At 39.7% G+C, this 64,273-nt stretch overlaps 1 protein-coding gene across 3 annotated transcripts; it reads left to right on the forward strand.

The window, feature by feature from the left end:
• The first annotated feature begins 10,668 nt into the window (after positions 1-10,668).
• ATP2A2 (ATPase sarcoplasmic/endoplasmic reticulum Ca2+ transporting 2) lies at positions 10,669-58,079 on the forward strand. 3 transcript variants are annotated; one of them, XM_064466183.1, is made up of 21 exons: positions 10,669-10,897; positions 11,989-12,006; positions 12,100-12,182; positions 20,182-20,286; positions 23,260-23,398; positions 34,286-34,366; positions 35,963-36,048; positions 37,019-37,483; positions 40,221-40,309; positions 43,789-43,891; positions 44,408-44,539; positions 44,631-44,753; positions 44,928-45,146; positions 46,503-46,838; positions 47,093-47,313; positions 48,354-48,556; positions 49,862-49,947; positions 50,335-50,468; positions 51,483-51,600; positions 51,718-51,838; positions 57,284-58,079. In XM_064466183.1, exons 1-21 carry the CDS (start codon positions 10,780-10,782, stop codon positions 57,295-57,297), a joined length of 2,994 nt encoding a protein of 997 aa, XP_064322253.1. In that variant the 5' UTR covers positions 10,669-10,779; the 3' UTR covers positions 57,298-58,079. The 3 variants fall into 3 exon arrangements, 2 of the variants coding, with proteins under 2 accessions (XP_064322253.1, XP_064322254.1); XR_010375292.1 differs by having other exon boundaries at positions 10,670-10,897; positions 51,718-53,252; XM_064466184.1 differs by having other exon boundaries at positions 10,674-10,897; positions 51,718-58,079.
• The last annotated feature ends 6,194 nt before the right edge of the window (positions 58,080-64,273 follow it).

A 64,273-nucleotide genomic window follows, 5' to 3' on the forward strand; every position in this document is an offset into this window, starting at 1 on the left:
CACAACATATTCAGCACAAAATGACTATGAAATGCCCAATTTTAATATTTTGAGGCCTTACCAGGTGTCACAATGTAGAACCACCCTAACTTTGTCTCACCATAAAAGGGTATTGAATGTTCCACGTTTTCTTATGGATGATGAGCTTCCACAGGCTTTGACAGAATACCTGCCCAATTACCATGGCTCGCTGAGTGTGGAAAAAAGTGGTACTTGCCTTTAAAGGTCAGTTTAAGCAGTGGAGATCTTCCAGCTTTGCAGAGCAGCATGGAGTTCTGCACAACAAACATTAATTAGCAAATCTGTTTATCCCTTCCTACAGTTGTCATAAACAGGTGCTACATGAATACAGGCCAGAAACAATTCATATCTTTACCATTCTTAATGAGATTTTAATTAGTCTTTTTTTTCTGTGGCATTTGAAATGTGAAAACTCTTGTATGTGCAAAGTAATCAAGTTCACATTTCAGAATAGTACATGAACTCAACATACTGCCCCAAGGCTCAGGCCTGAAGGAATTTCAACTGCACAGAGACGGAACATGCAAAGACAGAAATACGAGGAACATGGTGACATTGCTAACTGTGAAAATACGTGGGAATTATTGGATTGATAAAAATAGCATGGGGAGGTAGAAATGCATGTAAAATGATATGATTTGGAACGACAGAGCCTTGCACTCCTCTTGAACAGGTATAAAGAGCTACACAAGCATTGTTCTAGTTCAGTGCTGCCATAAACTCCCCAGATGAAGGCAGCACCAACCAGTACAGGTGAGCCGACATTGGGTAGCAACAATGCTTGCTGTATTCTTTCAGTGACTGCTGCAAAATTTCTGGCTGCCACACCTAAATTATTCCTGGAGTACCTGGTGCTCCTTCTCTACCTCCTCTATGGCTGATTGAAGCTACAACCTGGCCCTAATTTTGTAGCTAGTCTCAACAAGTACAGGAAACAGTCCAAAGCATTCCTGGCACAGTGGAGCAGACATGAGCAAGAATTGTCTTTTAGCAGTTGCTATCCAAAAGAGACAGAATATATTTATGTTATGAATTCTGGATAAAAGTTATGAACTCCAGATAGACAGTTTGTACTGTACCTTCCATTTCAGCTACAGACATGAAACAGATTCTTGAATTTGCAGTTAGAGCAAGGTAGGACAATGTCCACTAATGCTTTTGCTTTCTGTTTGCAGACACTGGAAAAGAAAATCTGTTTTCTCCACAGTGGAGCCAGTTTAATCCAAGCTTCATCTCACTACTCCATTGAAGGCAACATTACACAAATGTATACAAAAATTAGATTATTTCATTCTTCATTTTATTTAATCATCCTTTCATACCTCCTATTCATCTGTTTGTCTGCATAGCCATATATCATCGTCAAACGTTGTTGCTAAATGCCGTTATTTTTATTGTACAAATAGGGCACAGAGAGACAAAATGCTTATCCACATGGGCCAGTGTTAGAGTTAGAACTGTGGGGATTTTAATTCTAATCCACTCTTCATTAACAGAAAATTCAGAATCTTCATCTACTATGCACTTGGATTTAAAACATTATTTAGCCCAGTTCAAAGATACTGTGTTGTCTCCAGCTGGCTTTTTCTTAGAGCTATACAGCTGTACAAAAGTGTTCTGAAATGTCCCAACTGAATTTCAAATGAATATCAGAAATAGGCAAGGATATACATGATACATGCAGAATATGTATCTAGGGAAATCACAGAAGATCTAGTTTCCACTAGTTGGTTATACATAAATTATTTAGGCAATCTTAGCAAGCCTGTTGATTAGCTGGAGGCAAAGATATCTATTTTAGGTGTACTTACGGTCAGGATTAACTCATGAAACTTGGATGGCGTTGCCCATGAAACAGCTAGAATAATTTCAGCAACCTCATTCAAAAATTAGGTAGTCTCCTTTTTTATCACTTTTTAATTTTTTTTTTTTAGCTTTCCTTAACAAAGAGGACAAGATTTTTGAAAATCATGTGACAAATGTCTTACAAAACTACACTAGAAACTATTTAGGGTGACTAAGAAGAAACAGGACTGGGAGCCAGGAGACTATTTCTATTTCTAGTTCTGCCATAGAAGGTGTGACTATGACTTTGAACCTCAGTTCCCATTTTTGTGAAACAGGGATGATAATACTGTTCTCTCAGGGATATTGTATAACATAATTTTCATTAAGGTTTATGAAATGCTTGAGATCCTTGATTAGAAGAAGTTGCAAGTGCAAATTATTAATCAAGTAGTAGTAATCACAGTATCAGCGTTACTATCAATAATAATAATAATAATGTTTGCTAATTTTATTAATATTAAATTATAAACTCGATAGCATTGTTCTCATAAAGAGCCCAACCTGCACATAACAGGAAGATCATTGTAGTGCACTTCTAGGAACAAGAATGCTGCCGGCATAGTTTCAACATGGGAGTGGAAAAGAATTCTTGAAGTTTCCATATAAGCAATTGTAGGTGGTAAAAATCAGTATCTTTTCAATAATGCTTTGTGACATAGGAGCAGAAGCAGCTTTAAGAGCTTAACAGTGGTTTTAAAATATGACTCAGGAGAGGTTTTCTCTTTCTAACAGAAACGGGGGTGGTGGTGGTGTTGAAATAACACCCAGGAGTCAAAAAATCTTTTCGAAACCCAGAACCTTGAAATAGAACAAGTATTGTAGGTCAGGATGATTTGAGTTCACATGCAACGCCATTGACATATAAGAAATCTATGCATAAACAGCAGAGAAAACCAGATCTCTTATATTTGAAGCCTTGAGGTCTGACAGATTAATAGTAAGAATTTCTGTTCTGTGAGTGACCAAAAACTACCGTGGGAAATTTGAGGGAAATTTGAAAATCTGACATTTTTGTCAAATACCTATATAGATTGTATTATGGTAGAAATGAGGTAAGGAAACAGAAACATGAAAGATCAATATAGCATTTATTCCACTAAAGAAAAATATGTTCAGATTTGGTTAGAGTCACATTAATAGAGAATGAAGGCAGTCTAGCAGTTTCTCTTTTCCTCCTGAACAGCCTGTATTAGGAAGAGGGTATGAAGGTCTTAAGAAAGGTAGGGGAAGGTGACAGACACAGTGTAATTGCATCCATTAATCTTACCACAGAAACGTTGCCTTCTAAAAAACAACTCCATGTGGACTGCGGGTTACACAGATGTCTGATGGTTCAGACTGGAAGAATTCACCTGCAAAGCAAACAGAGCAACAGAGCATTTGGTCTCAATCTTTCATTTTGTCTTATTTCATGAGAAAGAAAAAAATTCAACATAGAAGAATTTTATATTAAATAAAATTTCACATAACCAGTAAAAGAGCTTGTTTGATTATATACAGTAATTTTATCAATGTCTGAAAACTTAAGTGTGTTACTTCACTGTGTTACTAATAACTCCCTATGAGGTTAGAGGAAATCCTCCACAGGAAACCCAGAAAGTAACTTCACCTTGTGTCATATCACAAAATGTCACAAGTTAATAAAAGTGGTAGTCATGTGCCACTAGTCCCAAACAATGGCTGAAAATTAAGTAATCTCCATGACTAAGAAAAGCTTTTCAATCTTACATGATTGCTACTCAGCTACATGGAAGGCTTCAGGATGTCTTCCTGTCAATCTTGAAAAGTCAGAGAGAGTGTGACTTTTCATTGAGTTTTAAATATATGAAACAACAGATACCTGTTGCATGGTGGAACTGTGGATGGTACAGTACTATAACAATGAAAAAAATGAACTATATGTTGTTTATACCCCCTTGATTAGAGCCTCTGATAGGGTCAAGAGATGAAAAGGGAAAAAAAAGTTTAAAACCAAGTAATTCAGATGGTTCACTTTAACCAAAGAGTCTTAATGTACAAAGCCTGAGTAAACAGAAGGTGAAGATAAAAAATTGGCTTCACTGAGCTACATTCTGGTTGCCATTGCTGCTCTCGAATATAAACATCAATATGTACAGGCTAATACAAACATATGAAAAGTGTAGCTTTTTCTGTACTTTTCTTGGACATCCTTTCCTTCATCCATCCTATCATAGACAGGATCGTGCAAAGCACTGTGGATCAGTACTCTCCACTCTGTTTTGCTTTCAGTGTACAAGACTTTGGTTCTGTCCCACAAATATCTAAGAAGCAGGAAAGGAGTTTGAATCTATAGTGCCCGTAGAGATAGATACAATGGTACTATTAATCCACAGTGATTATTGCCCTACCTTGTAGCTGGTAGTTTCTAGGACTTGTCATTAGCCCCCTAAGTACCAGGCTAGCTCACTTGAACATGTCTAATATAGAAGTGTGCACTGAATGGTGAAAAGAGTGCAAGTTAACTCTACATTCCATGCTAGCATTTCTTTTCTTACATACTCAAGAATCACAAAAAGGAACCACCCAGAATAATTAACTGAAGTTTTAACACTGTAAGAAACAAGGCTGTGTTGTGTGTTTATGTGTCCAACTTGGAATTGGTGCTGTCCTCCTGAATGCCAGAGATCATAGACTGATAGTGTCAAAACTGAAGCAAATTCTTTGCTCAGGAAGTGGTGGCCCACGTCCTACAGCAAAGTAATTCAACTTTCATTGCACTAGTAAGTTCTACAAGTACTAGTATGATCACAGGTATGACACCTCTATTAGCCATCAACTTGCTATACAGATATAAATGTGGGGCAATTTTATAACACGTTACAAACAACAAACTGCCATTTTAGAAATATTGTGCCCAGCCACACAGCTGCCCACAAGCTTGGTAGTATCCCTAGCCCATTCTACAGAGAGCAAAATTGAGATCCAGAAGCACACAAGGGATATTTACACAGAAAAAAAATGGCAGCTAGCCATGAAATTAATTAGAATTAGACATTAATTAGATGGAAAATTCAGGTCAGGCTAAGAATTAAAATCTCGTGGGCACCGATCAGTGCTTTATTTCTAGAGTTGTTGTGCATTTTTAAGATAGCAGTCAAGCTGATTTCCCTTTAAGAGAAATGACTTGGCCATCAAAGGAGGATACAATATTTTTTCAGATATGTATGATGGATCTTTGTTCTGATATAGTGTTGGTCTCTCCCATACTTCTAGATCTCTTATTGATGTCAGCATGGTGTAGACAGAAAGATTTTTCCAAACAGGAAAATTGAGATGATTATGGCAAATTCTCTAATGGAGTCTTCGATGACAAACCAGGTGACTATCAGTAAGATGCAGAAATAAAAGAAATCTACTAAGCCAAACTGTGATCTCTTACAGTTACTGTCACTGAGATCAGAATCTGTCTCGCTGTCTCTTTTTCACTACCAAGGCAGCAAGCAGCAGCTTTGTGCAGGAACAGTGATCCAGTTCTAGAAATCTCCCAGCAGCAACACTATCCTTTGTATTCACAGTCTCTCAGTCTCAGTGGAAGTCAAATTCTACCTGCTGCTGATACAGGAACACACATTGCCTAGGAATGAAAATTATTCAGAATAAACTTATTAATAATTACCTTAATTATCAAAATTCAAATTCATATTTCATCACTGATTTTTCTACCGGTGTAACTGTTTCATCTCAGTATTTTTTGCATTTTGCTGTTTAAGCTATAAGCTTCTTAAAGGGGAGAGGGGAAAAAAACCCTTGAGATAATACCACGAAATCAAAGAGCAAACTGACTGGAAAAAACAGTTACTATATTTAAAGTGCATTATCCTATTTCAGAACTGCAGTTTTAAAACCCTTCCACTTTGATACAGCACTTTTGCAGTATTTTAATATGTCTTAGTAGATTTCAAGGGGCTGAAACATTTTAATAACTGTAATCTAAGAGGAATAAAGTAGTACCGTAGGAGGAAGAAACAATGTCCCCATTTGTCACTCATGAAGACTTGTATTTGAAATCAGCTGGGGTAATAAGAGCAATAAGTTTGGTGGTCTCAACCAAACCCCATTAGGCAATTAGCCAGTCTGCAAAAATCATTACATAATTTGGCACAGTTAAGCAGAATAGCATAACTTAGTCTATGCCCACTGAAAGAGATCCAAGCCTGAAATAAGAAGGCTATTGCAGGTCAGCATGCAGGTGTATTGGCTCAACAAACTGTCATTTTGTGTAGTGCCCATCTATCCTGCGTTTAGCTCCAGTTAGAACTATTGATCTTCTTTGAAAATTGAGCTAGAAAACATATGTCTTTGTGTACAACAAGACACAATTCACATTATGACCAGCAACTCTACTGTGAATCTGCTTTGCAGCAATAGGGGTGACTTAATGTTATTGTGATTTGAAGGAAAGCATCCTGCAGTTCTCTCCCAGGCCAAATTCCCATTTACTTCAATTAGTAAGCATTACAGAAACTGTTCTAATGCTGCTGCCTGATGTGTTGGCTGCTTGAATAAAGTGAATAAAGATAGTAGCCCAAATGTATGAACAGTATACTTCCATTATGTGAATGGAATTTCACCAAGGCCAAAGCTGGCCCATTTTGTCATGTTTCTTTCCAAGATACCACTCTAAGGGGTCCCACTCTAAAACCGCATCTTCACCTCAGAGCAGTGAAATAAACTGGTTTCCTCCTTGCTTAAAGATTGAGAATATAAAGCTAACTGTACCTGCTGGAAGTATTAACCTCCTGGAAGCTTTCATGGGATCACATTCCTTAAGGCAGAGTTGAGGTGCCATCATTCTGATTCAGGTCAAGATAACCATTATTTAAGAGACAAGACAAATTTCATAGGAACCTTTATGAATCCTTGCATAGCAATAGGAAATAACACTGATTTCAATTCTAAATTTGTATGATATCAAGTGATTCCAAAATTAGCAGGTACTGCTTCTGCTGCAGTATCTATATGGGTATTTGTAGTTCATTCTGCATTATGCTGTCTAGACCAAGCATTGTATCTGCAAATGTTTTTCAAATATGCAGCTAGCTGTCAGAAGATCTTCAGTTATTTGGGGGGTATCATCTGCAAAGAAACCCTCACTGGTCAGGTAGCACTGGTCTGGCACACCTGTGGAAAGACAGGGAAACAATTATGAAGGAAATGCAGAGTTTATTCTGTTCTGGAAGAGAAAGACCTGTAGAATAGTCATTAATTCAGTCATTCTTCTCTCAAAATTTACTGAGCCATAGTAGAACACAGGACAGAAATAAACACAGGCAGAAAACTATGCTTTCAGGTTCCTTCTAGATTTTATGTAGGGTCTATGTTCAAAAGGTGGAAAAAGGAGAAGAATCAATTTCTCTGTTCTTAATGGATTAGAGAGAAACAATGGCAGTAGAGTTGTCAAGCTGTAGCTGAACTAGTGAATCCCAGAGGGTGACAAGAGTTCCCCAGGATTCACTAGAATGCAAACTCTGTTTGCTTTCCTAGCAGCGTTTCCGCCTGTTAACAAGTTAAGACTGAAAGGACACCCTACCTACTTCATTATACACTCTGCCAAGCTCTAATTGCACATGCCATGGTTCTGGTATGCTTAAAATAATTTTCCATAAGACTTTTTGAAAACAGGCACAAAAAGGTAACCAACAATGACATACAAAGTATATCACAGAGAGAAATAATATGAAATATGACTTCGGTTTCTTTCTAATACCAATTTGTTCTGAAAATTGTTGTTGATGCTTAATTGTATTGCTTTTTTACAACATTTAAAAGTACTACTTGAAAATATTAAGAAAATGAAATGCAGGACTTTCAAGTCCTTTACAGGTGTTCTTCTATGTGAAGGCTAGTAAAATATGCTTGTATGTAAAAACAATGCTGTGGTAAATATATGTTTTCAAAAAGCTTACCTATAATGCAGGCTGTGTTAATGTGGTAAAAGGGAAGAAACTACTCATATAGATGTACTGTGCTGTTAGTCAGTGAAATATATTAATTCAAGTACCTGGCATTATTCTGTATATAATGATTGTGGAAATTATGTTTTTTTTAATGTTGTGCATAATATGGGGACTGACATTGAGTCTATGATGCAGAGGTGTCTGAAGACAGAGGTGCGTATGTATACACTTGTGCCCTAGTGGATACTGACAACTTTGGTGTGGGTTAGGAGGGCCTGTGACAGGGACCAATCAGCAGTTTCATTGGCATTGAGTGCATATTTTTGAAGACATATTGTTTTGTAAGAGTATTAGTTTGAGATGCAGGTGCACCCTGTGACTTCAGTTATGTTTTGGGGATGATTAGGATCATGTGTTCGTACAATATCAATAAGAGTATTAAAACTAGGTAAGAAATGTACAGTAAACTATATAAACTACATAAAACTGTCATGTTGACTTTCTTCTGTAATGGTTGGGTATGTCTATGTACATGCAGTGTGAGATAGTGGTATGAGAGGCAACGTAACTGTATTCAAGCAACATTTGGCCATGCTGATTAATCCTGCTGATAAGCAAGAGAAAAAATAATACAAGCAAGGCATGGAATAGGTAGTTGTCATACCTGAACTAGATCACCAGATCTAACTCATGAATTTTTATTCAGAACTACCCTGTCAAGTGTAGACATGCTGTCAAGTTATCCTTATCTGGACATTGGCTAGTTACAGAGGAATCTCTTTTAGGGCAGTTATACTTTTGCTAGAAAGGATATAGGGCCACACACACCCTAGAACATTGTAATTTTATATTGGCTGTCTCCTCTCCTTACTCCTTTCGGTAATAGAGAGGTAAGACTAAGATATTTTCCTTCCAGATCATACAGTTTCTCATAGCACAGTACTGTGGGTGGTTGTAACAGTGATGGATATGCAGACTGTATGTAGGATATGCATTTATGTAAGCCAGCACACATGTAGAGAACAGCTCTTATGTTTGCACATGCACATACAAGAACATCACTTGGCTCCAAGTGTTTTTAAGGGAAGGTATTTATATTGTATACTGAATTGCTTGCTATGTGTTGTGCATGTATTGCAGGTGCCATTAATGTGGTCTCTGTATTCATTTAAGTTTCTGTGAATTACTGGGTGGGACGGCTGTACCAGTCAGTTTCCTGTGTTCTATATTGGTTTGTGAGTCTGTGTCAGTCATCAAGATACTGTGTTGAGGAAAGCTGGTACCTCACACCACACACGCTGCTGAAATCACACTGTGCAGTTTATACCTCCTTACATTATCTCTGTGCAAGCCAGGGCTGAGTGTGCGTGTCACTGTTATGCTGGCGGGGCAGCGTGTGATAGCTGCAACAGGAATTAGGGAAGTTGTGCAAAAGACATTGCTCAGTGTCAGCGCAGGCCTCCGATCAGGGGCAGGACCTCAGGGGAACGAGCCCCTTCAGTGCAAGCATGTGGGCACACAGCCCTTGCTTCCCTCACCTCCGGTACGCTCGCGGCTGGATGAGGCTCCTGTCACGACAGAGGTGGGGCAGCCCCACAATCACCCTTTGGCTGGATGAGGCTCCTATCACGGCAGAGGTGGGGGCAGCCCCACTCACCCTTTGGCTGGATGAGGCTCTTGTCACAACAGACTTGTGGGCAGCCCCCGCAGGCAGGCTGACATGCCTGTCACGATATGCGCCGGGGCAGCTCCGCGCCAGCCCTCTGCGCTTAGGCGCCTATCGCGACAGCGGGCACTCCGGGCGGCGGGCAGCTCCCGTCAGCCGGCGCGCGCCACCGGCAGGGCAGCCCCGCTCCCCCTCAGCCGCCAGCCGCGGGTTGAGGCCGGGACAGCGGGCGGCCGCGGCGGTTCACGCCGGGGCAGGGGGGCGGGAAAGCTGCCACCCCACCTGCGGGCCTCTCCCCCGGCGGAGCGGAAGCGCTCCCGCCGCCGCATGAGGCCTGCATCACCCGCCTCCTCCTCCTCCTCCTCCTCGGAGCCGAGGGCGGGCGGGCGCCCGCGCTGTGCAGGGCCGCGCCAGGCGCCGCCACCGCCTCAGCACTGCGGGCGGGGCCGCGCCTTCCTCCCGCCCCGCGCCGCGCGCCCCGCCAATGAGCGGCGTCCACATGCCGCGGCGGCGAGAGGGGCCCGGGCGGCCCAGCTCCCATAAGTTACATTAGAGCAGCCGCCGCCGGTGCCCGAGAGGAGCGAGCGGGAGCGGACCGGCGAGGCCGGGCGTGGGGGGCAGCCGAGCGAGCCGAAGCCGTGACGGCGACAGCGGCCTGGGCCGGCGAGGGGAGGATCGCGCTGCTAAAGGGGGGGGGGGGGGCGATTCTGATCCTTTAAGGCGGGCAGCGGGGAAACTGCGCCTTTTTCTTCCCACCCCCCACCCCCCCCCCCGCCACCTCTGGAGGAGAGCGGGGTGAGGCGTGCCGTTATCGCCCTCCGCGGGGGCGGCTCGGAGCCTGGTGAGGCGAACGGAGAGGCCGCTTGGCCACCAGGACGCGGCCCATCCCTGCACAGGCACCCGCCGAGCTCCCCGCTCCCTCTGAGGCGACAGCGGCTCCGGGAGCCCACGCCTCTCTCCTCCTTCTCCTCAGCCGCCTGCCCGGGGCCGGGGGGCACCTGAAGCCCCGCTTATCCCCGCTCGGCTTCCCCAGAGGGCGTGTGGGGTGGGAGGGGGGCGGAGGCTTTTTTTTTTTTTTTGCCGGCGGCTTGCCCTTTTTTTAAAAAAATTTTTTTTTCCCTTTCTCCCTCTTGCCTCCTCCGGGGTGAGGCGCTGAGGTGGGCTCGGGGGCTACTCTCTCTTGCGGGAGGGGGTCTATGGTGATAGCACGGGGGCGGTGGGGGAGAGAGCGAGGGGCTGAGGAGGGGGCTCGCCGCCGCGCCCGCCGCCGCCGCTGAGGAGAAGGAAGAGGAGGCGAGGCACCATTTGCTGCTCCCTGCCCCAGCCATGGAGAACGCGCACACAAAGACTGTAGAGGAAGTTTTGGCATATTTCGGCGTCAACGAAAGCACCGGGCTCAGCCTGGAGCAAGTCAAGAAGCTGAAGGAGAAATGGGGCTCCAACGGTAGGTGAAGCGGCCCCACGCCGCCCGCCTCCCTCCGCCGCGGGGATGCTGTCGTTGGCACTCGTCGTCTTTCCCCCCCTCTGCTCCCTTTTCCACCCCTTTCTCTTTTTCGCTCATCCTTCTCTGGGCCCCGTTTCAAGGCCTATCGTGTGTGTATTTGCAAAGCCGGCATCTCTTACAGGACCCGGAATAGAAGCGAGGGAGAGAAGATGGCTGACTTGAACTCCACCTCGTGGGTTTCTTTCATACCCCAAGCTCACAGGGCTGCTTTGGGAAGGAGGATGTCACCTCCGTTTCCTTTCACCTTAACGGTGGGAAATCTTTTTCCATTCTGAAACGAAGCGCTGTGGGGTTTCTTTTTTGTCCGTCTTGACCTTCATTTTTCCCTGCTTTTGGGTGCCTTTCTGTCCTTATTTTACATTCTTCTCTCGAGTCGGGGCACAGAATTCAGCCGATAAGGTGTTTTTGGTTTTGTTTTTTTAATCCTTATTGCTTGGCCTTCCTAGTCCCTTTTAAAGTCCCATGCCGTTGTGTAAAAATGAAAAGCTATGAGAAAATTATACAGTGGGGCTTTTTTTAGCTTTAACACTGCTTTTGTGCTTCTTGAATTACTAAATCGAGTTGTGGGGAAATAAAAGGGAGAGCAGTGATAAGAAAATATCCTTAAAATGGAGGAAAGAATTCGAAATATTTTGTACCAAGTTTGGTGGTTCGGTTTTTTTAAGCGAACGTGGAGGAAAATATTTGTCGGAAAGCGTTTGAAAAGCATATTGAGCCTTTGACCCTTTGTGTGCAGCAACAGCAGAAGTCCCACAGCTGGCTGGAGTGATGACTTGGCTGAATTATAACACTTAGCACATTCTGGCTAACCTCTTGTGTCTTAAAATTCAAAAACTATCGGGTCTATTCAGATGCTCTAATGAAAAGAGTCTCCTTAATGGGGCTTTCAGTATGTCTGTCAAATCCAACCCAGCTGAGTGTGCAGTTTGAGAACAATATCTGGTGGATGCCTTATAATGCTCTAATGTGTTTCTTCAATGATTTTTTTTTTTTCTTTGACATGCTTCCTGGAAAAAATCTTCCACTGCCAGAGTTACCAGCTGAGGAAGGTAAGCATGTTCATGAAATCTTCTTCTAAATCTTGTTGATTATTAATAATTTTTTAAATGTGCATGACTAAATGGCTCTATTACATATTGCAGGAAAAACCTTACTCGAGCTTGTGATTGAACAATTTGAAGACTTACTAGTTAGAATTTTGTTGCTGGCAGCTTGCATATCTTTTGTAAGTACAAATTTTTTTAATTGCGTAGGCTTCTGTATTGCAGAGTGACAGATGTTCCAATGTACAGGAAATGTATATACTGAAGTTATTCTCTTTCCTAAAAGGCAGAAGTATAGGATGCAAAGTAAAATGCTGTCTCTTAAATTAGTTGCCTTGTGAAGAGGTTTCTGTATGCTAGAAAAATTTCAGGGAATCTTTTACTGCATGAGTCATAAGTATGTAACTACATTAGATGGGTATTTTAAAAAGTGCTTCTCATTCAACCCAGTTTGCTTATTTGAGGTGGGATTTCCCAATGCTTTTGTTGGCTTCGAAGACTAACCTTGAGTAAGTGTTTAACTGGACATTCTTCTTGCCTTCGAGTTAATCGTTATCAAGCTCAATGTATAATCATTGGAAGACATTTTTGGATGCAATGCAGACTGTAAATAGAATTTACATGGCGAATATTCCAGTTGCTTTCCCTTCCTGATAATAGCAAGGTGACAGTTGTTGCTTTTGACAGTGACAAGAATGATGACGGCTGTGATGGCACCATTGTTGACCAAATTTGGTAACTGACCTTCGGATAGTCTAGTCATTAAATGGACATCTTGCTTTGCATATGGGATTAAAAGAACAAGAACATTTTTTTAAAGCATATTTAGGCAATCTTTTTACATAATGTGTGAAGGGTATGAGCTTGCTGAAAAACCAGGAAACTGAGCAAAGGCTAAGTATAGAGGAGGATGAAGGCTGTATATCTTGGGGAGCTGGACAAGAGAAACAAAAGTGTGCAGAATATAAAATTGTTTAGGTAGGACAAAAAGTTTATGGTAGACTTTGCCCTGGAGTTGTCATTAACTCATTTAAAAAAAAATGCTGCAGCTCTTGGGGGGAGTGGAAATTGTGGTGACCCTTTAGCTAAGGGCAAGCTAATTAGGATGGGCAGAGGAGAATGTACTCTGAAGCTGTTCTGTTTGATGGGGGAAGGGTTGCCTGTTGTGGCTGCAGTATATACTGTGCTGCTGATCCTCCACCGAGAGAGACTTCAGCTATCCCCACACTGACAGATTTCAAAGTGCTTTGGGTTTTGGTATGCATATACTGTTACCAGCTAAGCAATGATTGGTGGCATTGGTCTTGACCATGGAGACAAATGTGCGTTACTCGCTCTTCTGTTTCCTGGGGAAGAAGTCAGGGTGGCTATAGAAAACTGAATAAACAGGTCATTCAATAGCTTTTTTCTTCCTCTCTCCCTTTTTTCCTCCCAGAGGGTGAGATGGGGATATACTTTTGTTCCTGAAAAGTCAGGAATGTTTCTCTCATCTCATAAGACAAATGGAAGTTCAGAAGTTTGTTAGCCTTTCATGCCAATGTACACTATTTGTTTTTATTATAACCAAGTAAGTGAAAAATCAAATTCACCAAACTTAAGCCTTCATTGCTGAATCTGAGTAAGTATCATACCAGACTGACAGAGGTCATATAACATACACTGCCAAGCCTTCTCTGAAAACTTGATTAGCATATGGATTCAGTTTCTTTTTTCAGTATGCTTAATTTTCCATTCTAATTAAGAAGTGTAGTCTAATGGAGTGTGGGATAGAGCTGGGTTCTCTGCTTCTGTGCAGCTGGCATGGTATATGACCTTGGACTACTGCTCTGCCTTTTTTGTCTCCTATTTAAGAGTTGTGGATGCCTACTATAAATTTGTTAGTAGTAAAGATTTTAATGGAATGTAAAAAAGAAAACTAGGTACATAATTTTGGTACTTTAAAAGCATGTCCCTGTTGTTTTTGTTTCTGGCTTTCTCCCTGCTCAGTAGGTGATAACCTGTTGTCTGGTTTTTTTCTTAGTTTTTAACGCTTTTTCTTGATGAAAGCATATTAGAGACTTTTGTAGTAGCTGTAAAGAACTCTTTGAGTATGTTGATATAAAGAAGGTATTGCTGCAAAAGTTGTATGTAATTAACATCACCTAAACTCTGGTGATCCTGAAAATGTTTGAATAGAGTACATAGCTGTGTTAGGCTTGTGGACAGTGATTGTTCTGTGAGAACATTGAGAATATTTGAAAACATTACATTCAAGACTGGAATTATACATAGTGCTGAGATTACAAATTATGCTAAGTCATTCTTCTGATGAAAAAACTTAATGCTAGAGCTTAGCTTCAGTGTGTTTGTTATGCTGTCTTCTACAAGACTTAGAAATTCAATTTTTCAATTTGTACTGTTGGAAGGCATGCAAGATCTTGAAATGGATAATTGGACCTAAAATGGAGTCAGTTAAATTTGCATTGGTTTGGATGTTGAGTAATACTGTTGAGAGCCGCTCTTTAATGAGTCAAGACTTCTGGCTTTTGGGGGGGCAGTGTCAGATCCCGCAGAATCATACTGTGGATCTCTGAAGTGCTGGACTGCTTTTTACTATGATTTGTTGTTTGATAGACTGTAAGTGGTAGCACTCAAGTAGAAGGTAGGACACTGTATAGTGTACCAACAGCAGTAAGGTTGGATAGCAGCTCTTGTCTGAAATAACTTTTGACTGAAGACTCCAAGGCCTAGTGTATGTCCCAAAGGGAATTTTCATCTGGATGCTCAGATAAGTAGTTTCCCTTGAATGAAAAGGGATGGGAAAGTGTGGCTTACCAAGGACTCAAGAACAAATGACCCCAAAAGTTCCCAGGTCTTTTGAGTTACTAGTAGGGGGCTGAATGTTGAAATTGGGCGTGAATATATAGCAATGACTTGATTTTTTTTTTTAAGGGTGGGGTTTTTTTAAGCGTGTCGCTGAAAGCTTACTCTAGTTTGAATTTTGTTTTTCTGACAATCAAGTGGAATATGTACTTTACTAGTGGCAGCAGATTTATGTGTGCTTTTAGGAAAGGCCTAGGTGCTGTTAGGGCAGTGAATGTAGTAGTGTTCTTTACTAGCTGTACATCAGCAAGTTAAAAAAAAAAAAACCAAACAACATATTGAAGATTCAGGTATGAGACAGAGGATCTTGAGGTATATAGATTATAATTTTGTGTCATGGAAGATCTTCTGGTAACAGTGTTGTGATCACAAATCATACTGGATTCTTGACAATTATGACTGCACAGAAACACCCATCTTTAACATTGAGATCTGCATTAGATTTTTGTGCAGAAACATCCCCTCTGACAAACTATATAAACTTCTGTGTTCAAAGTGCCTTTTGTGTCCTCTACTCTGACACCCCGTCAGGTATGTGTCAGTAAAATAAATCAGACTAACAGCTGAATCTGTGTCACCCTGGCTGATTGTAGGGGTCATATGCTGCCTGTTTGTTGGCTGTAGATACGATGTCCTACATTCCAAGTCAGAACTGCTGTTACAGATGTGCCTAGTTAGTAATGGCTTAAATTTTTACACTGTTGTTTCTTTGGTATTTCTATTGGCCTTAAGTATCTCTTGAGGAGAAACAGTATAAGTAATTTCTGATAGTGAGTAAATGGATCTATGCATCGGCTTGTGCCTTGTCTTGGTGTTGCGTCAAATCTGTGAAGCCTATGCAGAAATAAAGCTGCAGAGCGCATTTCAGCAGTTCAAGGGCCTTCATAGCCTGACTTTCTAGGTGCAAGTGAGAGGATGTTTAACTTTACACGAACTATGGCTTTTAGTTCTTGCTACTTCTGGAGCATGTACTCGAATCTACAATGTTTACATAAAAGAACAGCTTGCTCTGCTGTGTAAGTGACTCTGACAAGCTGCAATATGTTACCTGTGTATCTGATGTAGAATAATTCTTTGGTAAAGTATATATGCTTTAAACAGTCATGTGTGCTTAAACATGCAGTCTTACCTTTGCATCACACTTATAGTGATTTTTCTTCTATAAGAGGCAGTATAGATTATAAACTCTACCAAAAACTCAAGTATTAAGGTGGTTAAATACAGCATCCTAAGAACATTTATTTATTTATTTATTTTCCCTCCTCCTTCCCCCCCGAGTTGTTTCTTTGATTTCTAAGCTTGGAAGTGAATGTTCTGGGAATGGCTTCTACTAGCGGATATCCATGTTTAGATTAAAACAGTATTACAGCCTGTAAATTAGCATGAGTACAGCTTAATCTGTGTTAAAAGGTGAGCAAAGCTACTCTTGGAGTAAGAAAGATGTGCGAGTGAAAATGTTGCAGGTGTTGCCCTGGAATTCCCCCAAAAGCTACCTGTTAAGGTCAGTAGCAGTGAGTATGTGGCACAAGACAAGGATTGCTGTAGTACATTACACTGGCATGCTTTTAGCTAAACTCAGATTACTCAATAGCACCTGAGATACCAACTGATGGTTAGGGGTGAATAAACTGAGAAGCAACTGTGATTCCATTTTACTTCGTAGAAATTAAACTGTGGGTGCTATGTATTTTAATTTTTTCCCTTACTGCTACATGCTACAGTAATCACAGGAATATGGTGTGGCATGTCTGATGGGTGCTTACAATCTGCTAACCCAGTGAAATTCTTGATTTTGTACTTACATTTGTGGTCAAGATCCTTCCCCCCACCCCACCTTGGGTAGCCAAAAAAAACCCCACTCTACTGAACAATGGAACTAAAATTGGGAGGTTTTTCTTTTGTGTTTCCTAGTGTTCACTGACATGGAACCAGTATCAGGTCTACTAAAACAGTTTGCTTAATTTCAAGCTAATTTCTATTGAAAAGAAAAATCACTAAAAGAGGGTTTCCTGAGTAGTATTTAGTACTCTGTCCAAAATATACTAAACCTTAATTCACAGTATCCTGTGAGAAGAAAGCTCTCTTAAAAGCAGCCCATAGTTTTGCATGACTTGCTTTAATTAGTCCAGGACTACTTTTTGTTACAAGATCTTACTCTCCCAGCTTGCTTCTAAGTTTCCATTATCAAAATGAAAAACAAACACAAAACCTTGCTAGGTTGCTGACAACAAACTGTTTGCTTTTCCTCTGTTAGTGGTAAGCAGGTACAGCCTGCTGGGCAACAGCATTCTCTCTTGAAACATCCATTCTTTACTCTGATTCTGTTTTTGTTGCTTAATGATAAATAGTCAACTGAGACAACTTGCCTCCACAACTTACCTGACAGTGTAGAGATAATTAACTTGTAGAAATGCAAAAAGCTTTAAGGACGCTTCTGTTCTTCTAGCTGTTGTCATCAGTAGTCACTTCATTGCTGGCTGACTTCTGCATTGTACCTCTGCCCCCTCTTTACAAATAACCATGAAAACTAAGTGCTATTTGCCTGTCATAGTGTATTTTTTGGCTTAGTGTCCTGCAGGTCTACCCCATTAGGCTTTGATTAAAATAGGCTTCTGCAAGCCGTAGCTCTAGCAGCCATAAAGCAAATATGCTGAATCAAAGGTGTCCTTTAAGCTGCTTACATCGGCTGTTGATACAGGACTTCTGTCTTGCTGTGAATTTCTGTTATATTTTCAGACTTGGATTTCTCTTGAGCAATTATCTTACTCTTTTTTTTGTCCTACTCTTTTAAGCTTCTTAAATGCATGGTAACTCTACTTATTGACCATACTGCCTGAACAGTACATTGGAGATCAATGACCTGGAAATTAAGCTGTTTTACATGTGAGTCTTAGTGATTAGGGCTGAAATGTGGTGGGGCCCTTCTGAGTAGTAGTAAAATAAAAGATCACTCATTGTAAACCTCTCCAGGGTCTTAAAAGTGGAAACTTTTTGCCAAGGACTCTATGCCTTGGACAAGAATTGTCTAGTTTCTACCAGGCTGCAGCATATGATCTCTGTCGTGACTAAAAACACCTAGGTAAATACTTGTATTTTTTGTTTTACTTTCTCTTTGTTTTTTACTGTGGCTTTGTTTTTACTTCAGAGTACTATCAAATAATAAACCTGATCTGTTATAGCACTATGTATTGTGTATTACAAGTGTCCTAAATGGAGTGTTAATACAGCTGTAGTCTGCTATAATGAAACCAAGAACTTAATATATTCTGTGTTTGTATGTCTATATTTACTAAAATGTTCTAGAACCTCGAGGTTAGATTGTTCTACTATTAGTAATTGTGTGGAAGCTTTTGGTGGGAGAAACATGCATTGCTGGCTTCCAGGATTGACTAGATACTTCATTTTAACCTGGTCACAGATTGATAATTTTGCAAAAAAAAAAAACCCAACAGTGAAGACCTAAAACATGAGGTCTGTACTGTTGGGATCTCTATTCTGAATTAATCTGTTCTTTTTGAAATAACGGCTTATTCAAATAAAAGATCCCTTGAAAACCAAATTTTGGTTGTCCTTGACATACTTGGATCTTGCTGTCCTTATAGCTACTTTCTTCACCTCTTAACATTGCAGGCTTTCTTGATGTTATTTTACAACACATGTGGTCTTCAGTCTGAAAAGATTATGGTTTAGAATTGTGTAAAGCAGATGTTCCATTCTGGTTAACATTGTAGGTGCCTGCTCCGTTCAGAACATCACAAAATGATTGAGTTTACTTGCTTTGTTGGAAGCAAAATGGGCTCTACAGAATTCAAATAAAAAGGAGGGAAGAAATGGATACTAAGCAGCTTTTCTGATGGCAGCATGTGACCTTGTATATGCTAAGGAAACTGGAAATGTACCATTAGCCATTTCTGTAGCTCCACTGGGGGCAGCAGTGCTGGTGCAGAGTAACAGCTGTCCATGATATAAGGGGTAATGCATGGAATGAAGACTACAGTATCAACTGTATGGCTGCTCTAGCAGGTCAAATGGCAGAACTTGTTACTGGGGATTGGAAATTAGTGGTGTGGGAGGAGGGAAGAAATACCAAGATGCAGAGAATGTAAGACACCCTAACTAATCTTCAGAGGGATTACACAGACCCTGAAAATGTTCTGTTGCTGGTTGGAATGTTTTGGTCTTATTAATCATAACCTGGATCTTACAAGTTTATCCTTTTGTAACAAAATTTGTTGTTGCATTGAATTTGCTTGACAGTCTGTTTTCTGCTTGAGACTTTCATGCTGCTGCCTCTTCCTTTTAACATCCTGGAATGTTTCACAATTGAGCAATAGCTCTGAGCAGCATGTTGGTGGAATTACTGTGCTTGCTTTAGTAACGGTTTGCTCGCTGCAGTCTTATAGTGATTCAGAGTGCTGTTGCCTGACTACCAGCCCTAATTATCTCGACACGTTGTTCCTATTTACTGTCACTTTCCAGGCTTCCTGTTGCTCAACATGTTGATGAAAAATCTCTTCCTCTCTGGTCATGTTAGCTTGACTTTTCAGTAACTACAGAACTCTGCTGAGGCCCTGACATACCCATTCAAGTCACATGCATGGCAGAAGTCTGAAACTAGAGTGTAATTCTAAAGCAAATGCATTAAAATAAAATCTTTGGAGCCTTTTAAGCAAGTCCTCAAGTTGCTTCACTTTTTAAAATCCAGTTTTAATTTTAATTTTATCAGCTATTCAGCTCAGAATTCAATTTCAGATGTAACTATCCACTTCACTTAGATGCTTCAATAAGACACTGCTTGAATTTAAATAAGTAGATTCTTATTTTTCATACCTACTTAACAAAAACTTGTGAAGCTGTTTTCATTTGTGTGTTTAAGTTATTGTTAAAGAAAAATTAGCTTGGTTAAAATTCAGATCCTGGCAAAGTTTTACAGTTTAAAATAGTCAAACAAATTGGTCTGCGTCCTGTTTTTAGGCAGTAATGAAAAATTTTTTTTTTACTTTTCACTGCTGTAGCTGTTGTCACATTGGCTTTCGTTTGTGAAACAAAAGTAGAAATATGTTTCCCAAATAAATAGCTTGCTCTTTTAAAAGAGCAGCAGCCTTGGAAATGAACTTTGTACTACTTCAGGAAAGATTCTTTTTCTTCTTTTCCATTGTATGTTGCCAACTCATTCATGTTCTACAAAACTACACCTTGGAAGACAGGGGTTTCAAAAATTGCTCAAGTATAAGCAGCTGAACCTCAAGCTGAAATTTATTGGGTCTTAAGTTTGCAAGGTGTAAATCAGTATTTTAAATCATTGTGTTTCTCTTGCAGGTCCTGGCCTGGTTTGAAGAAGGTGAAGAAACAATCACAGCATTTGTAGAGCCTTTTGTAATATTACTTATATTAGTAGCCAATGCAATTGTGGGAGTGTGGCAGGTATGCAGATACTTTCACAACATCAAATCCCAAATGTTCTGGGTTTTTTTTTTAAGAGGAAAAACTGCAGTGTAGTGTTGGATGCTTCATACAGTGCGAGTAATACATGTTGCTAATTTTAGATTCCTGAGAGTCAACATACCATAAAACTTCTGAACAGAAAGTGATTATTTAAAGGTAAAATGAAAGCTTCAGAAGCATTGCCAAAAAGGCAAAGTGCCCATCAGTGTGTTTGGCCACACGCTTATGAATGCATGAACAAGGTAGTCCAGAACAAAGGCATGAAGTCAGGAAATAAATCAAGTCTTGCAAAGCTAAGAAGCAATCAATTGGATCGGCTTGCAGAAAAGGGGGTTTTGTCCCAACTAGGGAACAAAGGATGGAACACTTGTAATCTAGTTTCTTGTCTGTTTCCTTTTGAGACAAATGTTATATTTTAATACATTTATTAATACATCTAATACTGTATTAATTCTTCCTATTCAGTTACTATAGTACCTATTAAGTGTACATCTGAAGACTGCATGTCTGTCAAAAGGCAGAAGTTTTCTTCTGAAAACAACATCTAAAGACCATGAAATTTTTCCTACATTATCAGCTGTGAGATTAATTAGATGGCTTTTTATAAATTATATCATCAGTAACATACTCTAACACTTCTTGAGATGCCAAAACAAAATTGTTCATATAACTTTAGCTTTTTAATTTGATCACTTCAGATGGAGCATGTCTTGTGTAGGGTTGTTTTTCTGCAGATTCTAGAGGTGTTCTGAAAGTATTCTAGGGTTTTTAGGGTAACTAAAGTTATTTTTAAGGTTATTTTTGGATATATTTTTTTTTAAGGGGGTGATGTTAATGTGACATGTACTTGCTATCAAGTTTCATACTTAAAAAAAAACCAAACACACACCAAAAAACACCCCAAAACACAACAAAAACGCAAACCAAACCTGAGCAAAATAACAACAAAAATTAAGAGGAGGAGCCCTATTAACAGGTTAAAACACGTTAGAAAGGAGCCTACACACTGGAAGCCACCAGAAGTGTCATTGAGTGGCATTGCTGCACACTCCTGTGCTCTGCTTTATGCTAGCAGAGGTAAGCTGGTTGAAGACTAACCCTCAAAAATTCAGTTTTTAGCAGAATCCAGCTTGCTGTGCAACTGCTAGAGCTGGTATGGGGAGAAGAGGTAATGTTGATCAAGGATTGCCCCCTTAAGTGTCATTTTCTGTTTGAATCTTCATAAAGCAATTGTGCAAGAATTAATCTTTAACTTGAAACTTTGAGTTAGAATTCTGCATATAGTAATTCTAAGTATGAAATGTAAAGCTATCTGTATAGTTTGGGGATTTTCTTGTGTAGTTGTATACCCTGTTGTAGGAAGGAACCAATTTTTTTCAGACGTGATAGTGTGCAAAGAATACCTACGTAAGTATATCTATCTCTTTCTATGTGCAGTAAAGTTAATTGTGAAACAGAATTGCTGTACTGATAAATGACTCATTCCTTTGTTTTAATGGGCATGGAAAATAAGTCACAGTACCTAGTCTCCACCCTTAAATATATCTGTTTCTGCAGGTACTAGGTGTGAGCAACTGAGTCATTGTCTTAGCTCTCCCTCTTCAACCTTTCCTCTCACGTGCCCTTTTCCAAAGTGCCATCCACCAGTACTTCAGTGGTTGGCAAGATAGTCTAACTACCATAACTTCAAGCAAACTGGGAACAAAAAGATAGAGCCTGGCACACTGAGCTGGCTGTCCTAGCTGAATCTTGTTTAATTATTTCTTATTTCTCCTTTTTGAAGGAAAAGTTCTGTTTAACTAACCTTCCATTTGTGCAACTTTTTTTTTTCCACCTTTCAGGTGTTGCCTCATGTTAACTCTTAGTTAATCCACAGAAAAGCAATATCAGCGTTCTTGTGCTGAGGAGCAGAATTAATTTACCTGGCAGACTGAGGCTAGTATTAATTACAGCTTTATAGGTCTGAGCTGATATCTCTGCACTGCCTGGCACCAAGCTATGCCATGTAAACATTATTCCTTCAATAATTTTGGTAATACTGTTATTCAGCTCCATTGTGATGTGGAAGGGCCTGATACCTCCAACTTTGAATTTCTGAAGATTAGGTTTCTGCTTTGACACATGCAGGAGAAAGGCTTTTATTACCTTGAAAGGCTGGTATATATTTGGAACTCAGCCATTCTAAAAAACTAGAAGCTCTTCTCAAAGAGGTAGAGAAGGAGTACCGATAAGCTGTTGGTTTCTTCTGTTGTCCTTTATCTAGGTGGCATCATGATGTTGATATCAATCTCTGGTAGAGCTTAGCTGAGAACACTGCACTTGAGCTAGGAAAGCTATAGTGTTAGTGGAAATAAAAAGGTTGTCATGAGTGGGATTCATCTAAGCTTGTAAACTTTCAGGCTCTGGGGAAGCTTCTAGTCTGTATGCTTTGATTTCACTTTAGTGTGACTTGATTTGCTGAAACAAAGGTTGATAATACACTCTTTGAACTTTGTCTTAACTTGACCCTTGATTTCTATCGGTAAGTGAAATTAGTAGTGCTAGTCCAGTCTGAGTTTAAGCTGCTCCAGCCGGTAAGGTACAGCTGAGACAAGACTGCATCCATGAGTCTTAATTCTGCTTAGTCCTTTATGTCAAAAAGCATCCATATGTTACACAGAACTCTTTGTGTGGCCTCCCTGTAACAAGACATAATGGATATTCTTGATGGGAAATGCTGCAGGGTTTGAATGAACAACTTCTAGGTTCTACATACCCACTAATATCTTCATTATGTTGTAATAATTTCCAGTCAGCAACCTCATAAGGGGAGGGGTCACATAATTTTCTGTATTAATAAATGTAGCTGAGCTGAGTCAGTAGTACTGATGTGATGATGCATTTGAAAAACCAGATCTGACACATATTTTTCCTTGAGGGCTTTAAAATTACACAAATTTTGCTGTCTTTTAGGAAAGAAATGCTGAAAATGCTATTGAAGCTCTTAAAGAATATGAACCAGAAATGGGCAAAGTATATCGACAAGACCGAAAAAGTGTACAGAGGATTAAAGCAAGAGACATTGTCCCAGGGGATATTGTAGAAGTGGCAGGTAAGACTCATTTACATAGTACGTATGTGTATTAGCACATTATTATAAAATTGTTGTGGGGGCCTTGTCTTAATTATTTGAGGCCCGGGGGGAGTTTCCAACAATGCTTAAGTATATGCTTCACTTAAAATCAGTCTTGCTTCTGTTCATCAGTAATTACCTTAAATGTGCATTGACATTGAAGGGATTGTTTTTCAAATTGCCTCTTAGTTTAATTGGTAGGTCTAAAAGCAAAGCATCTTAATTGGAGTGCAGGTCTTAACACTTGTTCGGACTCTAAAATTTTATTTTCTAAAGTCTGGTTTCAGAGTATCTTACAACTTGTCTGTTTTCTATCACAAAATACTCTTCCTTGCTTTTAAATGTGTTCAGTTTCCTTAGGTTCTGGAATGCAGAGAGTTTTTTTCAGTCATGCTCTATCCTTTATCTAAGGAAAGATAATTTCATCTGAAGGTTTTTTCCACCTCTTACGCTTGTAGTAGCAGCATCTTTCAATGTCTCTTCACAAATGTCTTCCTCTGTCCTCTTGGCTGGTATGACTAGCATGTGACATCATTGTTTTCTCATTTTCCATAATTCCTTATTGCTTCTTTTGCCTATTGCTGTATAGGAGACCTCAAATAGAGGGAACTCTATGAACTAGAGCTTCCTATTTCTCCAGTATAAGCGTTTGAAGTAACAGTCTTAAAAGACTGGACTCTTGCATCAGGCTTTCTAATAACTTAGATTTGCCCTAAAAAGTGTATCTTTATTTGGAAGGAGTGCAAAAATAAAGTATTGTATACTTATGGCTAAAATACCTTCATTTTGGTGATAATGACATACCAATAACTTGTTCTCTAAACTGGTCTTGTCAGTGGCTTTAATGTTTCCAGTTCCTTCCCAGATAAAACTAGGTGGCTCTTGTTCAGTGTCAGGCGTGATTGAATGCTCATATATTGTAGGTCATTATCAACTGTTAATTGAGTGATTATTCCTCTGGGAACAATTTAGGGTGTACATCAAACTTTTTTTTCCACTAGTGTCACTTTGCTTTTGGAGGAGGTAGCTGTCTCAAGAGGAGATATATACCCTTAAACTTGACTATCCTCCTACTGTAATTAGCGGGCAGAGAGAGTATGCACTCAAAATGAAGTTGGTGTTGGCTGTCTGCCCAGCTTTCATTCCTTGAGAAACTTTAATGTTTGTTGAGCCCTGTCTCGAGCCTCTGTGTGTGCATAGGATGATTCAGCTACAGCATCCCTTGCCAGGGCAATTCAGAGTGTCAATCTCATGAAGGCTGAAGCTAGTGTTCTCTTAGCATCTGTTGGTGAACAAGTGCAAATACAAAGTGCTGATAGCTGAAATAAAGGGTGAATGATGATACCTTGTCACTTAATCTGCTGTTTTGACTCACTGTTACTGCACTGTAAATTAAATCTGTGAGTTCTGCAATGAGAATTTGTTTAAGCAGTTGATGTTTCCTGTGTCCTTTTGAGGGAAACAGACCTGTATAAATTGCAGATTCTGCAGTAGGTGTCTAGTCCAAACCTTTATCCATGTCACCAATGGAATGGTAGTTTTGGAAGCAGTTTATATCGCGGGAATACATTGGGGTTGTGTTTTTTGGTACTTTAAAGCAGTATTGGTAGAATTACAAGTTGACGACTGTGTATTTTGTACTGGTTTGGGGTACCTCGCTAAGGGAAAAAGCTGGATTTTGCTGCTCTGTCAGGTGCTTAGAGCACAGAAAAAATTCTGATTCTTTGCTATTTTGGAAGAGGTAGAGATTGCATTTTCATCTTACAGAAAAAGACAAAGCTAAATTTGTATGTGAAACACCTGGGGATGTGTGGGCTTTTACTTACCTTGCTGTATGTTGTCAGTATCAATAAAACAAATTACTTGTGCTGTCTCTTTAAAAGGCCTATGTCTGAAGGAGAGAAATAAATTGGAAATAAACTGCTGACTAGCATACCTATAACACTAGGTTGTCTTTAACAAATGTCGTATTCTATTTTTTGTAAGGTTACTATGCATTATTTTTAAATCTGCTTGTAGAAGAGTGTCTGGATAGCCCAACATGTGTAGAACTGATTTTTTTTTTTTAAAGGGGACAAACTTAAAAACTGGTATGCTCGTATAGAGAAACAAAAAGAACAGTCATAAAAGTTGGATAATTTAAGATAGATGGTCTAGCTTGCTGACTGTCTGTAGAAGTTCATGCTGGTTAAAATACTCAAACTGGTGGGTCAAACAGTCTGAAGCTAGTCTTAAGGATTCATCATATTTTTCTTATATTGGCAAATCAGTTGCGGCTTCAAGTGAAGGTAACTAAGGGTAAGTTGTGTGGATGTTTAATACAGAAATAAGTGCTTCAGTGTAACACAAACTCTGATACTGAAACAAGGAATTCTAACATGTAGATTGACAACAATGAGATTTTAATTGTAATCAATCTCAGAAAAGCTATCGAGCAAGTAAAGAGGAGCAATACATGATGTACTGGTGTTAGTGTCAAGACCCGGAGGTGAGAGAGACTGTGTGCATGCCTGTGCCTCAAGTATAAGAGTACTGCGATGGCCTTTGACATGGTGTTTGCAAAAAGATGACCATGTAGGGAAGCAACAGAGCGCTTCATACTGGATACATATCTGGGTATGGAATTCTAGGCAAAGTGCCAATGACATTTGTGTGTCCAGGCAAATATCTTCTAACCGAGTGGCATAAATAACCAGGTGATAGGTTTCTCCCCTATGATATAATCCCCTTTTGAACAACTTTCTATGGGTCTTCCATTACAAAACAGTTGTATTTCACGCTATAACAGCTTTGTTAATTTGAAGTAGCTGTATGTGGGTCTGACAGAGAGATAATCCTTTGTTGTAGGAATTGGTAGGTTGGTATTGCATTTCAGGGGAAGTGGGGGAATATATTTACCTCTTTACATTGCAAGAGTTCCCTGAGGAAAAAGTAGCATTGAATCATTTATAAAATCATTTGGTATTTTCAGTAGTTTCAAACCTCTTGAAGACAACCTGGTTGGCTCAGCGTAACCCAATGACAGTGCAATAATGGTTTATATTATTACTTTTTATTCTGGCCCCTTAGGCTATTTGTAGAGCTTGACTGTGTTCATTATATAGACTATTCAGTCTGCCTCGTGGCCTTCTAAAATAAAGCTTCTGGAAAATATTTTCTTTAATTGGTCTGTCAACAGAGCAGATGGATGCTGGTTTATTTGACCTGAAGTAGTAGGTGGAAACAGCAGGTCTGCATGGTCACCTTGCAGTAAATAGGGAGTAACATGAATTAGATTATCCCGCAAGTGGTAGATAACCTAGTGTCTGATGTGCCTCTTGGGGCCCAGCCTGCATACTGATACTGGAGAACTCTTGATGAACAATTACTGGTTCTTACGCCTCGTAGCTAACAAATTCAGCATAAATGCTACACTAAAATTTTGCAGGTGCTCTAGCAGACACTGTAGACCATGTTTGCTCAGAGACTGTGCAGGCAGTGAATTCCTTAGCTATACATGTTAGGAAGACTTTCTTCCATGTCTGCTGAAGCAGAGGTCGTTGAAAAGATACTATACAATTGACAAACTCTTTGGGATGAAGTTGGGGTTACAGGTTTGGGATGTATGCCTTAAATTTACTTGCAGACCTCTGGCAGGTGTAGTTCTCGGAACTGTAGTGTGTAAGGGTTACTATGCTGCACTGTTTGCTTCGTAGAATTGATAAACTGGAAAAATCCAGATACTGGCCTCAAATGGCTTTTCAGTTCACCTGTCTTTTAAAATGTATTATTGGCTGCTATAAAAGCTTAAATTCATTGGAGGATGTACTCTAAACTTGTAACTAATGGCTGTCTTAATAGATTAAAGATGTCCTTTGTTTTAGCTGAGTTTTTGTTTAACTTGGTGCAAGTAGCATTCTAAAGAGAAGCTTAGAATAGCATGGCCTTGGTTCTTTGAAGTTTTGTATGAAGCCCAGTCTAACAAATTGGGATAAACTGGTTGCAAATCATTTACTCTTGAAGAAGCACATTTAGGAATGGAAATGAGCTTTGTTCACTTCTGTTGTATTTTCCTGTCTGAAAAGTTCTAGTTTAGATACAGCATATCTGACTTGCTGAATTTAATAAATGAATGTTCATTTGTTGCAATCTATAAGTGACGAAACTGGAGTCACAACAGTTTCTCTTTTCCCTGAAGTGCTGAATGATGGTTCTTGTCATCCGTTATTATATTTGTAAGTACTGAGCAGCTTAACACAGTTCCCAGAATCTGTTGCTTATTAAATTGGTGTGTTTTCCAGGAGACTTAGTTTTAAGTTTATACCTGGTATAAAGTATGCAAGAACTATTTTCTGAGGCTTTCAATTCTAACTGCAGAGCATGTGAAGACTTCCTAAAGCACAGATGCCTTATAATTAAGGGAAGATAAATTTTGTGGTGAAGAAGTTTGGGAAGGAAGATTTTTGAGGTGAATTACGTCAAACTCCAGTGTGGTTATGAAGACCTGTGGGTTCTCCCTGACAGTATAAGCAACAAACATTGATGTTGCAGATCTTACTCCAAAACATCTGGGTCCTCATGCCTGTGTGGCTTTTCTAATAACTAGAACTGATTTTTCAGACTTGGTGCTAGAGGTGCAGGTTTACTTTTTTGGAAAAGTACTGAGATCAGGCGGGGAAGGATGGAGTGAGACTTAAGTCCAGAATGCTGACCTACTGTCCTAAAAGCATCCTGCTGAAAGCATCTCTTGATATGGAAAGAAGTTGACTACAACTATATTTTTTCTTACCTAGTGCAGGCTGTCAGTTTTGGTTTTTAAAGGTTAAGCACATATTTTGCTTTTTCCATAAAGTGTACTGCTTTTGAACCAGAAAAAATACGTAAGTAAAATCAGTGGTTAATAAATACACATACGAGTAGTGCATAAATCTGTGCGCTTTAGTGAGCATTTTGGCTGTTAAACTCTAACACATCAGAGACAGGCTTGAGATAACCGGACGCAGTCCAAACTCCACTGAAGCCTGGAGTTATACAGGGTTCAGGTCAGGGCATACTTTCAAATGTGTGTCACTTTCAACATACACTTGAAAACTTAGAAACACATCTCCAATTTTTTTCCCAATTCTTGTAGCAGTTTCCTCCAGAGTTGCCAAACAAGTAAAAACAGTTAAACTAATTCTGTTTTAATTGTTTGAATTCAGAATGTATCTGATGTTCTATATCTGATTAGAAACGATACTGCAGTGGGATTTAATTATAAGTATAAATAGTACTGAATAAAATGCTTGAACATCAAGATAATGTTCTGTTAATAACTTATCACCCTGGCAAAGCAAGCATTTTGTAAGGCTAAAGAAAACCTGCACTTGGAGTTATGCTCTACTTCCAGAATTCTTGCTGCTTGTGTTACCCAAATGCAGTCTAACTTGGAAATAGGACTTCAGCTTTGGTGTGAAGGTGTTGATTCTCCACCTGATCTGGCAAAAGTTGAAGCTTAGCTTACCAGTTTTTTCTTTCTGCTATTAGATACTTTTACAGGCTGGTCACAAGAGTTTTCAATCTACAAGACAAATTCAGATTAGACATACTCAGATTAGAAATAAGTGCAGACTTGTAGACAGGGTACCTGCCCATTGGCACATCTAATTTAATGTTCTGGTGCCCTCTTCAGAGAGAATGACATAGAAATATGGTTTTACAGAATGAGAAGAAACGAAGTAGGAATAATTCAGGTCTTACGTACTGTTAATTAAACAGTATATAAATTTTTTTCTTGATACAACCTTTCCTTCCAAACGTAAAATACTTTGCTCCAGAAAGCTAAGCTTTTTCTGTGATTCTGGTTTTCATTGATAAGAATGCAATGTGAGTAAGTGTTTTGTCTGAAACTTGTTTAACTTCTACCTTTAACAGTTCTTAAGTTAGGATAATCACAGTTCTGCATACGCTGCACAGTAAATTCCATGGATCTTTTCTGTCCATCCAGAAGGCAGAATGGCATGTGATAGAGAAGCCTATTTCATTAATGTTGTCTAATCTGCAGTATGCCTGCTAAATGCAAGCAATGAATGTATTCAACTGTATTGTTCTGTCACCTTGGCAGTAAAAGCAAGTGCTGGTGCTATTATAATCTTTGTCTATCTTACTAGTTTGGAGTGGAAACTCAGACTCAAAATATATTTCATAGTCACTCTTCTAATTTTGACAATTTGACACTCTTGGCCTTGTATGAAAGCGTAGATGGACTCAATAATCTTCCTGTTTTGTAGAGCTTCTGATTTCTGGTAGCATTTTATTATACCCTGTACAGGAAGTGTTAAATACTTAAAACCTGTTACTACGGAAGAAAAATTAAGTTTCTTATGGTAAAAGGAAATCAAACACAATAGAAAGACTAGATTGTATGCATGCAAGGGGGAAGAGGAGCTAAGCTGAGCTCATGTTAAGGAAGTTTAATATAAGAAATGATTGTGCAGCAACAGCTATACTTCTAAATAGAAGCTGTCAATTCTGTTCAGGTGTAAGTTTTAACTATTACTATCCCCCAGCAGAAATAATGCTCAGTTCTGGTTGATCCAGGTATGTAGCATCCTCTATGTGCTATTTAAGCCTGCTCATTCAAATTCTTAAACCTTATGGTTGTACCCATACTTCATGTGGATAGTTCAGTTGTCTCAGTTTATTAGTAAATATTCACACAGTGGTGTGTCCTCTAATTTAGAGGATAAGAAACTTACCTTTGGGCAAGAGGGGGGGGACTTTGAAGTAACTGATTCTTTAAGAGGCTAAAGATCTCACTAGGAAAAGTGGTTTAAATAACTGTACACATATTATGTGATGTTGAAACAGTTAAAGAAAGTAGTTGCTAACACAATGTTTTTTGGCAAAAGAATTAATACTTTTTCCTGGTGATGGTAAAAAAGCATGCATGGTATATTTTGAATCAGGTGTTTTAATAGTGGTGTGGTAAGTTACAGTTGTTGAATTTGACAGTATTTCTACTCCAGCCTGATGAAATCAGAGCATCCTAATAAAGCAGGAGAAAGACCATAGTGCCTTAAAAATCAAAATACATGGCATGTTTCAACAATGAACATTAATCTATTAAGATACGTAAAAGGGTGGAAAATGATGCTTGCTTTTTTTTTTTTCTCTTCTTCCTCTCCATTTGGTGTTTTATGGAAGTTGTTCTGGGGATGTTTTCACTCACTTTCAGGAATCATTGTTTGTGTTCCCGAATTGTTCAACAATATATTGAAAGGGTATCCCAGTTCTTCAGAACGCACCTAAAAAACAAAACCTGCAAAATTGGACAACAGTAGTGGAATAGTTTAGAGCTGTACAGATAATCTTCATTGCAAAAGTCCAGTTCCAGCCCCAACCAGCTGATAGCGGATATAGGTCAACACTGGCTTTGGTTAATGATAAACATAAATAAGAAAGTTTTAGGTTAATGTTGTATATGAAGAACCATTCTGACTTCTATAGGGAAAAATTAATATACTGTGATCACTTGGGCTTTTTGCAAACAGATCACTTTCTTTGCTAAGAAGATGAATTGTTCTTGTAATACTTGTATTAACATAAAAAGGAAGCAAAACTTTTCACTTTTTATAATGTGCCTGTCTGTAAACCTCCTCTTAGGAAGTCTTCAGTTGTAGGAGGGGTCAGAGGCAGTTAACAGAGCTGATAATGGTGTTCAAAGTACACATTTAAAGTAGTAGCTTTGTGTTGAGGACTCTTGTACATCATAGTGGCTTTTTCAGCATAAAGTTAATATTGCTTCCTGAGCCTGCCATTACCAACAGTTTTGACTAGAAAATCTAGAATATCGTTCAAGACTTGAAGTCTTACAGTCAGAAGGGCTGTTTTAATCAGTAGTTAAGTGTTTATCTAAACTATGCTTTAAGAACACTTATCTAGGCAGTTTTGAAAGCAGGCTATTTGATTTCTTCAGAGCTGTTGTAGAAATCAAATAACTATTTAGGATTAAAACTTAGTTAAAATAATGGATGAAATGCCTTCGCAACTGACTTGTTATTTTAGACTTAGAACTATGGTATTATATCTGTTTGGACTGTAGCAGCTCTGTACTGAGCAACACAAATACATATTCACTTTCTAATTTCTTGTAGTTCAAGCCTTGAGTAATACTTTTACTGGTTTTGTGGACTGAACTGTGATTGAATTTAAAAAGCCCCCAAGAAAGCAACAAAAAAGCCTGATTTCTTTCCTTTCTTAAAGGATATGGGGGGAAAAAAAAAGCCTTCTTGTAGATGAGATCGGCACTAGACTGTTCTCTAAAATTTCCTGTGGGTTCCTATCTATCATAGGATGATTTCCTATCTATATTCAGTTTCAGTTATGCTCATGACAGTATATTCAAGACTATAAATTACTTAGAGTCCTAGCTGTTACTTTACAAAGAACTGCTTAAAATAGTTCTATAACTGACCCTGATGTACAGCTTTCCTACCTATTGGAAATGTCTTGAATGTTTTACTACAGCCTTCTCAAACAGAGATGGTGAGTGAATGTGTCTTATCTTAAATTGTTGAGATAAACTTAGAAAGTTGCAGTATTGTAATAAACTTAACACTTTAATTCTGACAATTGGGGTAATCAATGGTAGGAGTAGTTATCATGGAAATACTCATGTTTGAGTATCAATAGCCTACTAGAGCAGCGGTCTCTCCTAGTACTTTAGATCTTGTGAATATTGTGTTTGATTAACTTAGAGATGTTCTGAAGTAGTAGGTTGGAAGATGACTTGTAAGCTTTGCCATAAGTTCTGTCCAGTTCCTTGAATGTTTTAAGTTGTGGGTTTTGTTTTTAACAGCTTCTTTTTTTGTCTTATGGAGTGATTAAGTCTTTAGGAGTGTTGTCAAATGTGGTAGTGTGTTTGAGTTGGCTGTAGTTTTCCAGCTGCTTTAAGTACTTGGAAATGTTTATGCAGATTGACAGCCGTTACACCACATTGAACTGAGGTATTAGCCTGTTGTTCAGTGATATCGGAAAACCAGCTGCTAGTATATGTCTCCATATAAACCTCCTCATGACATCAGGGGAGCATATTGAATAGTTTTGCCATTTTTGGCTTAGGCCACTGTTTGTCTAATGCTATTTTCTCTTGCTGCTCAAGGGCATTGTGGTTTAAATTAGTTTTCACATGCTATAATGATAAAAAAGGGAACTTGTGGCTATTTACTGGATCCCTTCATATACAATTGCTTACAAAAACAGCCTTCTCAGTTTGCAAGCAAAACTAAGCAATCTTTTGCTGATTTTAATGGTTGGGATTTCTTTGACCTTACAAAAAGTCACATGGTGCAACTTAACGTTAGGAATAGCACTTAATTCTCCTCTTCAGCATTTTGTTCCATAGTTTCCCTGTGTGAGTGGTTGTACGTTCTAAGGCTGTAACACCACTGCGGAGTCTTTTGTGGTATTATTTGTTAATGTGCATTATTACTGTTAGTTGCATAAGCAGTTCCTGCAGGAATTGCAGCTTGTTTTAATTTTACTGCAGGGACATAGTCCATCTACTAAGATGATCAGCAATTTTTAGCTAGTTACACTCCCTTCTTTGTTTCTTTGCAATATTTTAAAATAAAAAGGAAGTTGACACTTGAATCGTTGCTGTGTTAAATTACGCTAGGAATAAGTTTGGCAATATGCATTTGTTAGCAATATTGAGATGCAGAATGTAGAAACCCCCATATGAGTCAGAAACATGACTCTCATTAATATGCTTTACCAAGTTAATTTGCATGCAGCCATTTATTTGCAGTAGTCACAAAATGGTGGAGCTTTAGTTCTTTTTCTTAAAAACTAGGAGATGCTGGATAAGTAGAGAAAGTAGGAAGGTGGTAGAATTAATTTTGGGGTGCTAGAAGTGTTAGAGCTAAACTGGCCACACAGCTCTGGCAACTGACTTCATTGCTCTCTGCCATCTTCAGTCACATGCTGTTAACTTCCTGTATCATCTGCTGCCTCAGTGTCTCAAACACTTGATAGTGCAGATTTTTTGGTTGTTTTTTTGTTGTTCTCCAGTGTTGTCATATACATTTCCACTCTGCAGAATTACAGAATGGTAGGAGTTGGAAGGGACCTCTGGAGATCATCTTGTCCAACCCCCCTGCTTGAGCAGGGACACCTAGAGAAGACAAGATAAACGTAGCATAGAGGTCTGCGGAAATTTTAACTGGTACATGGATTGGGGTGTATTTAATAGAGAGGCATTACTGAAAAATAAAGCTAGTGTATGATCTGAATTTAACTTCCAACTCTGAAACATCTGGCAGTATTCAAAGTATAACATTAAAAGAGGAGACTTGCAGAAGCATGTTGTTCTCACAGTTGGTGCCAAAGAAAAGGAAAATACAACTTCTTTTAGCTCCTAAATAAATATATGTGGATAACATTCTGGTTGTTGGAGAGCAGAAGACTGACTTTGGGCATAGAGAAAACAACCAGAAGACTTTCCAGGACAGTTCTTCTGAAAAGGAAACTTGATCCACCTTAGCTAAGGGTTTTGGTTGTTTATAAATATGTATTCTGAAATTAATATATTTCTCTTGAGAATGTTTTCCCTTTGCTGTCAGGTGGTAGTCGTGATTAGAAAAACAATCCAGTGATTTACGGCTTTTTTCTTTGAGGTTAGGTAGGGGTAGAGATCTTGAAGGCAAGTCTAAATTGCTGAAATATATTGGATACTCAGAAAACTGGAGTATTGCAGACCAAAAAAGTAGTAATAAGCCATTAGTAATCTTAGTCATCTGAACAGTTACTGGAAAATAGTTTTCCTGGCTGATAGAGGTAGTAGTACACTTGGTTACAAATCTCTCAAATAACAATTTTAACTTTGTCCCGTTCATTTCTTTGTAGTTGGAGACAAGGTTCCTGCTGATATAAGAATTACTTCTATCAAATCTACTACTCTAAGGGTAGACCAGTCAATTCTCACAGGTATAATTTCTGTGAATTTTGGATAATTATGTGCATAATTGAAAGTGCCTTTTCACTGTCTGTTTAGAATAATTCATTAGAAACAAGCCTGTAGCTATTCAAGTACTACGTTGGATTCAAGTGTGATAAATTTCTGACCTAGTAACTAAACTCTTAGGGTGGCTGAAATGCATTGCTTCATCATTGGCTTTACATGTTCACTTCAGTGGGATGAACATTTTTACTGAGACTTGTAATGCTTTTTTGGTCCATTTTCCTACCCATATCCCCCCAATAGACATGCATTAGTAACTTCTGGGAAACTAAAATAAAAAAATTAAGAATTTCTATTCTAGTTTATGCAGTGTTGTAGATTTGAACATCTTGCCACTGCTCAAATATGAAAGTATGGAAATCTTGCTAAATGTCTTTTGTAATAGTTATCCATTTTCTTTCACGAGAGAGTATTTTTTTAAATATAGGCATCTTTTAAAGCTGTTACTAAAGACTCAGTATACTAAAGCCTTATTTGCTTAAATTCTGTGCATGCACATTCATGTGTTTTTTAGTATGGGCTCACAAGTGCGGGAGCTATATTTAGAGCACTTTTCAGAGCTGTTGAAAACAAAACAAAGTAGCAGTATTTCTGAATATAGGAAAGAAACTAGGAATCAACCAAGCATGCTATAACTTTTTTTTTCTCTCAGCTGGAACATGAAGATCTCTCTGCCTGTTTTGGTAGCTTAAATTAATGTTAACTAACTCTGAATTTTAAAACAGTAAAGTTAAGAAGCCTATTTTTTATTCTTAAATCTGTCTTGGAAACAGGCTCCAAAGTTTCTCAGTACAGATCCTGAGTATCACAGAACTGATCAAACTTACTGATGTTTAGCATAAGAAAATGCAGGCACTCTGTCAAACTATCAGAACTGAAATAAGTAGAAGAAATCCTCCAGAAGTCTATGTAAAGGGAATAATTCCTTGCCTTTGTTTAAATAACAGACTTCTTTTTTTAAAGCAAAACTTTTCTATTTTCAACCTATTTAATTTGATACTTGAGTCTCCTAACTAGTAAAGTAGGACTGAAGTCTAGGATGCTACTTAACAAAGCTTTTGAAAGTAGGAAGCTTTGACTCTTTTGAGCTTACAAAAAGCAGCGTGCTCTTAGCTTCAGTCAGAGTTACCACCTTGTGAAATCTGATTTAGTAATTAACATCTGTTTTTATAGAAAAGAAACCTTTCTATTCCTGTGACATGTTCATAGAAACTGATGTATTTACAGTTTTTATGGAAGAGTTCTCTGAATACCTCCAACTAAAGGAGTTAACAGATGGCTGCATGACATTTAGGGGTTTTTTTAAGGTCTGCCAGTATAACTGATGTATACCATCAATTTTTGTGATGGTATACCACCATTTTGTGATGTATACCATTCAATTTTTTTTTGTCCGATGAAGTATTTTCTGTTTCACGTAAGCAATTTAATAAAATAATTTGAAGAAAGAATTTTGACATATAATCCTCAGTCCTAAAATTTTTTAGTAACTTTCCAGTTCCCTACAGGACTCAAGACAATACATGTATAATCTCTTCTTAAGACTATTACCTTTATTTTAGGTGAATCTGTGTCTGTTATTAAGCACACTGACCCTGTGCCTGATCCTCGTGCTGTAAATCAAGACAAGAAGAACATGCTTTTTTCTGTAAGTTATTTATTTTGAAGTTTCCAAAAGTTTTATAAAATAATACCGAAGCTGATAAAAATGTGCAGAGCTTCAGGTCTTCACCTGTATGACTTCTTTGTATTCTCTGTATGTATCTGTATGCATTTGTCTATGTACATCGAAGTAAATGGATTAAAAATTAGAAGCAACTTTTATTAAAAGCTGTCCTCAGGGAAGATGCTTGTTGAAACTGGTTTCTGTGAGGAGACTGATTTCTGTTGTTCACAAGAAAGTCTTGAAGGCTGGAGCACATGCACTTCTAAAGTGCTTCTATGCTAATTTTCTAAAGTAATAGTTCTTCAGGCTGATAAGAATGCCCACACAAATTGTGGTATTGTCTGGCTAAAATTGAGAACTATCTTTCTATATAGGAATGAAGCAATTTTCAAATTTGTTTAAAGGAAGCACTGAATGCCTTTCAGATAAGAAAATAATTCTTCTATTGTTGGGAGGCTCCTTGTAGAAATTCTAACTGTTCTTTCTCACGTTAAGTATGTTCACACAGGGAGCCCCACAGAACATGGCTATTACTCATAGTAAATAATACTAAATCTGACAAAATACAATCCTAATAAAAACGGGAAGGGAAAGCATACTAAAGATGCCAGTTGAAATACATACTGCTTACTCAGCAGCCGAGTTTGACTACGCTGCTTATAATAGATCAATACTGAATCATTTTGAGCCCATTCTCTAAGTAGAAATTGTACGCTGGAGTATTCTCTTCAGATGATAGGGGAATGTCATTCTCTTCCTCTTCACTTTGTTCCGTATCCTAGCTGAAACAGTCTGGACTTGTATAAGGTGTTTTTGGTTTTGTTTGAGTTTGTTTGTGGTTTTTTGTGTTAATTTAAAAAAATCCCACAACAAAAAGTAAAACAAACCACTACCAAAACCTATTTATAGATTGACTACAAGTTTCCCCATCCCTTTTCTTTATTTACATTAGGGTACTAATATTGCTGCTGGTAAAGCTATGGGAGTGGTTATTGCAACAGGAGTAAACACTGAAATAGGCAAAATTCGAGATGAGATGGTGGCTACCGAACAAGAGAGAACCCCGCTTCAACAGAAACTGGATGAGTTTGGAGAACAGCTGTCTAAAGTCATCTCGCTTATCTGCATCGCTGTCTGGATAATAAACATTGGTCACTTCAATGATCCGGTTCATGGTGGCTCCTGGATTCGAGGTGCTATCTATTACTTCAAAATTGCAGTTGCTCTTGCTGTTGCTGCTATTCCTGAGGGTCTGCCTGCTGTCATTACCACCTGCTTGGCCCTTGGAACCCGGAGGATGGCCAAGAAGAATGCTATTGTTAGGAGTCTTCCCTCTGTGGAAACTTTGGGTTGCACCTCAGTTATTTGTTCCGACAAGACTGGTACTCTCACCACAAATCAGATGTCAGTCTGCAGGGTATGTTGAATTAGCTTTTATTTTTCTTTTTCTCCTCAGCTACTCTGAATAGTCAGCATTGCTTGAATTCTTTTGATCGCGAGTCTTTTGGTTCTCATATAATCAAAATCTTGCTTTATTTTCCTAAGATAAGCATCCACTTTTAATTCAGTTTTCCACTTTGTAGTGTTTAAGGCTTTATCTCTTCCCTTATTTAGTCATGGCCAAAAATAGCTGTACCCGCACTTGACGGAAGAGAAAGTTGTTTCCAAGCAGCTTCACATAGACTGAATGGCTGACAGACAAGTCAATTGGTAATCATTTAGTATGATTTATCCCGTTTCAGACAGGTAGGATACTTACACTGTAGAAGCAGGATGTGTGTAAGTGTAAAACACCTATGTCTTTAATTTATCAAGATGGCAATGGTGGAGAAACTTAGCAGTGAGAAAAAGGTGGAAGGTATACTGCAGTAACTTGAATAGTCTAAAGTACTTTCAGTATTGAGTGGTTCCACCCTTATTTGGTTATCTTCAATAGCTCCTATTGGTCTGATGTAGATCACTATAGTGTTTTCAGCATGCAATATTGTGTGACTAATCTGGCAACTGGAGGTGCAGCTGACCCTGCCACCACCATTGCCAAGGTCATCTTCAATGTATGGCATATTTTTAGTTAAGCGTAAGTTACATGCCCCTCCTCCCTTCTCCCAGTATTCTTTCTAGTGTTGATTAATCTGGGACTTTTATAGCTAATCACCTAACATAATGCATGTTCAGTTGCCAGCTCTCTTGTGTTTCCCATATACTTGTTATGCTGTGTAGGAATTTTGAGAAAACATGAGTTCTTCTGTTTAGTAATTGTAGATGTTCAGTGGCATAGCAACTCTATGACATCAAATGTTCAGACTCATTACATTGGGTAAGAATTCCAAATGTGTAAATGTTGAGCACTACACACCAGTATTTTTTGGCAAAAGTTTGTAAGCCTTAAGCACTTTATTCTCATGTGAAGATGGCTTTTCTTCTTAACTGGTGGTTGATTTGTCCTACTTCTTTAAGTATTGTAGTATTTATACCTAGGAGACACAAAGCAGCTGCTCATCAGTATTCCAGAGGAGGTTACTTGCAGTAGAGTTGCATAACTGCCCTAGTCTTTGCAGGGGTTTTTTTCATCATGCAGATGCCAAAAGCAGAAGGCTTACTGGTTAACTCATCATTTAAGTTGTATTTATTTAAAAGCTAAAAGTGCTCTGCTCTTATATTTAGAGGGCTAAATGTTTTAGATCTTCTGCAGTACAACTTACTTGGTTCCTTGTTAACCTCTGACAGCTACAGAATAACCTTAATTGCAAGATTTTGCAAAACAGCAAAATCCTAATACATGTAAACAAAATACGCTTATTCTTGGTTTCACTCTGAGCGAGAGATTGCTTAGCTTTTTAAGAAGTCTGGTTTACAACATTAATTCCATTTGTAGTTTTAGTTTTCATGTTAAGTAGTAACTCCTGAGTGTCCAAAGGAACCTTATACTAAAACATTTCAGTCAGAAATGATACTGCATTAGGAAGAGACTTGCGGGATTGTTTTAATGTCCTCCAGTGGTATCACTGAGAATGCACTTACTCTGCTTTGTGGGCTTTTAATTTATCAGCTTGTCAAGCTTTTCTGATTTTTTTAAAATCACTTTGAAGATAGGGACTCCAGACATTAATGCGGATCAGTTGTGGAACACCTAATTATTAGGCTGTATTTTGTGAAGATGCTTACCTAAAACACAAGGTGGCACAATGATGGGAAATTAAGATGCTGATAAAATGTGGTATGGCAAAATGGCTGATACTGACCAACGGATAAGAGGTTCCATTAAGATACACTATCAATCAGTGAGAAATCATTTTCTTCTCTACTACCACTCCAGCAAGTCATAATAAGTGCAAGACAGCTTCAGGCACTGGTTTTACCTCCATCCCCCAGATTTGGTTCTACCTGCAGCTCTCTTAGAAAGCAAACAGAAACAAAGGAAAACCTGAGATGCAGGTGTCTTATGGGGTACAACTGCATCCTTAAAATTGGTGTCTTTATTTGAAAACAACATTTTGACCCATGCTAGAAGGGCACATGAGCTGTCTGAATGTTTTTTAAGCTACCAGTGTACTGGATGGCAAAGTGACTTCAAACTAGAAAACCAGGACAGAAAACACTTTCACTTAGTGACTGGTATTAAGGGAAACTGGCCATTGTCTGTCCCTTGCCTAAAACTTCACCTCTTTGATCTAGAAGCTTCTCCTATTTGTAGATGCTTTACCTTTACTTTGGGAAGAATTGGTAGTTTCCAAGCTGCCCTTTTGATTGGAACTGCTGTTTCAAACTTACACATGAGAATTTATTTACCCAAGCTCTTCCTAGGCTTCAGACTTGTATTGTCAGGATTGCCAAGTGGATGTGTGAGTAGTCTTCACAGCTGAAGTTAAGTGTGCATAGTTTATGTGTTTTTCAACTCTTTTGATGTACTTGTGCCACAGTTCAATTTTCAATGAGATCTGTTAAGCAGAAATGCTGTTTTCTGTACTTTGTGCTTCAGTACAGGGAGCTGTTCAAACGTATATGGGATCGAAGTTCAGAGTATTTTATCTGGTTTTGTCTAGTTTGTTTATTCAACCTGAACTTGCCTGTTGTGCCTGCTTGCTTAAGGCCTGTTTAAATGTCTTGCATTAATTGTTGTTCAAAGGCAGTAACACTTCTAACTCTAATTTCAGATGTTTGTCCTGGACAGAGTAGAAGGAGATAGCTGTTCTCTGAATGAATTTACTGTAACTGGTTCAACATATGCTCCTATGGGAGAAGTGTAAGTGTTCTGTTGAAGTTAAATATTTGTCTGTTTTTGCATTGACTATTACTTCAGACTTGAAAAGTCAATATTCCATAGTGACTGCTAATAAGTGAAAGCTCATCTAGTGAGAATGCAAACTGAAGGGCAGGAGGGAAAGTAATTAACAGTAAAAGGGAAGTCAAATTCTAGAAAAGTAAACCTTCATGAAACTTAATACAGTCTGCAATATTGCAGTGTCCCTTTGATAATCAAAAAATAAATTAGGGGTGGGTTGAGATTATTTATTTTACTGAAATCTTCCTGGACTAAAATTAGCTATCCCAGTGCTTCAAAATGAGGTTTACTTAATTTTTAAAAACCTGCCTAAATCTGAAGAGGTGGGCCTCTGTTAATCTGTGAACTTAGTGTTTCCAGTTTCCCTGCCTTAGAAGAAGGTAGGAGATTTTTTTTCTAAAGCATCTTATGAATGCATTGGCATTAATTCTTGAAGTTACTGTAAATTTGTAACCCCTACCCCTAATAGTTCATTGAACTCAGTTCATCTGTACTTGAATAGATATGTGTGTTTCTGTCAGGCTTTGGTGCTAAACCTGCTCCCTTAGGAACAGAATGGTACATTTGGTTTACTTTATCAGTTGCAAGTCCCCGCTAGCAGGATAGGTGGTTCATCCTGACAACTTCAGGAATCTTTAGGGTTCTGCTTCCAGAATCTTACTGGATTGTTAGAGTTCTTTCTGCTTGTCTAGTCTCTCATAGACTAGATTTCTACTATATATGAAGTAGATTGGAGATTCAGTTATTATAAACATCTCAACCTTGTGGAGTTTCACATGCATGCCCCTGACTCCATGTAATCTTCACTGATCTCTATTTGATTTTTATAGCAGTTAAAACCATCGTGTTCTCAGTGGCTGGAAATCTTAATTTCCCAATTCTCTTTTCTTTCAAAGCTAATTGCTGTCAAAAGCTTCTGCTTTCATTTCAGGAGATGGCATTTACTTAGGCTAGGCAAGATGACATTCTAGAGCTTGTAAAGCTTCCAGCTATTATGCTTTAGCTGGTCTCGCAAGAGCTGTAGATAAACAAAATAATAAAACAGTGTGTGGCAGCAGATGTCGAGTATAATAAGGCAGTCATCAATGTATGTTTATGTTCTATTTTTGCTTGCTGAAATTGGGGAAATGTGAATAAGCATGTTAATCGCACTGCATTCATGTTCATAAGGAATGTTCTGTGAAAGGGACCAAATTGCTCTTGGGGAGATTCCAATTGGACACCAGAGGGAAATTTTTCACAGTGAGGACAGTCACCATTGGAATAATCTCCCCAGGGAAGTGGTTGACTCAGCCACATTGGACACCTTCAAGAGTCGTGTGGACAGGGTGCTGGGCCATCTTGTTTAGACTCTGCTCTTCCAAGAAAGGTTGGACTAGATGATCCCTGAGGTCCCTTCCAACCTGTGATTCTGTGATACCACATCCTTGGAGCATAAGGACACAAATAGCTAAAATAGCAAACCTTTAGGGATGATTTTATTTCTGCATTTATGGATGGCTTGCTTTAAAATCGGTGACCTTAAAGTAAGGTGACTTACTTCAGCTTGGATTGCAAACTGTCACTGAAAACCAAGTTTGATGGGGACCTTAAGAGGCAGCCTAGTCCATTGCACTGCCTCAAAGCAGGACCTGCTCTAGATATGAACCATTCCTGATAGTTGTTGTTTTGTTGTCTTCCACTGCTGTATAGGCAGCCTACTCTATTTCATAACCATTAAGTGCTTTTCCAATAAATCAATCATTTTTCACTTACTCTTGAAGTGTTTGATACACAGCTTTCCCCTAAGACACATTCAGAATAGAAAATTACAAACATTTCTTACTGACTGATTTCCCAGGGATGTTAGGAGATCATTAAGCAGTTTGGAGTAGGTTTTTTGGCTCTCAGCACATGCAGTGTGCATGCTTACTTGCAAGCTGAGAGCATAAAACTAACAATAATGAACTGTGGCAAAAGCTAGCAGATAGCATTTGGCCTTCAAATGAGTTTATCTTGAGCTAATCAAAACACCTGAAGTTTTAAGGGGGGGGGGTGTAACATGGGAAAGAAAAAAGAAAAAAAAAAACCCAAAGAAACAACCTTTATCCAGAACTGATCCCAGCAACTCAGACTCCATGTGCACTTGCCATTCTTCATAAATTGTTAAGGAGCACACAGGCAAGGAGCAGAAGGGGCAGGGGGCGAGAGGGTAGGGTGCCAAACCCCAGTATAACAAGTTATGGATATTCAGGTATGATGGTTTTCTTCAAGTTCAGAACAGGTGAAAACAGGAAATATTAGCTGTGGTAGATGAGGTGACAAACTGAGAGCTGCTGGGAACTTGAGAGTTGAGAGTTTAAAGCCACTGCTTAAGGCTGTAGATTCGTGTGCAAAATGAAACTTTAACAAACACACTTGGTTGTTTAAGATGCATTTTGTTCACATGTGGTGTTACACAGCATTGGCATTTGTTTGCAGTACTACAAGAGACTGAACAAAAGCTTTCACAATCAGACATGTCACAGTCTACGTTATGAAGTCTTATGGAGTAATGATCCATGTCTTTCTACCACCATACCCTTTTTTTCCCCTCCTTGAGAACTTTAATGAAAGATGTTATATATGAATTATGTCTTGCTAATTAGGGGGGAAAATAACAGTATTGAACACTGTCTTGATTCTCTTATGCTTACACTAGAAGTATGCTGATGTTCCAGAACATTAATCCATTTGCTGTCTATTTCCAACAGTGAAAGCAAAGAAGTTGCTTCTTATTTGTGATGCCTAAATGGTGCATTACTTTAGGAAAAAGTACCTTCCCTCTTTTTAAAGACTTCGGATATTAATCATTAAGCGTATATGACTACTAGAAAAGAGTATTTCTTTTCTAGGTGAATTTGTATTGTGAAATTACTTAGCTTTTCATTGGTTTATGAGGTTCACATACAGTACAGATTACGGTTTAAGAAATTAGAGGCCAAATCTGCTTTTATGCCTGTCCAGTGCATGCATTTCATGCATGGCACTAAATCTGCAGAATATGCAATGAGGCTAAGGAAGCGAAGCTCCCAAGTTATCCGACAATACCCGTCTCCTACTTGGACCTCCCAAGTCCTGTGCCATACTCTAATACTGCTTTCATATGTGTCTTCACTGAACTCTTTACTTATCTTCTATGTTGCTGTACAACTGTCACTGGAGGAAATAAGGTTTTATAACTCAGTGGTTTCATTGATAATCATGTCACATTCTGTTCATGACTGTTTGATCTAAACTTCTGAACTCACCTTTATCAAACCTGCCCTTCTCAACAGTTTTCTGGTTCTGTAGTTCCAAGTCCGTAGCTAACAAACATTGTACTAAATGGTAATACAGTAAAGGGATTAAAGAACAGAAAAAGGTGAGATGCTAATACTAAATAACTAATGGAAATCTCCCCCTTTTCTTCCTTTGGAAAGGCATAAAGATGACAAACTTATTAAATGTAGCCAGTATGATGGCCTTGTGGAACTTGCAACGATCTGTGCGCTCTGTAATGATTCCTCTTTGGATTATAACGAAGTAAGTACATACTGAACAGAGGAAAGTGTGAGAATGAGGATAAAAGTTTGTTCTCATCTATGCAATACCTTTCAGTGGTAAATCTTCTTCTAGTCAAGGGAGGGGAGAGTATTTAGGTCCTCTTAAGTATTAACTCTGGGAATTATTTATTTGTTGAACACTGAGGAAAAAACTAAAGCCAAGCAGCAAATATAATCTGGAACTTGGAGATCTCTTGGTGTGTAGCATTCATTGCTGCTTTCTTGCTTTGCCTCGCCTCCTTAAGGTTGCTACATCTCATAATGACTTAAATGCTGACATCCTTCCCTGCTGGTCTTGACTGTAAAGGCTTGAAATTTCCTACAAATGATACTCTTCAAAGTTGCTTTTTAAAAATAGGCATGCTTGTTTCATAAGCCTTAGTAAGTCTTGTTAAGCTTTGTTTTTTTCCATTGTGAAACTTGAACTTTTGTCTCTGGTAGGTTCCAGGTGAGGCTTAAAGTAAACTCCTGTGTTTTTGTTTTCTGTTAACTAAAGGCTAAGGGAGTATATGAAAAAGTTGGTGAAGCGACAGAAACAGCGCTTACCTGTCTGGTTGAAAAGATGAATGTATTTGATACAGACTTGAAAGGACTTTCTAGAATTGAACGTGCAAATGCCTGCAACTCGGTCAGTACTCTTTTATCTGGAATTCCTTGGGGAGTGAGTTTTGTAGTATGAATTATCTAAATGCATTTTTATGCTGTTTTTTTTTTTAAAGGTGATAAAACAACTGATGAAGAAAGAATTCACTCTGGAATTCTCAAGAGACAGAAAGTCTATGTCTGTCTATTGTACACCGAACAAACCAAGCCGCACATCCATGAGTAAGATGTTTGTTAAGGTCAGTTCCTCATTTGTGAAATTGTAGTTATGGAATGGCTGCAAAGGTAGCACAATATTTAAAAATTATGGCACAGCTAACTGCAGCTTGAAGTTGACGGAATGACTGATTTGAGCAAATGCTATAATGGAAAGAGATTTACTAAGCTAAGTTACTACTTTTTGGCCTCTGCAGGGTGCTCCTGAAGGTGTAATTGACAGATGTACACATGTCCGTGTTGGAAATGCTAAAATACCATTAACCTCAGGAATTAAGCAGAAAATAATGTCTGTCATTAGAGAATGGGGAACTGGTAGAGACACACTGCGTTGTTTGGCTCTGGCAACCCATGACAATCCACCCAGAAAAGAGGAAATGAATCTTGAGGACTCCTCAAATTTTATTAACTATGAGGTAAGTTTAGTAAAACATGCTTTTAACACTTCTCCCTCTGCCACACTGGAGAATGGTGACTCCTTATGTTTGATTCTTCCTTGAGGAAGCTATATCTGACAATATTCTCTTTCTGGGTACTTTTGATGTCGGGCACAATAGTTAGCCACATGTGTGGAGGGAATGCTCAGTTTAGGAAGACACTATATATCTCCTTGAAGAAACTTATGGGGTAAAACTTGGACTACTCTGTGGTTTGATACCTGTCACTCCTACTACATTCCCCCAGTTTATTTTGGGTTTGAAAGAAAAGCATGTTGTGTGTGTTCTTGGTGGCTGGTATACATGCTGCTGCTTGGATAAAAGTACAAGAAAAAAATCAGTTTAAAAGCCCACCTGCAAATTGTATTATTTTGTGTACACGCACAAAGTCCTCAGGATCATAATACCTTAAACTGTTTTTAGAGACTGACTCTGAAAAATGTTCCAAAAATTGCATTGTGGTTTCAGCTTTAATGGTTTTCAGTTTGACATTGCTCAACTGCAAGACGTCTTTGGGGATTTTGTGATGAAACACACCTGCCATTTTGTACTCTTGAGAGTCAAGTTCACTTCCCTTCCTCCATACTGTCAGCTGCAAAAGCTCTGTCCATGATGATCATGTTAGCTACTCTGTAACTTCCCAATGAAATCTGTATCTAGGGTTTAAGGCGGGGGGGAAATTACAGGAGTTGCATGAGAGTTTTTGGCTTGTGTGCTCTGCTCCTGGTGTACTGATTACAAAAGAAAGACTTGACAGCTTGCAGATTAAATTTGCAAAGCTGACAACTAGAGCACAATTTAACTGATAAAACAAGTGCATTCAAAGCAAGATATGTTTGGAAATGTAGGATCCCATTTCAGAGTGTGGTCATGCTCTGGGAATTAACTGTGTCCTCCCATCGTGGAGATAGTACCATTAGCACTGTGATTCCAAAAGCATTAAATTCTTATGTACTTCTTACTTGTTAATGTGCCTATTGACTTGCGACTTTCAGTTCTTCTCCCGCTGTCTGAATTCAGTATCAGAGCTGAAGTACTGTGAAGATTTTGTATGGTGAGACAGATAAGCCCTCTGAAGTAAACCTTTTGGGGGAGGGGAACCTGACATAAGAGCAAGTATATCATGCGTAGTACACTGGTTTTGACCAAATGGCAGGATGACATAGGCCTCAGTGTCTTAATTGGTTGATGTAGAACCACAGAATATTGTGGACAAGGAACAAAAACAAATGTCACTATGCTGAGAGATATTTAGCATGCGAGCAAAATGATTGTTTTGCTAATGTCAGAAATCTGTAGGATCTTCCCCTAAAGCTTGCTGCTGTCCTGTTTCAGACCAACTTGACCTTTGTTGGATGCGTGGGTATGCTGGATCCCCCAAGAATCGAAGTAGCTTCGTCTATAAAGTTGTGCAAACAAGCTGGTATTAGAGTTATTATGATCACTGGTGATAATAAAGGCACAGCAGTGGCTATTTGCCGTCGTATCGGTATCTTCGTGGAAGACGAAGATGTTTCTACAAAAGCCTTTACTGGTCGTGAGTTTGACGAACTCTCACTTGCTGCCCAAAGAGACGCTTGCCACCATGCCCGTTGCTTTGCTCGTGTAGAGCCTTCCCACAAATCTAAAATTGTTGAGTTTCTTCAGTCTTTTGATGAGATTACAGCTATGGTGAGTAATCGAACGTTTACTTGGTTTGAAAGGCAGACTTTGTGTTTGACAAGGCATAATTTGGGTTTAGACTAATGCCTCATTCTGGAAGACACTTCCGTGTTTTCCTGAACTCAAAGCCTCAGAAGAGTTCTGCACTTAAGTGATTTTTAAAGATCTAAAACCAAACCCAGTACAAAATACCTTTCTAGTCCTATATGTAAGTGCCCGCCTTATTTTTTTCCTTTTTTTTAAACTTTAATTTCTTGTTTTAGACTGGTGATGGTGTCAATGATGCCCCTGCATTGAAGAAAGCAGAAATTGGAATTGCTATGGGTTCTGGTACTGCAGTGGCTAAAACTGCTTCTGAAATGGTTTTAGCAGATGATAATTTCTCAACTATTGTAGCTGCTGTGGAAGAAGGACGTGCAATTTATAACAACATGAAACAGTTCATCCGTTACTTGATCTCCTCCAATGTTGGAGAAGTTGTCTGGTAGGTTTAAAATGTTTTCATTTTCTTTGAACTAGAGTAGTGATGATGGAGTCTTTTGTTAGCTAGTTATTTACTTCCAGTATTTCCCACTAAAACCAGAGAAACAGGTTCTCCAGGTAACTGATCATTGTGATGGTGTGGAAGTCTGCATACTTCTAGCCTAGTCTTCACTGGAGAATTGTAGCATACCACATTGCATTGCACATAATATTCTAGCTCAGTAGGTGGTTAAACACTTTACAATTACTTCTATTACTTAGAATAATTCTGTAGAATAGGAAAATAAAAAACTTAAGTATTACAAGATCTGGTATATCAGATAACTTAGCCACAGATTTAACTTAGAGGTTTGTTTAACCTTAAGTTACAGAAGAATGGTCTTTAGAAGGAATGGTGACCCAATGGCACAGAATGCATTTCTGGTTACAGAATGTAAATATTGATCTCTTAGCAGTTGTTTATATCAAAGCATACTTTTTCCCAGAGTGGAATATAACACAGCAATTGTCTTGCCTTGTTTCTTGTAAACTTTAAAGCTGTCCTTCATGTGGCTCTTGCTGCAGCCCCTGTTTCTGTTCTATTTATTCACACAGGCTTGAAACCATGAAAGCTAAATGCTCATTAAATTTTTGCAGGAACTAGCAGTAACCTAGCTAAATGAAGCTTAGTTGTTTGAGCTAAAATGCTATTATATCTGCACAAGTTCTAGTGTCTTTTAGAAAGCAGCTTGCGAGCCATTAACACATATATCTATATATCTAACTATATTGACAAGTAGAGTGGGAAGAAACAAGGCTAAAGCAGAAACTCTTCAATTCCTGAAGTTACCAGAAGGTAATGCTTCAAAACCTCTATGCCAGTGGTTAGAAGTGTTTGCTATTCAACATGTTTTTAGTTTTCTGAATGTGAATATTCAGCTCATGTTATTAAATGGGTAACTCTGTATGAGAGAAGTTGATGCTACAGGCTTAGGCATAAGTGTTAAAAGGACTTAAGTACATGCACAAGAATAAGCTTATAACTGGTGGGTTTTTTTATAGTATCTTCTTGACTGCTGCCCTGGGTTTTCCTGAAGCTCTAATTCCTGTCCAACTGTTATGGGTAAACCTTGTGACGGATGGTCTCCCTGCTACTGCTCTGGGCTTTAATCCTCCTGATCTTGATATCATGAATAAGCCACCACGCAACCCTAAAGAGCCACTGATCAGTGGATGGCTCTTCTTCCGTTACCTAGCTATTGGATGTAAGTAGTAATAGCTTTTTTTTTTAAGTAAACTTAGGCAGGAACATTTTTTTTGAGATCCACTTGAAAGCAGTTTGTTTGATCTTCTTGTATGCTGAAATCTTGAAAGCTAGCAATAGATGTTCTGTGGAACTGGTATTCTTCCTTTATTTTGTTTTGAGATTCTCACTTTGCTTCACACATTTGTAGGCAGTGCCATGATCAGAACAGTAAAGTTGTGGTTTTGGTTTTTTCCCTTCTTGTGGGTAGCAACTGAGGCACCAAAAGCCCTAGTTGCATAACATTGGCGTGACATTCACCACTTGGTCAGAATCATTTGATTTTTGACAAGTAGGAAACCATTAGAAATTTTATAGACTGCCATAGTGGATTAGACCTTTAAAATTGTCCAGTAGTGGATGGTATTACAGTCCTTAAGGAGAGAAGCCCTTCAGGAACAGATGAATTTAGGGCCAAGTCTGACCTGTGTTCCCAAGCAGTCACCTACTTTGTCTTTTCCTGTTTGACTCATTCCAGTCTAAAATACTTATAGCTCAGAGCATTAAAACAGCAGATCTTAGCTTGTCCATAATAATAATAATAATAACTGTCAGCATTAGGAAGATGAGCATGTTGTGGGATTGGGATTGAAGAACCAAGACCAGGGATTAGTGAATAAGTACCTGCATTAGCTGTTGCGATCCTACATAGAACTACTTCTAAATCTGAAAAAGACAACTGTCGTGTGTCTAACCTACCATTTTTGTGCTTACATAGAAGGACACAACAGGTTTGCTGGCATGGCTATAGCTGGAGAAAATAAAGGAGTATCAATTTGTGAAATGATTGGATGTAGATTTAAACCTTAAATATAGCTATAATACTGTAAAGCTAGAACAAGTATCTATGTGGATACTTAAATCACACTGTCCTCATGCCAGAAGTTGTGGCCTTAATTTTCCTGACTGACTTAATAGATCTTGAAGTAAATAAACCTCAGTATTAGTTAATGTAAGTACAGACACGTTGGATTCTAAGAGGAAAAAAGAAACATTGCAGGTTGATTACTCCAAGTGATATCCTTGTTTGCCTTAAGTTCTAGCTGTCAGCTTCCATAAGCTGATCTAATACAGTATTTAACTGTTACTTAAATTACAACTGGTGGAGCATATTTCTTGCAGAGGAGACAGATTAATTGCAGTCTGTTGGTTGTTTTTTTTTTTTTTACAGTATTGGAGGTCTTGAGGTAGAATTTGAAGTGTGGCAAGTGAGATCTCCTCATGCATACAGTTCACAATGTAAAAAAGCACTTTTGTTTTCTTTAAGGTTATGTTGGTGCTGCCACAGTGGGTGCTGCTGCTTGGTGGTTTATCGCTGCTGATGGTGGTCCAAGAGTTACCTTTTATCAGCTGGTAATTGCTCAGTTTAATATCTTTGGGGGCAGAAGGGAGGTGCATGCTTCTTTTGTACTTGAAATGACTGTAAAAAAAGTAGGTTACAACTTATGTAACAAGACATTTTCAGACTTGTTACTGTAAAAACTTGATTATGATTAATTAGTCTTAATACTAAAGCTTAAAGGTGGGATACCTGAGCTAAACAATTAGGAGGACTAACTGTTGTCTTGTAAGTAAAAGACTAATGGGGATTTTTCTAAAGCTGGCAAGTTTAAAACCAGTGCTTATAGGAGTCGTATTAGAAAGCTCTGTTTTCATAATACTCACTGCTAATTTCTTAATTGCCTGTTCTACATTGTAAAAGTTAAGCTGCAGAAGTCAGTTCATGTTGTTCTGTTCTAGAGCCATTTTCTGCAGTGCAAAGAGGACAATCCAGACTTCTCTGGTGTCGACTGTGTGGTTTTTGAGTCTCCATATCCAATGACAATGGCGCTTTCTGTGCTTGTCACCATAGAGATGTGCAATGCTCTCAACAGGTTCGTATGTCCTAATAGGAAAGCGAAGTTTCTGCAGAGCTTAGCCAAAATCTTACCTTTTGTGCAATTTGATTCATAGTGTGGGGACAGCTCAGCTAATAAAGAATGAGTCATATTTCCTTTCTGAATCCTGGTAGTGCAAACAAAATGACTCTCGTAGATAACATTTGAGATCTCTAAGTCTGCCAATTCACTTTGGTATTTTACTAAGCATGAGCAACTGAAATGTTTTCCGTTACTTCTAATCTAAGCTTAATCAATCAGATTATCTCTCCTATGTTGGTATAAAGTGATATCAAGGACAACTAAAATAAGAATGCTGAAGATATGGAAAATAGTTTTTCCTGCCCTAAGGGAGTGAGGGTTTAGCCAATTAGATTATAAATGGAAACCACTAAATAGCACAATGTCAAGGGTATCTTTCTTCAAATAGCTTAGAGGTCAGTTAATTTAAAAACAAATAAACTTTAAATACAAATGTACTGGGGTAGTCCTACATAGTAAGATATTGCTCTACATCTGATGTTCTGGATCTCAGCCTCTTCTGCAGTATAGCCTAAATGCAGAGAGAATCTAAAGTGCAGAATTTAAGAACAAGCACTAAGAAGGTGCAAATATTTGACCTTCATATCTAGTTAAGTGAACTTCAGAAGAAGTGAGTGCGCTAGGTCCCCAGGTATACAATAGACTGGGGAGGATTCTGTCTTACGCTGTCCTGCCCATCTCTCTCCTCCCGTGGAGAGGATGTGGGGTCTTAGCAGAAGAGGTAGACTAGATCAGCAATGAGCGGAACACAAAAGCTTTAAAAAAAAAAAAAGTGCAGCTGAACTGTGACTGCTTTGCTAAGCAGACTTCCAAGGTAGTTTAAAGTTACAACATGTATAAACCATATCTTAGTGTCTTGCTTCCCTTCATGACTGGGATAAATGCTCCTTTCTTTCTAGCTCATTTTCTGATTCACTGAATTTCCTGTTGGTATCTTATGTACACATATATACCATGTTTCTGTTGCAGTCTATCAGAAAATCAATCCTTGATGAGGATGCCCCCGTGGGAAAACATCTGGCTGGTGGGCGCTATTTGCTTGTCCATGTCACTCCACTTCCTTATTCTTTATGTGGAACCGCTGCCAGTAAGTGCATGTATCTGACACCCATCCCTGAACTTGGAGATAGACCAAGAACTTGTCTGGAGCTTAAGGCAAGGGATGGAGGGGGAGAAAAGATGTAATGCTTGGCTCTTCTTTCAGATTATCTTCCAGATCACACCTTTGAATGTGACGCAATGGCTGATGGTATTGAAAATCTCACTACCTGTCATTCTACTGGATGAAACACTTAAATACGTGGCCCGTAACTACCTGGAACCTGGTAAAGATAGTGTGCGGCCTGCCACCAAACCATGTTCTTTGTCAGCATGCACCGAAGGAGTTTCCTGGCCGTTTGTGTTCATTACTATGCCCTTGGTTATCTGGCTTTACAGCACAGACACTAACTTTAGTGATATGTTCTGGTCTTGACTGACATGGTGACAAGTTTTACGTTCTAAGGAAAAAGTTTAACTTAATTTTTTTATTGTTTAGAGCAACTGTCTATTTCTGCTGAATTTTCACATGAACATATTTGCCGGTGATGGAGGTTTCATATAGATTTTGGTTTTTTGCTTTTTCTGACTTCAGTGGGGCAATATATTCCTCTTTTATACACAGTTAAAGTGTCCATTGACATGTACAGAGAACTAACACTATTTTATGCAAATATTTTTTTGTAGATGAAAAGCATGTACAGTGTTCTGTTCTATAGTCTATTCATCATGTAAAAAAAATTTACTTTTTGTGAGCCAGCGGACACTATCAAACTAAATTGGCAGCAGATTTTAGGGAATGAATGTGTGTCGTCTAAAACTAAAAAAGCATGTAACTGTTTGTCTTCTGCATGATCATCCAAACTTAATTTGTCATAGTCAGGTTTTATTTGTAAGCAGAACTTTATGCGCTGGGTAGAGAGTACTGCTACCTCAGTCAGGATTTCTTCTCGGTTTCTGCTCTTCCTGTTCCCTTAATCTTGGTTCTTGACTGTCCTTGTTTACACCAGTTTCTGTGTGAGGTATGCCTAATATTGCTCATGCAGAAAATACCATTCCAGGTGCATCCTGCTGGGCTTCTTCCACACTCTCAACACACGTAGGGTTGGGGTTTTTTTAAGATTATTTATTTGTCTATTGTATTTTATTGTAACAGACCTTATTTTGCTAGTGTTGCCCATTATGCAGGGATAGGGAGGGCTACTTCTGTCTGCTTAAATCTAAAACAAGCTTTTTTAGCAAACACAACCTGTTTTAATTCAAAAGAGGGTTTAAGTTGGGTTTTAATCCTATTTACGTGTATCAGATCTCTTCTTTCCCCCACCCCCTGCTTTAAGATCAAAACTTGTAATGAGACCTGGAAAAATAACTTGCACTGCATAGCTAGAAATTGGATTTCCTACACTTTTAGGGCACTAATGATCAGTTGTATACATGGAGTTACTCTGCTGGCCTGTTGTTAGCCTGACTTGAAGTAACAAGCTCGTGTGTGTGTTTTGTAAAATCTGTAAATAGCACATGACCAAATTGAACATATTGTATAGAACTATTTTTATTTTAATGTGGCACTAACCACCTTCATTATTACGGTAAATGTTAAAGCATGTTTTCAGATTCAGTCCTGTATCAACAACGTGTAAGTCATTAACAGTCCTAACTGTGGTGTTTTTCTCCAATGCCTTCCAACTTTCATCGACTAAAGTGAGTATCTCTCTTCCATTTCACCATGCCAGTGGTGACTTGCTGTAAAATAGCATATGCTGTATACATGTTGAAGAATAAATAGTAATTTCCTTCATTCCCATGCTGTGTTTTGTCAAACTGCTGTGCTACATTATTATCACCACTTTAGACTTTGTTTCGTGGTCTGAAGCTCTAATTACTGATTCTAAAGGCAAAACACTTGCTTTTGGATCAGGGTATTTTAGGTCTTGTTTTATAGTACCCAGGAGCCTTAGTACCCCAAGACCTTACAGATCTTGGTCTTAAGTTTGAGATAAAATTGGACAAATCTGTAACTTAAGACAGTGACAGCTGTTCACATGAATGCTTAGTGTCCAAAACACTCTGGTACTTGAGGTCAGGTGCAGTTTACTCCAAAGCTTTTTCCTGCTCTGAAATAGGGGATACCCCTCGAAGCTGACCACCCTTCCCTAGTCTCTGGTATCTGCAGTGCTCAAAGTACAGGCACTCCTCTTTGCAAAAACAGCTTATTGTTTCCAGTAAGTGGAAACACTTTGTATAGTGGCCATACAAAAAGACAAAAGAACAGTCTCAGCTTAACAGGATAGTATTTGAAAATTGTACTGGGGTCACTATGTCTTTGTAGACTTAGTGTTACCTGCTGCTCACCCAGTCTGCTTTAATAACTAAGTTCAAACAGCTTTCTGATTCCTCATAGAGGAAAATGGTCGTTAAAAGCTGTGTTCTGTTGGAGCCAGCTGGAATCCAGTGGGCACAGATAATTTGCTGGGTTTCCAGCTTTCAAATACAGATGCTAACAAAAAAATACATAGACCCTATCTGAAATTGCACTGCATTGTGAATCCTCACTGTTCATATATAGACTTTGACTTGTTTACGTTGATGCTGAAGTGGCTCAGAGGAGCTGGACCTGATGATGTAGTAGGTGTGTTGTTGAACTGTCAGCACTTAAGTCCTGTTGAATGCCTCTTTAGTGTGGAAACATGGTTTGCTTTGGCAAACCAAGGTTTTGCGTACCACAAAACCGATGGCCAGCACTGGCCATTCACTGTATCAGTAATAAATGAGCAATATGAAACTTGTCCCTGTTTCCTGAAACAGAAAAATAATAGGTCATGTCACTTAGGATTCCTTGATCAAAATATGTGCAAGTATATTTGTCGGAAAGAAATGCTAGCAAGCTTTATGTGTTCCCAACATGATCAACAAACATTTTCTAGGGCAGGAATGCCACTGACTCTTTGAACACCAGTTCTGTGTGAAACCCCAGAGCACCGTGTTGGTCTTCTTAAAGCCACTTACCTGATTGTCACCATGAATGGTTCTGCTTCTTGTACAATCCTGTTCCTGTCTATTATCCCAAATAATCCTGCTCTATGCCTTCTTTTTCCCCGTCTCTAAGAAGCTGAAGGGGAAAATGGCTGTCAATGAGTAGAACTCAGTCTTCAACAACTTTTTTGTTGGATCTCTGTATTGAAGAGGAATTTTACTGGTTGTGCCATGGATTTCCATACTGACATCTGAAAGCTCACTCATATTGTATGGCCCAGGGGCACTTGCATTAGGGCCTTGTGTTCCTTGGAGTTTGCCTTTGAAAGCTGGACTGGTGGGTAAATGGAGTGGTATTTATCCCTCTGGACTCCTGAAGTTATGGGAACAGTCAGGTTCTATAAGGTGCTCCTAAAAAGCCCAAGCAATCTGAATCTACTCTGGTTTTCTGTTACTTCTCCCAGTCTTGCTGTCCAAATTTTCCTGTAGAAGTGGAGCAGTAGGGTTCCCCAAGATGAGCACTTACCTCAGGTTCAATGGCAGCTGTTGCTATGCTTTCACTACTCCTGTTTTCCAAGTGTTGCCACTACATTGTAAATACCACCCTTGTGTGGTCTGGACTGGACAAATGTTAAGACCCACCTTGAGCTTCCTCCCAGGCAGTGAAGCACCCTGCCCCAAAAACCACTCTCTGCTGCAAGCTCTCCTGTGATCTTGGAGCTAGAGCGCTGTGGATCTGATCTTAACCCTTCTCAGTTGAGTTGGCTGCAGCAGGTTGCTTGAGTGTGCTCCTGGCATTAGCTGATGGGCCTGGCTTTTCAATTATAGAAACCAGAAATACAGTGCAAGGTTAGTAATGCACTGCAAGAAGATGTGTTACCTAAAATGCTTATCCTTGACTGTGTAGATCCTGTCACTCTTCAGCTATCGGTCCTTTCATCTAGAGAAGCCAAAAAGGGGAGACTCTTAATTTTAGAATAGACTTACTTGGTAACATCTCAAAGGTGAAACTCTCAATTTCTTTGTTCCCTACATACTTCCTCTCCAGCCTCTTCACTGTACTAGGGTCATCTGGGAATAGGAATAGGTAACTCCTATTTTAGTGCCTTAGCCCAGTGAATATATACATGGAAGCACTTATTTAAGCAGAAATAACTTGACAGTTACCCAGGCTTTCTCTCTCACCGCATTTTTAGAGAATAACTTCATATTTTTTGTTTCCTTTTGCTTTCATCTCCCTGAGCTTTTTTTATCTCTGCTGCTTTCCAGATTTGTTAATGTCCTCACATATTGCCACTTACTAGTCTTATCCACCTCTCACACTAGAAAGTATCAATTAGGTGGTTGATGCTACCTTAATGCTAGAAACACCAGGAAGGAGATCAGCTTCTGCTGGGGAACCTGTGGGGTTTGGTATGGGAGCAGCTGCTCCTGAATTTGGTGTCCTGAAGCCTGATCCAAATCAGAGCAAAGAAAATGGTCGGGCAGCTGCAGCCATATGTCAAATATTTAGACAAGGGCTTCTGTCTTCATAGTGCCTCGGGCCCTCTCTGCTTTCAAATGTGAGTCACTCAAAGTACTGTGTGAGAGCTACACAATGAGCTGCTCCTTTTTGCTGGCATCCAAGCGATAAAAATAGTTCATACTTGGTTTCCTAAAGTATTACTGCAAATAAATAAGTATGAAAGAGGCTGCAGAAAAACATATACCAGTCTGTCAAAATGCTGCAAGGCTTGTGTTTGTAGAGAGGCTATTTTGGAGAAGTCTAATAGTAAGAAAATGAGTTTTTGATCTGATGATAAAATGCAGTACAGCAGTCATCTGTCACTGTTCCAAGAACACAGCCGATGCACAGAGTATACATGGTAAACAGCTTAAAGATGGTTGAATTTGCTGAGATGAAGGGAGGTAAAGCTGATACAAAGTTGTCTGTGTCTTGCACCTGTCTCGTTTACTTTTTTGCACCTCTAACCATTAACTGTTTCCCTAATCTCTGCTAATTACATCCTTAATTACATTAATATGCATTTTCAAATCTTAGCAGGAGAGCCTAAATTTTATAGTATCGAAGCAGTGTTTTGAAGAGCCACCATCAAGTTCTAGGGGGTCAGAGTACACTGTTCTTCTCTCCTAGATGCAAGGCTAACCTTACGCTGTGTTTTAGGGGTAAAGTACAGGAGTAGCTTTATTATGTTGTACTCTACCCTTTGCCTACGCATTAATCTGTGTAGTTTAATGACTTCTTCAAAGCTTTCCTACTACTTCCCAGAATAAGCTGCTGCATAACTTGGAAAAGGGACATTGTTAGGTCACTTTGGGGCCAAACTTGCAATATAAATGCCTGATTAGAGAAACACCCTTGAAGTTCCTAAAAACTTGAGCTCAAACTGTGTAGCATGGAACCTGAAAGTAAAAATTACAAATAAGTGAGACGTGTCTATTGCCGCTAGTCAGGCAGAGAAAGGCAAAAGCTATCTGAACACGTCTTAATTCTCTTTCACTGCAGTCTTCTGGAGGAAGTGCTGGTTTTGCTGATGATAAAGGGAGCTCTGCGGCACTCAGCAGAGCTGAGCCATAACCCAGAGGGTTCTAGGCTTTAAGAACAAAGTAACCTGAGAGTGTCCCTTCAATGACAGAGCAGCCAGTTATCGAACTTAACATTCTTTCTTCTGTCACTGTTGATCTTAGTCTTGCTTGTATAATGATACTTAGCATTCATCCTTTCATTAACTGATGCCTTTTCTTTCTTTCCTTTTCAGCAATACTGGAGTAATCGCTTCCTAAACAATTTTGCAGAAATGTAAGGTTGTTTTGTTGCGTGCATGTGTTTTTAGCAACACATCTACCAAAACTTCTGCATGTATCATGTGTAAAGATTCTTTGCTTTCCCTAAAACAAAACTCATTGTGTTCTCTCTGGAAGAAACGTGTGGTACCATTAGGACTTCATTATACAGATGTACAAACGTGCAATATAGCTTACCGACTCGGAAACTCTCTCCAGAGAAGTTTGGTTTCTGTGCTGCATGGAGAAGAGTTTGTTTGTCCTTGAACAAGGATTGCGGAGCTGTCAGCCAGTTTTTCCATATTTCTGTATGTAAAATGCCAGTTTATAAAATGTACAATATCAAAATAATGCATGCCTTCGGTTGTAGACAAATCTTTCTCTGTATTGTATCACCCAAACATTCTATAACAGCTTATGTACAATGCTATCCTATTTATAAAGTTCATTTAAAAGATAACAGGTGAATGTTAAACCGTAAGCCTCCAGTTCATAACTTTGGAATTTTTTTTATCATGTGTGCAAATCAACTTCTTGCACTGTAATGTAAGTTATTTAAATCTAAGGCAGTAAGACAGATGTTGGTGCAATACAAAATATTGTGATGCGTTTATTTAAAAAGCAACAACCGACTGTAGCCAGTTACCGCAACTGCATGTATGACCTTTTACAAGTTGTAAATAGGATCAATTGTCTATTTACATGCTCACAGTAAGAAGCATCACACCTAGTTTCATTTGTATCAGGTAAATAAATTTATTCTACAATACATACTTTGCGTGTTATTTTATGCACTTTGTTTTCCGCAGGTACATGTGTACGTACTTCAGTGCTTTCTTATATTAATGCCAGGATGACACTTGTTAGCACCAACACCATTGCACTCTTTCCTCCTAGAACTATGCAGATGCCAGCTGCTCTTCCAGCAGTATTGACCTCCTCGCTGGTGTGATTTCCTCCGTCCAGGGGCTTGTGTGTGTGTGTGTAAGGGACACTGTCAAGTACTTTCATCACTCAGTTTTTTTAAAATGCTCCATTGTTTGTAAAATCCCTCTGAGAATTTAAAATAAACATTTCTTTCCCAACTACATCTTTATTTTTTGTCCTTTTCTATTCTCTAAATTGCCCCCACCTGACATAGCTGCTGCTCTCTTCCCCCTTCCATAGGCAACAGGATGATGAACCAGGTGTGTTTGCTGCAGCACATCCCCCAGGAGCTGCCTGCTGGGAATGCTGCCATCAGTTACGGCTTATTCTGTTCCCCAAAAGGGGCTGTTCTGCCAGCAGTGCAGCTCCTGCGACAAACTTGGCGGGGCAGGAGTCGGTGTTAAGTATTAGGCAAGACTAAAGCACTCCAAGCGTAAAAGCTGGATTTGCCAAGTGTCCTTTAACACTCTGCTCCAAAGCCCATAGACTAAGTTTTGTTCGGAGTAAGAGAAGGGGGAGCCTCTCTGAATATGCAACTTCAGCCGACTTCAGTAATGGCTTTTAAATTATATGTAATGCCTCTTAACTTCCAGCCCATGATACCAGCACACTGCTGGCAAACAGTTATCCAAACGAGGTGACATGTCTGAGACCCTTCAAGCACAACTCTGTGAGGTTTAAAAATACTAGAGCTGAATTCCATTGCTCAGCTAAACTTTAAGATGGTGAAGGATGCACTAATACATAGAGCCGAGCTGCTCGCTCCTGCTTCCTACTATGGTAGTGTTGTTCTAAGCAAGCTGAGCTCGGCTCCTAACCTCTGGGCTGGGGCTGTCAGAACCGAGTTCAGCACTCAGCTGTTATCTACCACAGCAGCTCTTCCCACCACCTCATTTATAGCCTCTCTTCAGCACACACCAACAGTGCTGTCACCAGCAAGCCTTCCGCACTGGTCCTCTGCAGGCAGCGCGGGTGCAGCGAGCACCCGAGGGCAGCAGCAGATGTCCTGTTAGCACTTTACACAGACACCTGAGCTAAATGATTGAAGTCATTTGTCTAGAACATAGTGGAAGAAACTGCCTGTTAGCACCTCCTCCCTTGTCATAACCGCTAGCCTTGCTTTAATTAGGAAGCAATGGGAGGAAAATGAGGCTCACTTCTTTCTCAACAGCAGGTGGCTGAAGGCCAGTCTCTCAGCCCTCCACCAACACATCCATGTGAAAGTTAATCCTGCCGCATGCCCAGTTTGGGTTTTTCCCCCCCAACTTGCAGAAACACATGCTACCAGCACTGGTACCAAATGCAAATCAGCACTGCTATGAAGTCATTATTCAGAAAACAACTCTCGCTCTGTCTGCATTGATGTCACAGCAAGTTATATTCCACAGTGGTTTTGGCGTTTCTGTGTTCAGAGAGCACCTCACGGGTGAGCAAACAGCCCGACCTCTGAACTGGTTTTTAAACTTTTTTAAAATTATCTGCAAGATTAACTCATACCTAGTCACCCAAATGAACTGCAAGTAGCACTTGTGCGTGCAGCCATATGAAGAAAATGTGATGCTCAGTGGGTGGTTAGGTACTTGAGTGTGGGGTATGTGGTAAGAAATGCTGAGATAAGCAGCTATATCTTCCCCCTCCTCCTCCTCTCACTGCAAACCCCTGCTCTACAGCATTGCATGGATAACCCCAGTGACAGCCACAGAGGAGAAAAGTTCCCCACAGCTCAAGTTATTAGGCATTATAGATACATTACATCAAACTCTAAATACAGAGGGCAGAAGACAGCCCTGTTTTTACAGCAAGGTGAATCTGTGTGTGATGAGCACCTGCATCCACCCCCAGGAGGGTGGGCAAGAAAGGAGAAAACCCTCTGGGGGAAGAGGTGGCAAATTTGCTTTGCAATCTCAGCTAGAAAAAGCCACAGGAAAAGCCACAGTACACTAGAAGACCGACTAGCAACCCACCCTCTGCTCAGCCTGCAGAGCTTGGAGCACCCAAAGCATTCTTCTAAAATATTTCAGCCCAAAAATTTAACGACGTGGACATGCAGAGAAGCCATCAGACATCAGTTTAGCAGGCTTGGGCTATTTGCCTAATCAGGTCAAGTCCCTGTCATTTGTGCAAATAAAGACAGTGGGGATTGAATCTATAAGGATTATCCCCTTATACCTGAATCTGTAAGAGTTCCCCCTCCTGGAGCTGCTGGCTGGAAGTGTGCAGCGTGATAGAACCACCTGGACCCCTCCACTGGAATCAGTGCTTTTGGGGCAGTGACAGCTTGCACATAACCCAGACACGGGGTTTTGCTGACATCACCAACTTTCAGAGAAGAGGTAAAATTTACCTCTTCAGGCATGGCAAAGGAAAGCACTTTTAGGCCGATTTTACACATGTAGGCTCAGGAACCCAAGGAAAGCAGCTGAGAGGGAGGGAGCTTTTGGCACATGTGGTATAAGCTGCCCTTTGCATGTCACTCAGCCCAAAGGGACTGTCCATGTTCCTGCAGACCCAGAGAGCGACTCTGAATTGTGGCCAGTCTCCAAGACCCGCCTGGTGTGTCCTGCTCAGCCTCTCTTTGAGGCAGAGAAGCTGCCATAATTACCTGAAATAAAGTTCAGAAACAACAAACACCCAAAACTCACTGAGTCCAGGCTGCTACAAAGCCCCTGCTATTTATGCAGGTGGCAGAGTCAATTTTTCCTACAGAGGCAGGCAAGGAACACCGCTTTACTGCCGGGGTAAGATAACATCAGCAGCTAACAACAATCAAGTTGCACCCAGCTCATGCCTTCATAACCAAGTCATACAGCTCCAGCACACCATGATTGCAAAACACCAAGCATTTTGCTCTTGCACTTGCTGCTGCCCTGCATGCAGCAAGGCAGGACACCCCACACAGAAGCTGTAACTTAAAAGTTTTTCCTGTCAAGTTTTGTCAAGTTCCTGTCAAGTTTTTCCTTTGCCGTGACATAAGCACTAATGCAGACCTTCAGTTTAGGTACAAGACTGACGTGCACCAAGCAAACCATGGGCAGGAAAGCTCCTACCCACCCCTTAACTCATCGAAAATGTCTCCTTTCCCTTCCTGGAAGAACAACCTCACTACCCATGGCTGGGCTGACTCAGGGCTGCCGTGCCAACAAGTATTCATGGTGGAGCTCTTCAGCTTTCCAGGGATTCCTGCCAAATATTCATCAGCTCACCATGCTGCGACCAGCAATTTCAGTCCTGTTTTGCAGTGGCCACCTTGCTGTGGACACAGTTCACCTCTGGCTGTAAGTTATGGGTACCCAATCCCGTATCATTATAAAATCTAAGCCTCTGGTTTGTGGGCACTGTCATCTTACTGCGACATCCCACACAGGGCTTTATCCCTTCAGGGAACTGACAGCACAAGAACCCAAGCCACAGCCACCCTCCTGTGCTCACAAACCAGCCATCAGGTGCTGGAAGCCTCAGCCCCAACCAGAGTACAGACACACAACGGGCTGCTTTCCAAACCCCATGCCGCTCTTGCTGACAGCTCCCAAACCTCTCATAGATCAAAAAGAAAACCAGAAGGAAATTGCTAGAGCATTGACTCAATCTCCAGTCCATCAGACAAGGCACACAAACCACAGGTGGCCTGTCAGAAACCAAGGCCAAGTTTCCAAAGCACCCAGAACCTGCTTTAACAAGTTTTCTGCCTCCCAATGTTACAGAACCTCCCCAAACAGCATCACCGTCATTTCTACCCACATCCCAGCATTGTGTCAACTGGATTCCGCAATAAAACAGCAAAATGCTGTGTGCGACATGCCAAAACTAGCCTGAAGAACAGATGTGCGCGCTGTACAGCACTGATCTACAGCAGCACACGTAACTAAACCAGAGAAATGCTACTGCTGCCAGTGGCTGCTTACCGCAGCAGGGAACAAGGTGCTCATTCCCTTAGTCCGGGTTGAAAGACAGAGCTAATAAAGGTGTTGAAATGACATTCAAGCACCTAAAACTGACGTCCTGAATTCCTTTCTCAAGTTGACGCTGACCCTGGAGCATGCAGACTTCCCAGCATACTTTTCTCTTCTTGGAAATTGCTCTAACTCCTGAAGTCCCTTTTCTATGTCTACTCAGAGCGCTGGTGAGACCAGCTCAGCATTTAGCTCTTCCCTGCACCTCATCAGGTTCCATGTGCTCATTAGAGAGGTCCCTACATAAACCAGAAGGGCTTTTATCTGACAGATGTACTTTGAAAGGCTAACAACATCCGACCTTTCACAAAATGGAGCTGCTGACGCTCTGATTTTAAAGCCTAATGGGATTAAGAGCTCCCCTCACCAGCTGCACGGTAGGCGTTGGCTTTTGAAGTCTGCACCAAGATGATTCCATCTCAGTGAAAGCCCCACTGGCACCACCCCACCAAGTTACTCAGTTCCTCTTTTACCCATTGCGAACAGCCCAGTGCAAAGGCAGTCCTCCCTGGGTTGGCACTGGCACTAGAGTAGGGTTCGGAGCAGGCCGTAGGCTTTCCCCTTCCCTCAGGGCAGGGAGAGGAACGCCAAGTCCCACCTCTGATAGGCAACACTTCCCTTCAGCAGCCTCGTGTCCTACCCAGGGAATCCCTCTAGCTAGCTCTAAGTGTCTCTATACCTATTTAAGGCTGGATGATGGATGTTCTTCCTTCCACCACATAAATCCTCTGAATTCAAGGCATGGATGATAAATCACAGCACAAAAAGAGATTAAACCAACCTGTTTCCTAATCACCCTTTTCAGGCAATCGAGGCGGCAGGAACAAAAGCAGAAATCCAAGCACAGCACAGGAAGGGTTAAACCCCTTTTGCAAACACTCAAATATTTCCAGGGCTGGAGCGTTACTGGGTAGAAGGTGCTTAAAACTTCTCAGCTCCCTGTATTTCCATAAGGGGAGCAAACACTTGACAGAATCCCCCAGCCTTATCGAATTGGCTGAGTTTCACTGTAACATTATGCTCTGCAGAACAGACACCGAGAGGTTAGCTGGAGCTACCTCCTTTCCTACCTATTAAAAGCTGTCCTAGTGAGCTGAGGAGGTGTTAAGGCCTGTCTCCATACCCTACTCCTCCTCTTGTAACAGCCAGCAGCCACACCTGGATCCAGTAGTTACCCAGGCCAGCTAGAACTTAGGCTAATACAAGAATTACCAGGGTTTTTTTGAGTAATGCCAAACTTTCCCCTCATCAGTTAAACAGATGCCTGCATTCCAGGCCACACAATTCAGTCCACACAAACACTGCCTCCATCTCACTTTCACTGTGGACCTCAACAGGAAAACCAGAAATTGATGTTACTCCATCTTCCCACTCCATCGCTGGCTAACTGGGACTCTGGCAAGTTTTACAAGGCAAAAAAGCCCCTCGGTCACAGATTGCAGCTTTTTACTGGCTTCCGGACAGGCAAACATTTGTCTCACGAACCACGTGGACAGCAGCTTATGCAGACCAGTCTAAGGAAAATGCACACCCGCAGGTTGCTGTTCTTGCTCTGCTGATGTCATCATGCTTAAGTTTCCTGGAAAACTACTTAGTGCTCCAAGAGGATGAATCCAAGTTACCAGGTTCAGCTCATCAAACCATACTGCCCATCAAGGAATAACACAATATGCTATACACTAAATGTTAGGAAAAAAGCAGGAACAAAAATTCAGAGAATTTTTAGAGTTAAATAAGTTCCGGGAAAGAGCTGGCATCTTAACAGCCTTTACAGCAAAGCACAGGGTAGTGCGTCGTCTCTCCAGCACAGAACAGGCCCTTTTGTGCTGCCAGATCAACCCAAGCTCTTGGATCAACTGCCAACGTACGTAGCTCACTCTGCCAGCCGTTAAACTCTCCCAGCCCAGGGAGCCCAACTGGGAGACATTCCAAATCACCAAACCCCCCATTAGCTAAGCAGAGTGTGCTGCTGCTGCCTGGCCGTCCAGCTACTTCAATTTAATTGGACTTTTTGTTCTCTGTAAATATTTAAGAAATTTATATCAAACCCAAGTCTCAGGACATGGGATTCTTTTCCCTGCTTTGTCC

This window comes from Phalacrocorax carbo, chromosome 15 (genome assembly GCF_963921805.1).
Source record: "Phalacrocorax carbo chromosome 15, bPhaCar2.1, whole genome shotgun sequence".
NCBI lineage: Eukaryota > Metazoa > Chordata > Aves > Suliformes > Phalacrocoracidae > Phalacrocorax > Phalacrocorax carbo.

Bases quoted from the DNA above. Each gene is read 5' to 3' on its own strand.
- ATP2A2 (XM_064466184.1), top strand. From the start codon at position 10,780: ATGGAGAACGCGCACACAAAGACTGTAGAGGAAGTTTTGGCATATTTC. The intron at 44,540-44,630 runs GTCAGTACTCTT...TTTTTTTTAAAG, and splicing joins GTGCAAATGCCTGCAACTCG to GTGATAAAACAACTGATGAA. The intron at 47,314-48,353 runs GTAGGTTTAAAA...GTTTTTTTATAG, and splicing joins AATGTTGGAGAAGTTGTCTG to TATCTTCTTGACTGCTGCCC.